The sequence below is a fragment of the Homarus americanus genome, unplaced genomic scaffold (genome assembly GCF_018991925.1).
Source record: "Homarus americanus isolate GMGI-L3 unplaced genomic scaffold, GMGI_Hamer_2.0 scaffold50657, whole genome shotgun sequence".
NCBI lineage: Eukaryota > Metazoa > Arthropoda > Malacostraca > Decapoda > Nephropidae > Homarus > Homarus americanus.
Window position 1 is genome coordinate 557,501 of NW_024738773.1, and position 67,455 is coordinate 624,955.

Consider the following 67,455-nt stretch of genomic DNA (forward strand, 5'->3'; position numbering starts at 1 on the left):
AGCCCTGGTCGGGGTCTGTGAACGATCTGTGCCGGGGCCCAAATCCTCCAAGATTACCCCCAAATCCTCAGTTGCCTGAAGCTCAACTCCCTCGACCAGTCCCTTAATCCTGGTCACTTAGCTGGCCTCTACAGCTGGGAGTGTAATCCGTGGCCGGGCGGTGCATAGACGAGTCGGTCAGTGGCGAGAGCCGTGTTGACCCAGTGTGTGGCGGGGAGCGGGTAGGGTGGGAGCGGGTAGGGTGGGGAGCAGGGGTGGTGGTGGGGAGCGGTAGGGGGAGGAAGGGGGTGGATAGGGTAGTGGTGGGGGGCAGGGACTGTAGTTGAAGGGGGCGGGGCGGGGAGGAGGAGAAAGAGTTGGTGTTTCTGATGAACTTTTAATCTCATGAAGCGTCTGAGTGTTTCTGGGCACAAGTGTGGTGTTGGTCTCTGTTGAGGAAGTTGTCTTTGTTAACTAAGATGGACACTTACAATAGAGGAGTTTATAGCAATGCATTAAGAAATAAATTAGTTTAATTTATCTTAAAACAAATTGTACGTTAATACTCCATCTTGGTTTATGAAAATTTCCATCTTGATTTATTTCGAGTTCAGGTAAAGCGGCTTATCATCGATCTCTTATCTTCATTATACCTGAACTGTAGTGAGTAATGAAGTCAATTGTTACACCTGGTAAGTAAAATACACCTGTTAGTCCTACCTCATTAACACAATAAAGAAGAAAACACCTAACACAAACCATTAAAACTTTATATACTTTGCTAATCTGTAAATGACTTAAATAACTGTTGATTATATTGGAGTAAAAAAAATACGAAAAAATCTGGACTTTCGAGGTAATGTTTCGGTCACTAAGAAGGTGAAAGAATCATTAATGTTTATAGTGAGTAGTGACGTCCTCCCTCCTTCCCCTGGCAAGTACAACAGTCTCAGAGATCTTAAGGTCATATACGAGTGAGTTAGTTACTGGTGATAACTTTAGTGCGTTACTTCCGCCCAGCCCAAGTGACGGAGTACCTCACCACAATAAAATCTCATCCATGCTATTTCTACCCCCATGAAAGAGTGTGTTGGTGTAAACGATGGCGTCAATTACAACACGAATGCGCCATTAAGAGACACTTCATACCCGTGGACATTGGCGGAGTTTAGCTTAATCTCAGTTTAAGTGTTTCACGGAACGCGGCCTCCCAGTACCAGTACAACGTCAATGTGTACTGTGAAATGTGGTTATGACACTCAGCAGGACCCGAGAGTCGTACAGTACTCTCAAACGTCAAATCTTCCCCGTAACTACTAACATGACAAAACATTTAAGTATATCATTTAACGGTGGTAGGAAGACAGAGGTAAATAATCCGTCTACTGTATAGAGCTGAGAGTCTTCTGTAGTGTAAGACGGTGTAGCAATGTAACCCTAGAGAGAGAGAGAGAGAGAGAGAGAGAGAGAGAGCACATGGTCAAGTTTAGCTCCTATACCCTGCTGTGTGGGGCCGAAATACATCTGCTACAAATATCTGTAATTTTTTGGACACAGACAGCCTTAGTTGAGACACACACACACACACACACACACACACACCTACACGATAGATCACCATCGATATATTATATAAATTCTTAACTTACGCTGTATTTTCTTTTTTTCGAAACGCGGTTAAAAAGTCATTCCATTCGTTTTGTATGGTGACGAGTGACGTGTATGGTGACGAGTGATGTATATGGTGACGACCGACGTGTATGGTGACGAATGACGTGTTTGGTGACGAGTGACGTGTATGGTAACCAGTGACGTGAATGGTGACGAGTGACATATATGGCGACGAGTGACGTGTATGGTGACGAGTGACATGTATGGTGACCGGTAACGTGTATGGTGACGAGTGACGTGTGTGTGTGTGGTACCCTACGTGTGTCTGTCCTCTCTGAGCGAGTATTAGTAGTGTGCACCAACGAGAAATGGTTTCAGTACCCCTCAAATTATATCAAAGAAAGAGCATGGAGCTTCCAGTCGTTTTCTTTCTTCCTTTCTTTCTTTAGAGAGAGAGAGAGAGAGAGAGAGAGAGAGAGAGAGAGAGAGAGAGAGAGAGAACAATAACAAAATTATATAATTACTTGGCGGTGTGTGTGTGTGCGTGTGTGTGCGTGTGTTCACCATGAGCACAGACGCCATAAATCAACACTGGTAGGGAAGGATGATATGCACCACTAACTATCTGTTATTAAAGTCATTATCACTGCTGTTGGCTTGTTAGCTGCCACGCGACGCCAGTTAGACCAATCAACATCCCCCTAAGGACTACCACCTCTCTCGGATTGGCCAATCAATACACCCGAAGGACTATCACTTCCCTCGGATTGGGTCATCAACTTCCCACGAGGTCATCCAGGTCTCCAGGATCGCGCTGTGATTGGTTATATTGTCACGTGACCTGTAGTGTGTGTGGTGAGGGGGGCGTCACAGTCACCTTGACACACACACACACACACACACACACAGGTCATATTAAGGGACACTACGGTACCTTAGTCTTTACTACTACTACTACTACTGTAATATTACTGCCATCATCACCACCATTACGACTAATGGTTGCCCCTCGTGTTGGAGGTTGGCCGGCCCAAGGGCCACCTAGGCATGAATTTGTTTAAGGTGTAGAAGCTGTCGCCAACGCAACAACTACACCTGAGTTAACGAGACGACCGGACAATTCGCTAACTGCACTGGATAACAATTTCTCCGGAACACGATCCGCAAATCAATTAACATCTACTGTAGGTTCCCAATTATTGCTGGGTAGACAGGCAAACTACTATTATTACTACTATCATCATCACCACCACCACCATTATTATTATTACTACTACTACAACAACAGCTACTACTAATAATAATAATAGTAATAATAATAATAATAATAATAATAAATAAATCCAAAAATAAGATCAAGAGTGAGAAACGATACATGTATGTTGTGTGGCCAAAGTAAGAGAAACAACTGAGACCCTGCAATTGTGTGTAAATGAGGCAGAAAGTCAGATCAGCAACCTGGGACTTGGTCACATATGGCAGCAGGGTCTACCATAGACAACACATTATGCTTCCAATATCTTCCGAGGCGGTAGTACCTCCCTGTTTGACCAAGGGCCTTAGGACTAAAACCACTTCAGACAAGGCACAATAGGGACGGATCTCATTGAAACATTTAAAATCTACCACCACTACCACCACCACTACTACTACTACCACCACCACCACCACCACTACCAGTCCCACCAACACCAGCACCACCAACACCACCTCCACTGGGACTTGTCTGTAACAAGGTCTTTACTTTTAGTTAAGGTAAATGTTCACCTTATATATTTATGAGAATCCAAATAGTGGAGGAGGAGGAAGGTAGGAAGGAGGAGGAGGGGTAGAGGGAGGAGGAGAAGGCTCCCACGAAAACACTAGTTATGGCACCTCCGGAAGCTAAGGTTAAAAGTTACCTAAATTTCCCAAATATTTCTTCTACTTCTTCTTTTTCCTCTTCTTTCTCTATCACCAACAATACGATAAAACAAGACATCCCCCCACTAGTTTATCGTTCGGCTATCAGAGAGAGAGTGTGTGTGTTTACCGAGACATCACACACTGATTATCACAAGACCTACTACCCCACACACAGGGCGCCTAGATATGATAACACCACTCTTAGCTCCTCCCTGTGTGTGTTAGTCTACCCAGTCACACGTTACTAAGAGGCTGTTCTCCCGCTGTTATCTCCGACAATTGCCGTTTTATGCTGTAGTGTGAGTGTTTTTTGCTGTGTTGATGTAGTGAGGTCGTTGAGTATGATGCCTTATATATTGTTTTGGCTACAGTTTTCTTTGTGCTTACTGTACCAAATGGGCCGTCATGTCTGTTAAACACCAATTTTTTCTTCTTATTTATTGCTGTAATCCAGACACCATTTTTTTGTATTTTACTGTATCTTGATGTTGTCTGTATTGTATTTTGCGGTATAGTGTGGCAGTGCTGTATTCCCAGATCACTACTATTGTAACTCTAATGCATTTTTATGTAGTTTCTGCTGTATCGTATGATGATGATGATGATGCTGTACCGCCAGTCTACAAGTGTGTGAGTTTTGTACCTTGCTGTACCTTGTGACTTGCTGTAACTCGAAGTACAAGAAGTAATACTGTACTTTTCTAGTCATGATCTGCTGCAGTATTTCCTCACACGTACACAACACCCTGGGGGTCAGTTGTACCAGAACATGAGCCTTTAGTGATGATAAGACACTGACGCATTATCTCCGGGTCAAGCTCTAGTTACACTCTCGTTGAAGACTCTAGGAAGACCATGACAATAATCCTACATCACCTCTTTATCTCTCACCTCTATCTCTCACCTCTATCTCTCACCTCTATCTCTCGTATCTTATTTGATTTTCCTCTCAATATGTCAGTCAATGTTCCTAGGCCCCCCCTTCTCCTCCTCCTCCCCTTCCTTGTCTCTTATTTCTCTTTCTAACCACTTCCTTCTCCTCCCCCTTACCTCTCTCCCTGCCCTCCTCCCCTTCCTTTGCCCCCTACCCTCATCTCACCATCTTCTTCCCCCCTTACCCCCTTCCCCTTCTTCCTTCCTGCCCCCCCCTCCCCTTTTCTCCATCTTCTCCCTCTCCTCCTCCTCCCGCTAATTTTTTACTCTAGGATGATCAAGTGATAAAAAAAATCATGAATTAAACCCATAAAAAGAAAACAAATACCACTGTGTCTCTCTCCTTCCTGGGAAAGAAAATAAATATCTCTCTAGGAAAAAAAATATATTTCTCTTCTATGATTTATTGACAAAGAAAGAAAAAAGAAAGAAAGAAAGAAAGAAAGAAAGAAAGATATATATAAATTCATCTAAAACCAAAACTAATGAGAGAAATTAATCCCCAGTAAATAAGAAGAGCGTAGAGTGTATGGGTGAGGAGCTTTGCTGGATATTATATCAGTGAAACATAACAGAATCTCTACGGACGGTCCATCACGGTAACATATACAGCTTTACGGACGGTCCATCACGGTAACATATACAGCTTTACGGACTGTCCATCACGGTAAAATATACATGCAGCTTTACGGACGGTCCATCACGGTAACATATACAGCTTTACGGACGGTCCATCACGGTAACATTACGGACGGTCCATCACGGTAACATATACATACAGCTTTACGGACGGTCCATCACGGTAACATATACATACAGCTTTACGGACTGTCCATCACGGTAACATACATACAGCTTTACGGACGGTCCATCACGGTAACATATACATACAGCTTTACGGACGGTCCATTACGGTAACATATACATACAGCTTTACGGACGGTCCATCACGGTAACATATACATACAGCTTTGCATTAATATTTACGGTTACTGACGTTGCTTCAGCTTATTGTGCTTATGTAAAATACTGCCTCAGCCTCGTAAGGTAAATCACTGTAGTAAAATATAACACTGGAGCGTAACTTTTGGCTGGGCTTTGGTTGGTGTGTGTGTGGTGGTGGTGTGGTGTGGTGGTGAGGGAAGAAGTGAGGGCAGGAGTGAGGAGAGGAGGGAGTGAGGGAAAAGAATATGAGGCAGTGGTGAAGGGGAGGTGGAGGAAAGAAAGAAAAGAAAGGAGGAGGAAAGACGTAAGAGAGGTAGGAAGGGAAGGAGGAAGGATGAGAAGAAAGGAGGTCAGGTTAGGTTAGGTTAGAAGCTGTTATTGTGTTTTTGTTGTTGACTGTTTGGTGGTGATCGTCGACTCAATATTCCTTGTTTGTTTACATGTAGTGATGACGTCATACCTGGCTGTTTATTTGGAACTTGTTGCTGCTTCCACACACACACACACCACACACACACACACACACACATGCTGTGTATGATACTCCTCCGTTATCATCTAATTCTCTATCACTCACTAGTTGTTATATGACTACCCAACTACTTCGTTATCACCTGTGTCGTTATTAAAAGTCTCGTTATTACCTGTTTCGTTACCCGATTCGTTACCAGCTGTCTCGTTACCTCTCAGAACACCTCACACCACCCTCAACACCTGGGTGACCTTGAGTGAGCTTCTCCAGCATGACGTAAGACATTCTTCCACACCACCACCATCCCCACCACTACCATCCCCACCGCCACCATCCCCAACACCATCCCCACCACCAACAGTCGTCTCTGAGTTGTCGAGTTACTCTGTACGTTACGTCGTTCACCAGCCTTTACTCACTATATCTCTGTAAGTACTTAATGTTATCATGACACTGTAAAGATGGTGAAGGGTGAGGCGAGAGAGAGAGGTTCCAATTCCCTTAATAGACTAATTTGTATTGTGAGTCAGTCAGACATAAGGATATTGATTTCAACTTATAACACGCACTTAGGGGTCCTACTTCTAATGTTCAAGGTTGGGTTGGGGTCGGTTGGGGTCGGTTGGGTTACGTAAGAATACTGTGTTTCCTTCAAATAACTACCAGCGCATCAGAGAGGAAGACCATAACAAACTGGAGGGATGTTTTAAAAGAACCAGATAACTATGAGACGTCCTCCTCGCCAGATTCAGTCCCGATCTTTGATAATCACAAGAAACACTTGACAACATGACAGTTCTAATAAGATGTATGATGACGGGATGGAAAATGACTTAAAAGTTCATGTAATAATGACATAAATAATTCAAAGTTGCGAAAATTGATTGAGTTAATGATATACGAAAGTCATTATCTAGAAAATCGCTGGATGAAGAAAATTTCCCGAGACTTTATACAACAAACGTGATCCTGATCTTCATCACGGGAGGTAACGGCGACTTAACGGAGACGCAACACAAGCACAATAACAATGATAACTGATAGATAAAACTGACTTGGACATACCTGAAGTGTGATGCGTGTTCCTCCAGGAGCTGATAACTTTCACCCACCTGGAACAAAAATAATCAGATTAATCTTCCATCTCGCTTTATTATTATAAAATATTTTCGTAAAGGTTAAGGAGAAAGTCGCCAGTTACACCACGTTATATACTGGCAGGATCTGAAGGAGGTGTTTGTTGTAAAGTATAAATGTTTATCAGGTGAGAGTATTAAATAATGAACCTACAGTAAGACTTTATAAGTGTTCTTACGAGACGGCAACAGTTTGTGGGGCTACGACGATGGTGACTGAAACCAACCAAACGTAATTAAATCACTCTCCTTAGCTTTTACCAACAATTGTACTCTTCAACTAACAAGATACTAATAATCTTTTAAATTAACACGAAAACTTATAAACTTACTTGTCCATCACGTCATAATAACAGCAATACAAGTATGATAAAACAATCTCACGCACAGTTGGATGCACATTTCAGTATTTGCGGGTTCTAGGCATATCCGCGCAGGTCAAAGGGTATTACTGGCAATTCGCGGATCACTTGGGAACTCTGATTACTAGTACTTATCAGAATATATGGTTACGTTCTACGGTGTATTTATTAATCCCCAATTACTTTTTTTCTGATTTTAATATATATTGCAAAATAACACTGACATCTGAGGCAGATTACTGATTTCTTGTTTATATTGTAGCCAAATACTGTATAATGGCTGTTGACCCCTGTGACCTAGACCCTCGTGTGTGTGTGTGTGTGTGTGTTGGGTCAGAACGAGAAGAGATTATTTAATTGAATATTTCTCACTGTCTATCCTTATAACTATCACCACCATCATCACTATCACCACCATCACTACCACCATCACTATCACCACCATCACTACCATCACCATCATCATCACCACCATCATCATCATCACCACCATCATCATCATCACCACCACCATCACCACCACCACCATCATCATCATCATCACCACCACCATCATCATCATCACCACCATCACCACCACCATCATTATTATCATCACCACCACCATCACACCACCATCATCATCATACCATCAACACCACCATCATCATCAACACCACACATCATCACATCATCATCACCACCATCACCATCACCACCACCATCACCACCACCATCATCATCACCACCATCACCACCATCATCATCACCACCACCATTATCACCACCACCACCACCATTATCATCACCACCACCATCATCATCAACACCACCATCAACACCACCATCATCACCACCACCACTACCACCATCATGAGGTCACTAAGACAGCAGACCTCACCAACAGATCGCCACTTCAAGCACTAGACTGAAAAAGAGGTATCCGCCAGACGATGCTTATTGCCCGTGCTAGCATTACTGCTCATCACTGATGTACATTACGGTGAAACCTCTATTTAGCGGATTATATGAAAAGGAAAATCCGTTATATCGAGGGTCCATTAAATATAAAACCTCCATTATATCGAGGGGTCCGTTAAATATGAGATAAGTCCGTTATATGGAGCTCTCGCTTAACATGTCACCAGTCCACATTAACACTGTACCTTCCTTCACCAGGCAAGACCTACAGTGGTCCGATGGTGACGTTGCAGAAGGCTCTGTGGGGGATCATCTTGGTGGTGTTGGTGACCTGCCCGTACCACACACAAGCCAGGATTGGTGAGTATATAGCGACTGTGTGTGTGTGTGTGAACGGTATATATAAAGACAAAGAATAAGACTGATAAATAAATAGTTGGTGTGGATATACATACATACTGTTACTCCGTCTCTTAATTTACTTAAATATCCAGGTTCTAGGCGTAACCAAACAAAAATGTTTAGTAAATTAAAAGGGAATAAAAATAAATAAAGTAAACCTTTAAGAACTTAATTAATTAAATATTAACACAATAAAGAGCCTCGTAGGCTGTCACAACAAATTGATTCACCATCGAAACTTAAGACACAAATTATACAAAACATCGAAACATCAAAAGAATAAAAATAAAGCATTGGATTACGTTAACACTGCATAAACATATAAAAACGAACACTGAAATTAACTAACGTGAAACAACACTGAATTACTTAAATGTAACTAAGCAAATACTGATGGACATAAATAGAGACATAAATAGGTACTCACACAGATATACCACATTGGTGGCGACAGGAACAACACAAATAAATTAAGTACAAGTAACAGGTGACGAGTGGCACTCAAATGATGTGAACTGTATGACAAGATTATTGAACTAACTCCGTCTGCTGGTGGGTCCTATATATACGGTCGGCACCCGCCACGCGACCCGCCGGTGGGTCGTTTAACGATGCAGATGGTCGTTAGAGAACAAAGAATGCTTGTTACAATGCAAAATGGGTTTGAACAAATAATAACAGTTAAAACCTTAACAGCACAGGGTTAAGGTGACTAGATTATGTAATAGTAAATATAACACATCATTACAGGAATAATATGGAACATGGAAGCATGTTATATAAAAAAAATAGAAAAATACGACACGGTCGTAACAATACATACATTCATACATACATACATACATACATACATACATACATACATACATACATACATTTTCACCCCCTGAGCCATATGTCTCCTCCCTCAGGAACGTTCTGGCACGTGACAGATTTCCACTATGACGTCAACTACACTACAACAGGTGACAGTCAAAACATGTGTTGGGACCACAGGTATGGCACTGTCGTCTAGCCCTCTCTTCCTTGCTACTTTCTTCTATCCTGCTGTTCTTACTATCCAAGGCTATACATTCTTCCATCCTGTCGTTCTTACTATCCTAGGCTACTTTCTTCTATCCTGCCGTTCTTACTATCCGAGGCTACTTCCTCCCATCCTGCATTTCTTACTATCCAAGACAACTTCCCTTATCCTACTGTTCCATTCTATCCTGAACTACACTCTCTTCTATCCTGCCGTTCATGTCAATTTACCTTATCCAATCATATATTTTTGTCTATTCCTCTAGCTAATAATTAAAACATTAAACCAACTATATTATAAACCTCCTGGTAAATGGATCACGTGATTTAACTAATAATAAACCAATTGTAATTACCGCCTAAGTTAATTCATAGTTAAATTCAATAACTGGTTGATTTGGTTGAGGGTGGACAACACCTCTCCCGGTAAGTTTGGGGACTACGGCTGTGACACACCCTTGGAACTGGTCACGGCAGCCATACAAGCCATGGTCAAGATCCAACCCAAACCTGACTTTATCCTCTGGACCGGGTGAGTGTGTGTGCTGGACCGGGTAAGTGTGTGTGTGCTGGACCGGGTAAGTGTGTGTGTGGAGAACCGGGTAAGTGTTTGTTTACCGCAATGCATTATGGGATAAAGGCGGGTCGGCCATCTTGTTTTTTATTCTGTTCAAAATGCCTTCAGTATATACGACTCACTAGTTAAGTTTTATAAAGATGTGTGTTTGTTGATCTATTTATATGGGGATGTGTGTGTGTATGTAGGACTTATCATATAAACCTACTCTACCATCTCCAGGGATGACACAGCTCACGTGGCAGACAAATACTTTACCACGACCAAAGTAGTGAACATTATCCATGAACTGACTGACAAACTCAACAGGAGTTTCCCCAATACTACCTTCTTCCCTGTACTTGGTAACCACGACTACTACCCCAAAAACCAGGTGAGTCATTATGGTAACCACGACTACTAACCTCAAGAAACAGGTGAGTCATTAAGGTAACCACGACTACTAACCCCAAGAAACAGGTGAGTCATTAAGGTAACCACGACTACTACCCCAAGAACCAGGTGAGTCATTAAAGTAACCACGACTACTACCCCAAGAACCAGGTGAGTCATTAAGGTAACCACGACTACTAACCCCAAGAACCAGGTGAGTCATTAAGGTAACCACAACTACTAACCCCAAGAACCAGGTGAGTCATTAAGGTAACCACGACTACTAACCCCAAGAAAGTCCCACATCCTCCAAGAAAGTCCCACATCCTCCAAGAAAGTCCCAGATCCTTTATGACATTCCCTCATCCTCCACACAGATCCTATTGTGACATCCTTCATGCTTTCCTGACAGGTGCCGGTAGGAGAGAGCGACTTACAGGGAGAGGTGGCCAAGCTGTGGAAGAAGTGGCTTACTGACGAGGCTCACGAGTCCTTCCAAAAGGGTACGTGAGAGATACAACCACTTAAAACACACATTCAGGTGAGAGATACGTCAGGTGAGAGATGTGCTGGCTGAGAGGTGTGCTGGCTGAGAGGTGTGCTGGCTGAGAGGTGTGCTGGCTGAGAGGTGTGCTGGCTGAGAGGTGTGCTGGCTGAGAGGTGTGCTGGCTGAGAGGTGTGCTGGCTGAGAGGTGTGCTGGCTGAGAGGTGTGCTGGCTGAGAGATGTGCTGGCTGAGAGGTGTGCTGTGTGTTTTATGTTAAGTTTTATGTTAAGTCTTATGTTAAGTCTTATGTTAAGTTGTGTACATCATCACGGTACAGATGGGCGCTATTGGACGGACGTACCAGGCACCAACGTGACCATCATCGGCTTGAACACACTCACCTGGTACAAGAGCAACACTAACACCGCCAAACTGCCGGACACCGACCCTAATGGCCAAGATCCTGGACAACAGTTCGCCTGGGCTAACAATATCCTTACTATCTTGGCCAAGAGACGCCGTAGAGTAAGTCAATACTGCAGTCGATTTTGTATAGTTCAGGGTTGAGTTCATGGGACAGATACTTACTATACACTGTTAGAGGATGACAGGTCTTAGATTAGGTTAGGTTAGGTTAGGTTAATATGGGTTAGATTAGTTTAGGTTAGATTAGAGTTAAGGTGATTAATTTTCAGGTGAAATTAACTATTGTGCCTAAATTAAATCTAATTCGAATAGACTGCATTACCAACTTAACACGAGTCATGGCTTAACCCTAAATAATTACACCAAGTAACACGTAGAAGCAACTTAATAGCGATCTTTTGGAGGGATGAAGTAAGGGTCATTTTGTGTCGTAAGGGAAATAGCATTACGTTATATACCCTTGTTTATAATGGCACGGCTCTGAGATTATACAGGTTGTTAAGAGTAAATACAAATCCTTAAAAACGGATTATATGGAGAGGAAAGTCCGTTATATCGAAGGTCCGTTATATGTGAAACCTCCATCTACCGGACTATAAGGAGAGAGGAATCCGCTATATGGAGGTTTCACTGTAAATATATAGGTAATCCGTATAACTAACCTCCTCCTCCTTAACAGAATCGTGTACCATACTGTAACTTACAGAAACAAACACTGTAGCACTATTTTTCAGGTGTACCTCATGGGCCACATCCCTCCCGGTACGTTCGAGAGGTACCAACAGAAGAAAGAGGGTTTCCACTGGTACCAAACCCGCTACAACGACCAGTTCATCAAGGTACGTGTTCTTCACATAGTCTTACCCTCCACCATCATTAACCACGTCTCAGTCTTACCCTCCACCATAACTAACCACGTCTCAGTCTTACCTCCACCATAACTAACCACGCCTCACATAGTCTTACCTCTACCATAACTAAGCACGTCTCAGTCTTACCCTCCACCATAACTAACCACGTCTCAGTCTTACCCTCCACCATAACTAACCACGTCTCAGTCTTACCCTCCACCATAACTAACCACGTCTCAGTCTGTACCCTCCACCTCATAACCTAACCCACGTCTCAGTCTTACCCTCCACCATAACCATAACCACGTCTCACATAGTCTTACCTCTACCATAACTAACCACGTCTCAGTCTTTACCTCCACCATAACTAACCACGTCTCCAAATTTCCACCATAACTAACCACGTCTCACATAGTCTTACCTCCACCATAACTAACCACTACCCAGTCTACCTCCACCATATAATCCAACCACGTCTCACATAGTCTTACCTCCACCATAACTAACCACGTCTCACATAGTCTTACCTCCACCATAACTAACTACTGTCTCATATAGTCTTTACCTCCACCATAACTAACCACGTCTCAGTCTTACCCTCCACCATAATCTCAACCACGTCTCAGTCTTGCATCTCCATAACTAACCACGTCTCAGTCTTACCCTCCACCATAACTAACCACGTCTCAGTCTTACCCTCCACCATAACTAACCACGTCTCAGTCTTACCCTCCACCATAACTAACCACGTTCCTACCACCCACAGATGGTTCAGAATCATGCCGAGGTTATCGAGGCTCAATTCTTCGCTCACCACCACACCGACTCCTTCAGGTAGGTCCTCAGGTGACCCAACAGGTGTGTGAGCCTTCATGAGGGTGAATATAATAGTGAAGATGCATTAGGTAATCGTCTTGTTCCATATTCAAGACGTTTATTTGTTGTTATTGTTGTTTTTGTTGTTGTTGTTGTCTGATCTATGACTATTTCCAGGTTGTTTTTCAAGAACCAGCAGGACCACGATCCAGGCATCCCCGTTTCTTACCAGCTGATCGCGCCTGGAGTCACACCCTGGCGCTCTACACTCTCTAAGGAAACCGGTGCCAACAATCCCGGTATCCGGCTCATCTCTTACGACACGGTCACCGGTAAGGTAAGTCCCCGGTAGTTCTAAAATCCCCAGTAATTGTGAAGTCCCTTATACCGTTGAGAGATCCGGTAAAAGACCTAGTTCCAGACCCAGTACCAGACCCACCAGACCTAGTACCAGACCCAGTACCAGACCCAGTACCAGACACAGTACGACCCAGTACCAGACCCAGTACCAGACCTAGTACTGACCTAGTACCAGACCCAGTACCAGACCCAGTACCAGACCTAGTACCAGACTCCAGCACAGAGACTCCAGTACTCAGACCTAGTACCTTGACCCAGTACCAGACCCAGTACCAGACCTAGTACTCAGACCCAGTACCAGACCCAGTACCAGATCCAGCACTAGACCCAGTACCAGACCCAGTAACAGACCCAGTATCTCCTCGTAATCAACAGATATTTCAGTCTCACCAAGCCTGTTGTCATGGTACTTCTCCCCTCGTCCAGAAAAGTACCTCTCTTCTTTCCCCTCTTCTCTCCCCTCTTCTCTTCCCTCACCCTCTCCACCTCACTTGCCCTCTTACAGATGTATATACTCCCCTGACCTCCCTCTCCACTCCTCTCCTCCCCTCCCCTCTCCCCTCACCTACTCTACAAGTCACTCCCCTCACGTCTCCTGCAGGTGAAGGAGGTGTCGACCTATTACTTGGATCTGGCTCAGGCTAACAAGGACGGAAAGGCAGACTTTAAGTTCGAGTACAACTTCACCTCTGAGTACAACCTCACCTCCATCAACCCCGAGTCCCTCTACAACCTCGCTAAGAATATGAAGGTGAGTCATTAAGCTTAAGGTGAGTTATTAAGCTTAAGGTGAGTCATTAAGCTTAAGGTGAGTCATGAAGCTTAAGGTGAGTCACCATGGGAATCATCAACATCAGGTGAATCATCAACACCATTGAGTCATCAAGCGAGTCACTAGGTGTGTCATCAACACTAGGTGAGTCATCAAGTGAGTCACTAGGTGAGTCATCAACACTAGGTGAGTCATCAAGTGAGTCACTAGGTGAGTCATCAACACCAGGTGAGTGGGTCATGTTTCTCGGCGTGAGTTACACTTTATACTCAGTGTCTCAATACATGTTAAATATCACAAGTCGAAAAGGTAAATATTGTTGTTGTATTGATGTTGTATTGATGCTGTTGTATTAGTGTTGTATTGTGTTGTTGTGGTGCAGGCGTTCTTGGAGCGCAAATGTTATCGTGGCGCAGGTGTTGTCGTGTCGCAGGTGTTGTCGTGGCGCAGGTGTTGTCGTGTCGCAGGTGTTGTCGTGTCGCAAATGTTGTCGTGGCGCAGGTGTTGTCGTGTCGCAGGTGTTGTCGTGGCGCAGGTGTTGTCGTGTCGCAGGTGTTGTCGTGTCGCAAATGTTGTCGTGTCGCAGGTGTTGTCGTAGCACAGGTGTTGTGGTGAGGTATATTACCTAACCCCTGTATCTCTCCTCCAGAAAAACTCGACGCTGTTCAACAAGTATTACAAGGCCAACACGGTGAGTCTCGAGTCCCCGTCAGTGTGCACCACTAATTGTCATCTGCTACACTGGTGCTCCATTACTGAGGTCAACTACAATCGCTTCAACACGTGTAATGCCGCCTCTATCACCTCCCTCCACTGGGCCGCCGGCAGCCTGTTAGCAGTCGGCCTCCTTCTGGTCAATCGCTAACACCAAGTCAGTGAGAATGGTGCATCAAATCCAGAGACAGTGCACCAAGTCAGTGAGAATGGTGCAGCAAGTTCACAGGCAGTGCACAAAATCAGTGAGATGGTGCACCAATTCCAGAGACAGTGCACGAAGTTAGTTGAGAATGGTGCACGAGAAGTCGAGAAGGAAACCACACAACAAATTAAATATAGTCCTCGGAGATAATTGTAATTATTAGTAAAAGGATCAAATGTTAACTATAACTTAGTCATAATTTAGTTTGTTTTTTCTATTGAATTTAAATTATATTTCTTCTAAAGTTTAATAATAATTGGGAATATAATTTTAATATTTTAAGTATAATATAGACAGTAAAATCCTATATATTTTATTCAAGTCTTTAATAACATATAATACAAATATGTGTATCATTAACTCCTAAACCTAACCTAACCTCCTAACCAGACCACAGAGCTCTTACATTACTGATCGCTTTACTATAAATATCCAAACGCATCGAATAAGAACCACTTTGGCTACATTACGAACGCAAATCACAAACAAGCTGGCGTTCGAAACTACACCTCCAGTTAGGATAAGAAACCACCTACATATATATTACCTGTGTGCATAATAAGCATCTGGTAACTTGTATTGAAGGATATATAACAAGCCACGCCACACACACCCCCTCCTCCACCACAACACCAAGAAAACAGATCTTTGTGTGGCGAGGGTCATGTTTTGTCACTCCTTGAGGTTATCCATTCATGTGACGTGAGCTAATGTGGTGGGAAGGCGAGGCGAGGCGGGGCGGGGAGAGGTGAATGGAGCCACATACTGTTTACTCCAGACGGCTAATACTTCTAAAGAGATGTCAACAACAACAGCAACATGGCTGGTAAAGGAAAATACGCTATAGTGCCTCTCAGCTGAAAGATATACGCTATAGATATACTTGGAAATACGTGTTTATTGGTATAAACTATAATATAAAATTCTCTTATAACCACGTCATACTTGGGTTCTTCCTGGTGTATATATGAGATATTGGTCTCTGTACAGGTGAGTGGTTGGTGTAGACATCTCTCCTAATATACTGTACCTGCCTCCCTCCCCCTGATCTCATTCTTTCTAACCCGACCCCCCCCAGACTTTACTTCCCCCTTCTCTCCCTACCATCACTCCTCCCTCCCCCTCTTCTCTCCCTACCATCACCCCCTTCCTCCCCTTGTTCTCTCCCTACCATCACCCCTCTTCTCACCCTGCCATCACTCCCCCCTCCCCCCACCAGCAGAGCGAGACGTGAACAGAATGGTAGCACTTAGAGCGTTTACCGGACCACCGCCGAACCATGAAATTGTACCATAAATTGTGCCATGAATTCCTACAATATATCGCTGCGCAAGTTATTACCCGCCTACCGTAAATTATGCCACCACCACCCGTAAAACACCACCACACTTACACCCCACACACTTGCATCCCCCACATTCATCCCCCCCCCTACCCGTAAAACACCACCACACTTACACCCCACACACTTGCATCCCCCACATTCATCCCCCCCCCTACACCCCCACACACTCACCCTCACTCCCACACACACACAACCCGACACACAAGTAAAACATTCAGCGTTGTCACCAAACACCACACCCCCTCATGAGAGATCCAAACACCACACCCCCTCATGAGAGATCCAAACACCACACCCCCTCATGAGAGATCCAAACACCCTTCATACAACATAGGTCACTCTTACCAGCCTTGACCTCTTGAGAGTTGATGGTTTAACCCTTTAAAAGATTGATGATTCAACCCTTTTAACATCGATGATTTAACCCTTTAAGATTAGTGGTTTAACCCTTTGAGTAATATGGATTATCCCTTTGAGGACTATAGTGTAACCCTTTGTGACATGGTTCAGCCCTTAGTGATTGTAGCTTATACCTTTGAATAATATGTTTTAACCTTTTGAAGACTAGGTTTTAACCCTTTAAGACCAATAGTTTAACCTTTTGAGGATTATAATTTAACCGTTTGAGGAGTGCGGATTAAATCTTTGAAAGATGATGGATTCACCTCTCGAGAACTATGATTTAACCCTTTAATACCAATGGCTTAACCCTCAGAGGACTTAAAAGTGTGGTAACAACAAGATACTTAAAGAGGTGACGTGACGTGTTTACAGACCTAGTGTTAACGTGTGGAGAAAGTGCTCAGTTATGTGAGGATGAGAACAGATTACCAATATAATTAATCACGAAGGTTTTTGAGCTGGAAATATTATTGTGTTTACGTTAAAGACGAAAACATTTTTCTTTTTATATCGTCTGTGATTCGTGAAAGGGAGATGACGTCAGTGTGTCAAGGTTGTAAATACTCGTATAATACTTGTAAATATCTCTTGATAGCCCTACCTCGCCCCGTCCCCCCTCCCACCCCTCCCCGCCCTGCCTCTCCCCGCTTTACCCTGCCCCGCCCTACCTCAACCCGCCCCACCCAGCAGTGTAGAGGCAGGCCAAGCGTGACCCAGAGGATGCTGATACCCTCACACACCATCATCTGTTTCCTGAGGTGAGAGAGAGAGAGAGAGAGAGAGAGAGAGAGAGAGAGAGAGAGAGAGAGAGAGAGAGAGAGAGAGAGAGAGAGAGAGAGAGTAACACACACACACATCACGTTGTAGTACATCTGTCATAAGAGGCTGACAAACGTTACAGGATATGAGACAAGATTAAACGTAACACACGGCGTCAATCAATGTAACACAGTACACCAACAGGAGGTAGAATGAGTTAGTACACCTGCTTCAATGTAATACCAGTACTAAATAACACTGTGAAGAACGTTTATAGTCAACGAAGTGATATGATCAGAGTTTATGACTACTGATTTTACTGTTCTTGTTGATTACACTTCCTGAAATATAGTAATTATTTAGGGTTGTCGTATAAACATGGACTCTATATATGCTGCGTTAGCGAGGCGTGATCTGTTACAGTGCTACCGTGTACAGTGTGGTGATCCTGTTACAGCATTACCGTGTACAGTGTGGTGATCCTGTTACAGCATTACCGTGTACAGTGTGGTGATCCTGTTACAGCATTACCGTGTACAGTGTGGTGATCCTGTTACAGTGCTACCGTGTACAGTGTGGTGATCCTGTTACAGTATTACCGTGTACAGTGTGGTGATCCTGTTGCAGCATTACTGTGTACAGTGTGGTGATCCTGTTACAGTATTACTGCGTACAGTGTGGTGATCCTGTTACAGCATTGGTCAGGTACAGTGTGGTGATCCTGTTACAGCATTACCGTGTACAGTGTGGTGATCCTGTTACAGCATTACCGTGTACAGTGTGGTGATCCTGTTACAGTGCTACCGTGTACAGTGTGGTGATCCTGTTACAGTATTACCGTGTACAGTGTGGTGATCCTGTTACAGTGCTACTGTGTACAGTGTGTACAGTGTGTACAGTGTGGTGATCCATATAAAGTATTACCGTGTACAGTGTGGTGATCCTGTTACAGTATTACCGTGTACAGTGTGGTGATCCTGTTACAGTATTACCGTGTACAGTGTGGTGATCCTGTTACAGTATTACCGTGTACAGTGTGGTGATCCTGTTACAGTATTACCGTGTACAGTGTGGTGATCCTGTTACAGTATTACCGTGTATAGTGTGGTGATCCTGTTACAGCATTACCGTGTACAGTGTGGTGATCCTGTTACAGCATTACCGTGTACAGTGTGGTGATCCTGTTACAGCATTACCGTGTACAGTGTGGTGATCCTGTTACAGCATTACCGTGTACAGTGTTGTGATCCTGTTACAGCATTACCGTGTACAGTGGTGATCCTGTTACAGTGCTACTGTGTGATCCTGTTACAGTTACCGTGTACAGTGTGGTGATCCTGTTACAGTGTACCGTGAAACAGTGGTGGTGGTGATCCTGTTACAGCATTACCGTGTACAGTGTGGTGATCCTGTTACAGCATTACCGTGTACAGTGTGGTGATCCTGTTACAGTGCTTACGTGTACAGTGTGGTGATCCTGTTACAGTATTACCGTGTACAGTGTGGTGATCCTGTTACAGTATTACCGTGTACAGTGTGGTGATCCTGTTACAGCATTACCGTGTACAGTGTGGTGATCCTGTTACAGCATTACCGTGTACAGTGTGGTGACCCTGTTACAGCATTACCGTGTACAGTGTGGTGATCCTGTTACAGTATTACCGTGTACAGTGTGGTGATCCTGTTACAGCATTACCTTGTACAGTGTGGTGATCCTGTTACAGCATTACCGTGTACAGTGTGGTGATCCTGTTACAGCATTACCGTGTACAGTGTGGTGATCCTGTTACAGCATTACCGTGTAGTGTCGTGTTGCTGCTAAGCGTCGGCCACAATGTACGACTAAACAGCAATTTGATGACCCTTGTCCCTCGCATCTAATGGTCGTTTAAGCCTCGTGTGTTACGCTTGTTCCAGACATTCTAGTATCAGTTTCTATTTTGCATGCCTTAATGATGGTGGAACGTGGCCCAAATCCTTTAGAACAGACGATTTCCTTTCACTTCTATTTGTGTTTTCGTGGATTTGAAGGAGAAGTAGTTTTAATTACCATGTGCATAATACACGTTCTAGAATTTTTTAAGACTTTAATTTACTATGAAATAATACAATACATTTAATTGGTAGTAACGTAATAAGACAATACCAGTTCCTAAAGCATCTGGCAGCTCTAAGGTGTTCCAATATTATTTTTGGTTATGAATGTGAACAAAAGTCGGAATATTTTTACAGTATCATCTGGTGAGGCTAAAACACAAGAACTTATCAGATTAAATTCGGCTACATATACCCCTGTATTGTTCAGCTTATAAATGTTTCCAGTACGCTTGCAGCTTTTACCTCAGATAAGCTGGAGCGTTTAGAAGAACATACTGCCAGAGTAGAATGTGTAGTCCTTGTGTATGACACCATCTGGCCGGTGAGAACCTCCGTGTGATGGTGATAGTCCGGCTTCATCACCAGAATCTGAGCGGTGGTGTTTATCAGGTGGCCTCGTGACATCAATAAGTTATACTACTGGGCTAATTAACTTCTCTTGGCCATTACCCATAATCTTGAATATTCATTATTTATACACACAATACCTTTGATACAACCTAATTTTATATCCATCAGTTGGTATAAGCTACACACACACATACACACACACACACACTACTACTACTACTAACTACTACTCCTACTTTGTTGTCACTTGGAATCGAGTATGACGATCATCCAGCTATGATACAATGATATGAGTTATTAAGGATGTCACCTTCGTTGGTGAGCTCTGAGGTGCCTCGAGAGGCCGATATGGGATCGGCAGGGCCATCTATAGATGTTGCACGTGTGGAGGGCTACATCTAGTGCGGGAGGGGCAGCGGCTGTCTTTCTGGCGCTGGCGCCTGTCTGCTTCGGTATGAAGTCGGGCTATCTCGAAAGTATTGACACCTTCTCGTGTGGTGCTCACCAAGTGTTATGGTGGAGTGATCGTTTCCCAGGTGAGGGGGTCGATTTGGCAGACACACACGCACATACACCTCCTAAATCACACGCACACAGCCACTGTGGAGAGAGGTGGAGGAGGTCAAGTACTATCAAGTTACCGTAACTTTCAGGTTCCGTCTGTTGCCTTCACCATCTTCCTGGAATCACTCACAATTATCCTCTTTAAACATTCATTGAACGGATATATGATCGATAGGGGTTGGCTGTAAACGGGACTGCCTAGTGTGGGTCAAGAGGGCCGGTCCCGCTGCAGTTTCCTCCATTCTTATGTTTTTATGTACTATCATTATTATTATATTACAGTGCTCCTGGTAAATCTTCGAGGGTCCATGAGAAACTGTGTAAATGGTAAATATGCCAAGTGGACAACGATCTGTCTAAAGGCTGGCTGGTGGGGCAGAGGAGAGAGGCGGTCAAATCCAGTACTGGTGGCCACGCTGTGTACCGTAAGCTTGATGGATAGTACACTATGTCATACCTATTGGATCCATTTTCAGAAGCTGTTCGTGGTAAAAAGACTTGGAAATCCAATATTACCTAACCTAACCAATTTTACCCCCAAATCACATATACTACAGGTTATGTTTGTACTTGTGACACAGTATGGAGACTTGGTGTAGGTTCTGTATACACAACACCCACCCACTCTTATGTCATCCAGTACGCGACTTGTGTTATATATTCCAGTGGATTTATCTTCCAAAACGAGTCGAAAATTTGGGAAGCGATCGTAAATTAACTTAAAAATGGTACAAATTAATATGTCTAGGAATTGTGAAACGTAAATGTGAGAAGAATTAAATATTTGCTGTGAATGATTGTGCTTATCTTTAGGAAGTAACTGTGAATTATTATTATTATTATTATTATTATTATTATTATTATTATTATTATTATTATTATTATTATTATTATTATTATTATTGTTATTATTATTACAGGTGAAAATACCCTGTAGAAATTTAATCGTTACTCCTTTAAGCAAACATAACACTTAAAATATTTATGATTATAATTATTGAAGAGGAAGTGTAATGGTGGTTGAGTTAGGGTGAGACTTAGTGAGGGCCAGTAGAGGGAAACATTGTCTTGTATAGTAAAGGAAAACAGAAAAAAAACCGCGTGTAGAGGCTGAAAATTTATCACATGTCCTCTCTCTCTCTCTCTCTCTCTCTCTCTCTCTCACACACACCCACCTCCCCAACGACAAGATACAACTGATATCTATAAACTTAATATGTTTTTAATTTACTTAGGATGGATAAAACACACAAAGAGACTAACATATATATACATAGATATTTAATAACACTACTGTACAATTACAATGGCTCATTAGATACATGTTACAAATTGTTTATATTTGGTGTAGTTTAGTAACAATTGGAGGTGTAGTAGTCGGGGTCAAGGGAGAAGATCGAGGTGCCGTTGTTACACTTGGCACCTTTGGCTAAGTGCTTGAGCAGGTGTTCTGACGCGACCAGCCACCCGATGCTGCAGCCACACACCAGCGGGTTACCTGTGTGGGTAGTGAAGGAAGGGGGGGAGGGAGGTGTTTAGTTACATCTGAATTGGATGATAACCTGATGGGTGTGTTGATGATGGTGAAGACAGGTATGATGATGATGATGATGATGATGATGTTGACAGGTGTGATGGTGATGATAATGATGACAGGGCCAGTATGATAACGATGATAGTGATGAATCTATAAACAGTAGAAAATGTCACGCAGGTAATCATGAAGCCAACAATGATGGTGACAATAGTAACAAGAGTTAAGTGAGACAGCAATAACCGTGTGGCTGAGAGAGACAGAGGCCTCACCATCTAACACAACAAAGCCCCTGCCTCCATCGTCAGCCATGGCCTGGAACACGGGTTGCCACACCTCCTGACGAAGCTCCTGCAGTTGGTTTTCCATCATCACCAGGTAGAGCTCCCCACTCGTCCCTGTCGAGAGGAGAGAGATGAATGGGTCGTCTCTAGAGACTCTCAGGCTGGGCAGATAAGCAGTGCCCGGCACCCGGTCGTGCCTGGACTACGGACCGGGAAGTGATCTTTAGGGCCCGGTAGATAAGCTCACATGTTGACCAGGCAGGTACAGGTAATTTAATCTCTCCATTAAGCAGCCAACATTTCAAATGAACCGCCAAGCTGAGAGGCTGTAGAGGTGAGGTGACAGGAGCTACGACTTCACATGACAAGTGTTACCGCTGGTGCTGACGCCAGGCTATAGGGGGGAGTGGTGAGTAGGGTGCTGCCGCCTGCTCCCCACACAGCCTACAGGTGTGAGGTGAACTGACAGGAGTTACGAGTTATGACTTTTCCAGGCAAGTAAATCTTGCACATAATCTGCACAGCTTGGTAGATAGGAGGAGAGGGATGAGGGGGTCGTGTCTCGCTAGGAGAGGGCTGAGTGGGTCGTGTCTCGCTAGGAGAGGGCTGAGTGGGTCGTGTCTAGCTAGGAGAGGGCTGAGTGGGTCGTGTCTCGCTAGGAGAGGGCTGAGTGGGTCGTGTCTAGCTAGGAGAGGGCTGAGTGGGGTCGCCTAGGGGCTATGAGGAGAGGGAGGAGTGGGTCGCAAGCCCAGCTAGTAGGAGGCTGAGGGTCGTGTCTAGGCCAAGGAGGAGAGGGAGGAGTGGGTCGTGCCCAGCTGCGAGGAGAGGGAGGAGGGTCGTGTCTAGCTAGGAGAGGGGGCTGAGTGGGTCGTGTCTGAAGTTAAGTGAGGAGAGGGAGGAGGGACGTATCTAGCTAGGAGGGATGAGGGTTGCGTCTAGCTAAGAGAGGGCTGAGGGGCTGTGTCTAGCTATGAGGAGAGGGAGGAGGGTCGCGGTCTAGCTGTAGAGGGCTGAGTGGGTCGTGTCTAGCTATGAGGAGAGGGAGGAGGGTCGCATCTAGCTTTGAGGAGAGGAGGAGGGCCGGGCCCAGCTAGGAGAGGGCTGAGGGTCGCTCCAGCTATGAGGAGAGAGGGAGGAGTGGGTCGCTCCAGCTAGGAGAGGGAGGAGGGGTCGGCCCACCTAGGAGAGGCTGAGGGCCGTGCCCAGCTATGAGGAGAGGGAGGAGAGCGGGCCTGCCCAGCCAGGGAGAGGGAGGAGGGTCGTGTCTAGCTAGGAGAGGGCTGAGGGGTTGCGTCTAGCTAAGAGAGGGTTGAGTGGGTCGGTGTCTAGCTAGGGGAGGGATGAGGGTTGCGTCTAGCTAAGAGAGGGCCGAGTGGGTCACCAGTCTAGCTAGGAGAGGGCTGAGTGGGTCATGCCCAGCTAGGAGAGGGCTGGAGGGGTTGGGTGCCCAGCTACAGGCGCCTGAGTGGGGTCGTATCTAGCTAGGAGAGGGCTGGAGTGGCTGGTGTCTAGCTAAGAGAGAGGGCTGAGTGGGGTCGTATCTAGGCTAGAGAGGCTGAGTGGGTCGTATCTAGCTAGGAGAGGGCTGAGTGGGTTGCGTCTAGCTAAGAGAGGGCTGAGTGGGTCGTATCTAGCTAGGAGAGGGCTGAGTGGGTTGCGTCTAGCTAAGAGAGGGCTGAGTGGGTCGTATCTAGCTAGGAGAGGGCTGAGTGGGTCGTGTCTAGCTAGGGGATAGGGATGCGTGGGTTGCGTCTAGCTAGGATAGTACGTGTGGGTGACTCTGGTGGGGTGGTGGCGGCCTCTCCCGGTAACTAACTAACCTCTCCTCCCTACAGCTCAGCATCTAAGGCACATGGACACACTTACCTGAAATAAAACCTTTGTTAACAGTAGTTATCTGGTTACCGGAGAGAATGATCTCGTTGAGGGAGTTGTTGGGGAAGTTGAGGGAGGAGGCGTCCAGTTCGGTGATGTGGTTCAGCTGCAGGTTGAGAGTAGCGAGGAACCACTGCTCTGTGAATAAGTTGGGCTGCAGTGACTTCAAGCTGCAGTTTCCTATGTCTAGGTCGACGAGGTTGGGGACGTTGACGAAGGCCTCAGTGGTGAAGAACAAGCCAGGGTTTTGTCCTAGGTTAAGGCTGTTTAGGGTCAGTGAGTGTAGGTCAGCAATAAAGGTTAGGTTGTTACTGGAGATGTCTAGGAAGAGAAGCTTGGGGAAGTGAGGGAGATCTGCGGTCGGGAAGCTCAGTAGCTCATTGTCATTCAGCCTCAGTTCCTCCAGTGTTGAGTTCAGGTGTAACAACACATTGTCTCCAATATCTTGCACGTTGGTGTACCGAATGTTAACTTTTCTGAAAGTTACCGGGCCGAAGACCCCGTCAGGCAGGTAGTCCAGCGGCACGGGGTCCTCTGCTGTGCCGTCCATAGTCAATTCCCTGAAGTTGATGGAGGGAAACTCTGCCTCAAAGATCTGCTTCAGTTGTTCGATGTCCACCACCCGCGAGCAGTTTAAATCCACCTCCAGAGTCTCCTTATCCTGTGTACAGACGCAGGGCAAGATGTCCATGTAGTAAGGACACTCCTCGGCACTCACCAGAACTGTCCACTGGCGCACCATCAACACCAGGACAAACACATTAATAAACCTGGCTGCCATCACCTGTACTGTTGTTGGTACGCGTCCTCAACACACAGTAGGTGAAGCCTCTGCTCTCTCACACACCATCACCTGTTGCCGCCTCACTACAAACGCCGCAATTTTAAGTCAAACCAACATTATTACCTTCGGCCATAGATCATTATCACCAATAAAATTATATTTTCTGGTCGACGTAGACATCTACCCTGGAAGAATATCCCAGAATATCATACTAACACTAAACGCGACATGTTTACAAGACGCTGGCCGAGTGTACCCCGTGTGGGGCCTCCTCCCCGGCATCACAGTCCCCACACAGATAAACGTGATAATATGTAACATAACACACAATCATTATTAAAAGCCTTCTTCCTCCTTCAAGCTGTTGAGTATTAGTCGTCTTATTTCACTACATACAGACAAAAATATTATAAGATGAAATTTTAATACACTTTGATACTTTCTACTGATCATCATAACTGGTCTTGGTACTTCCCGTCACTGAGACAAACAAAGTACAGTAGCCTCTGTTGTTATGGTCGTCGTCTGTCAAGCATCAGTTTTTGGAGCCTTTAACTCCCGTAGACTAATGTTAACCTTATCTACTGCTGGTGTACATACATACATACATACATACATACATACATACATACACAAACAATGAAACAGACGAGAAGCCTCAGCAGTACACCTTCATTAAGTTATTTGTCCTATTGAAGAAAATTTAATTGGTATGTGCATTTGAGTGTTAGATGTTGGCACTACAAGCTTCCCCGGCGTGAGGTGTGACCCAGCCAACAACACAACCATCATCTGTGTAACTACTGGTGTGATGGCTGGTGCAGTCAACATCAGAGATACTGTATATGTTAGACTGATTCTCATTATTGAATGTACACTCCTAATTATAGTGTTCACCTCGTCTCATTCTCACTATCTTCATGTGATCTTAAACTTGTAGGAGAAATATTTTTTTTTTTTTTTTAATATTTGTGAAGACTTTAGATCTGGTTGTTGTCTCCTTACCTGGATATGTAAGATAATGTTCTTTATAAAGCGAGTGTCGTGTCGAGGGGCGCCACCTGCTGACCTGCAACTTACTCCCACGTACCTTCTGGCTCTTTCTCACCTTCTTACCCCCACTCCCTACTCCTTCAGCACCACTCACATCACCCTCACCCCTTTACCCCCATCCCCTCACCCCCACCCCCTCACCACCACTCACATCACCCCCACCCCTTCATCCCCTAACCCTCACCCCCTTCATTCCCTCACCCCCCCACCCTACCCCTTACCACTACTCATATCACACCCACCCCTTATCTCCACACCCTGACCCTCTACACCCACCCCTGACCCCTGCTTCAACTCGTAAACTTTGATAAATAAGTCAACTAATATTCCACAAATAACTCTGTCGTCTACTTTCTGTATAAAACAATTATTTATGAACAGAATCTTCGTTCCACTAAATTACTTGTAAGTGATTAACCACCTTAAAGTTTACCTAATCTGACCTAACTTAACACTAACCGCTAACCTAATGCTTAACCAATCTAACGCTAACTTAACCTAACCGAACCTTACTTCAGGTAAAACTAACCTAACCTAACGTAACCTAACCTAAATTGGACCCGACAGTTTACAGAGCTCTCGACGTGAATTGTATTTGTCAATTTACCTAACCAATATCTCTCTTCTACGTTTGGTCGAGGATATTGGTTCATTTACGACATTATTGAAGTTAAAGGTTTAATGTTTTCTAATTTTCAGATCACTATCGCTGTAAGACTAATGTACTGAGGCAAGACTACCGTACTGAGGCAAGACTACTGTACTGAAGCAAGACTACTGTACTGAGGCAAGACTACTGTACTGAGGCAAGACTACTGTACTGAGGCAAGACTACTGTACTGAGGCAAGACTACTGTACTGAGGCAAGACTACTGTACTGAAGCAAGACTACTGTACTGAGGCAAGACTACTGTACTGAGGCAAGACTACTGTACTGAAGCAAGACTACTGTACTGAAGCAAGACTACTGTACTGAAGCAAGACTTCTGTTCTGAGGCAAGACTACTGTACTGAGGCAAGACTACTGTACTGAAGCAAGACTACTGTACTGAGGCAAGACTACTGTACTGAAGCAAGACTACTGTACTGAGGCAAGACTACTGTACTGAGGCAAGACTACTGTACTGAGGCAAGACTACTTCAATAGTGACAGATTTTCTCCAAGTATTACAGTTTTCTCCTGTACTAGCACTGAACACATAGAAGATGGCCCTTAATGGACACTTATTGGAGTTATCCAGTATAAATAAGTACATTTTAATCATTCTGCTGCCAAATATAAGGTATTAAGGTGAGTTGGAGGATGTCTGTTGTTCCTGGTGACACGTGGATCACCTCTCGTGGTGGTAGGACAGTCAGACATACAGTTGGCCTTGTAAACTCCCTACTTCCCGCTGCCGTTAAACACACATCACCGCCAGACACTGACTCACAATCATCGCTTACAGAGAGTTAGCGTGATGACTGTTCACATCGTATGACAGATGGAGAGATACCGTTTATTTCTGCTGTTTGCATAATGATAATCATAAAACATCTACGGTGTAATGAAAGTGGCTGGTGGGAGAACCGAACCTCTGGACAGGATTCAGGTAATCAACTTATCAGAGGAGTTCTAGGAAGCAAGGAGATACTGGGCACAGGTGTCAGCTCCCAGCGCCCACACACGACTGCCAGTGCCAGGTACCACCTCTCTCCTAGCACAAGGTCACCTCCCCACGGCTGGTGTCAAGTGTCACTCTGCCCTATGAGCCTCCCCTGCCTCCTCTGACACAAGGTCACCTCCCCACGGCTGGTGTCAAGTGTCACTCTGCCCTATAATTCCTCCCTACACTCCTCTGACACAAGGTCCCTCACGGCTGGTGTCAAGTGTCATTCTGCCCTATGAACCTCCCCTGCCTCCTCTGACACAAAGTCCTCCCCACGGCTGGTGTCCGTGCATTCTGCCCTATGAGCCTCCCTACATCCTCTGACACAAGGTCCCTCCCACGGCTGGTGTCAAGTGTCCCTCCACCTTCTCAGACCTCCCCTGCCTCCTCTGACTGAGTCACCTCCCCACGGCTGGTGTCAAGTGTCTCTGCCTACCTCCCCTACCTCCTCTGACCCTCCCGGCTGGTGTCAAGTGTCACTCTGCCCTATGAACCTCCCCTGCCTCCTCTGACACAAGGTCACCTCCCCACGGCTGGTGTCAAGTGTCACTCTGCCCTATGAACCTCCCCTGCCTCCTCTGACACAAGGTCACCTCCCCACGGCTGGTGTCAAGTGTCACTCTGCCCTATGAACCTCCCCTGCCTCCTCTGACACAAGGTCACCTCCCCACGGCTGGTGTCAAGTGTCACTCTGCCCTATGAACCTCCCCTGCCTCCTCTGACACAAGGTCACCTCCCCACGGCTGGTGTCAAGTGTCACTCTGCCCTATGAACCTCCCCTGCCTCCTCTTTGCTATACCTGATAAACATAAACACCTCCGAGACGCTGAGGTGTCTGAGATGTCCAGCAACATACTGTGCCATCACCACCACCATCACCACCACAACTACTACCACCACCGCAAATACTACCACTACTACCATCACCACAACTACTACTCCACCATCAACACAACTGCAACCACCACCAAGTCCACCAAAACTATTACCATTACCATCACTACCACAACCACCACTATCATTGTCCACCACCACTACCATCATTGTCTACCCCCATCACCATAGGCCTCCACCACCGTCATCTCCACCACCATAGGCCTCCACCACCGACCATCACCACCACCATAGGCCTCCACCACAGTAGCTAGGAGTAGTTATGGATCACATGAAGATTAGACACCCTAGCTTATTTCGCCCGATGTTAAAAATGTGACTTTAATAGTTCCCCAAATTAAAGGAGATTTTTTTAGTATATTCGAGTTTCAAGGCGGTATGACGACCACACTTTGACGACCACACAATGACAACTACATTAGAGGTTACCACACCTTGACGACTACATCAAGACCTATGACGACTACACCATGACCAAACCGTAACGACCACACCAAAACGACCCAGTTGAAACATCATTTTGTCAGGCCTCACAATCATTATTCACACACACACACACACACACACACACTTCCTCCTAAATGCCACACAACGTACACACCTAGAAAAAGTGCAGAAGAGGGCATACAAGATTAATCTCTCCCCTTCCTACTCCACATATCAAGAAGCGCTCAACACACTGATCCTCTCGGCTCTCACTGAACATCACCACGACCTCATCTGCAAATTTGGTGAGAAGCTTCTGCACCACCCTCGACACCGGCTCCTACTACCACCTGAGATCCCTCGCCCTAGAATTGCTGTTCGACACCACAACCGCATCTCGCCCATACGTACACGAACTGATCGCTATAAGAACAGCCCAGTCCCAACCATTGTAAAAATTATCAATAACTTGTAATAAACCAGTGTATTCACTCCCAGTCAATCTTACTTTTTATACTGTCACTATGTTGAAATGCCCTGTAGTTTGAGCTTCTCCCCACCTAGTTATTATATATCATATTTGTATCACCTATGTTACTTGTATATTATTTGTAAATCAAAAGACCCATTCCCCAATTATGTAACTGTATATTTTCAGCCTTCCGGCTGCCATGATCTTTAAATAAACCGTTAATTATTATTATTATTATTATTATTATTATTATTAATATTATTATTATTGTTATTATTATTATTATTATTACACCAAGAACTACTCAGAGACGTGGGCCATCCGACGACACTAAAATAGGGCGTGTAATTAAATCTGTCGAGGACTCCACAAAACTACAGGAAGAACAAAACAAATTTTTCGCATGGTCTGAAAAATGGCAGATGCAATTTAATGTGGACAAATGTAAAGTACTAAGTCTAGGAGATGTAAGCAGAGAAAAAACAACTCTCAGATGAACAATGTTGATATAGAGAAATCCGACTGTGAGAAATGTTTAAGAGTAATAATAAGCAGGAAACTTAAACTAAGACAACAATGTGTATTTGCTCGAAACAAGGTTAACAAAGTACTTGTGAGACCTCACTTGGATTACGCAGTTCAGTACTGGTGACCATACTACAGAATGGATATAAATCCCCAGAGAGCATTCAGAGGAAGACAAGACTAATCCCGGGCATTAGGAACCTTGAGTACAGAGACAGGTTAAAGCATCATAATTTGCTCTCCCTCGAGAGACGTAGAGTGAGGGGCGACATGATCGAGGTGTATAAATGGAAGTCAGGGCTAAACAAAGGTGATATAACAAAGGTACTCAAACTATCCAACCAGGAGCGAACTCATAGCAATGGTTTTAAATTTGACAAATTTAGATTTAGGCGCGAGATAGGTAAACACTGGTTTGGAAATAGAGTAGTGGACGAATGGAACAAGTTACCAAACATCATCATTAACTCGAATACGCTTGATAGCTTCAAACATAGGTTGGGTGGATATATGAGCGATAGGGGTTGGGTGTAAAAGTGACTGTCCAGTGTGAGCCAATAGGCCCGCTGCAGTTTCCTCCATTCTTATGTTCTTATCACCACCACCGTCCAGTTGATGGTGGATGAGATACCAAGATAATGAATGGTTCTTATCATAATGCCTGATTAACTCCGCCTGACGACCAGACACATATGATGCTTTATTTGCATACCATTAAGAAGGTGGAGTCTTTATCATAATTAATGACCGCCGGAAGCACGAACAGGAGACGACACTCTCTCTCTTTCTCTCTCTCTCTTTCATTTCCTTGGTCCGAGAGTGACTTGTGGAGACCTCAAGAAGACAGAGAGAGAGAGAGAGAGGAGGAGGAGAGAGAATGTCATTGAAAGAACCATAAATCTGTGTCTACTGTTGTGGCTGACGCTGTGATGGTGATCTGAGTACCTTGGCCGTGGAGGTTAATAATTACGCTAAAACAAGAATAATAATATCCTCTTTATTCTCCTCTATCTTCTCCTCTTTCTTTTCTTCCTCTTTTTCTCCTTCTCCCCTTTCTTCGACTCCTCCTCCTCCATAAACCGCAACACCACACAAACACACTACAACACCACACCACATCACATACACACAACACCACATCACACACGCTACAACACCACACAAACACACTACAACACCGCACCAAGCACACACACACACACCACACCACATCACACAAACACTACAAACACCGCACCAAACACATACACCACAACATCACACCACCACACATAATGACAGCACCACAAATGTGAAGAGTCACTACATTATACATTACACATTCATGAGAAAACAAACAGAAGAAACAGATGGTGGTAAGAAATTTTTGTTTGTTACTTGGCACTCTGTTTTTATTTCGGGGGGGAGGGGCCACCACGTACACTAACACGAAATACAGGTAGTGAATTATCCTCTGTCAGGGCAGGTGTCATGTCACGGTGTCATGTTACGATGTCATCTACGTTGGCCTGGTGTCATGCAGTAATAATAATAATAATAATAATAATAATAATAATAATAATAATAATAATAATAATAATAATAATAATATGAACAACACCACTACCACCAACACCAACACCACCAACACCACCACCACCAACACCACCAACACCACCACCACCACCACCACCACCACCAACACCACCACCACCACCAACACCACCACCAACACCACCACCAACACCACCAACACCAACAAACTCACTGAACCTCACCATTCATCAATACACAACACGAACACAACTGAAGTCCTCCCTACATTATCTCTTCCCCCACACCGTCTTCTCAACACTGCATAACCTCACGTAGAATGAAGAATATCGAATGAATAATGCTAAACAACTTTTAATATGACTAATAAATGAGTTTTGGGTGAATGTCTCCAAGTTTAATGTGATTTATGGAGAGTTCAATCACATCTAGTAAGTTGTAATGAGATTTTCTGAATAGTGGTGAGGTCTCATGAATTTGTGATGCCTTTTTGTTTTTACGTTTTGTTTGGTTTTAGTCCAGATGGAAGATATGTTTTGACAATGGTGGAGAGAATTGTACATAGATCTTTGTTATTGAAGTTTGTTTACTGTAGCCTGTTACTTTATTTGTTAACACTACAATAAAATAGCCACATAATGCTTTACTTTTTACGCTTGAAATTTACTCTTAGGGCTAAGCATTTGTGATGTTACGTCAGTGGACTTGGACTAGGCAGTATGCTGATAAAAACACGGCTTAAGTCTTCCTGGACTAAGTAATAATCCTTCAGCTCAAGATGGTCGAGGTTGACTGTGACACGCTAGTCGTCCTCCACGATGCTTGTGGGAACCTTTCATCCTCGCCCACCTGCTGCCCTGGTTGGCCACGACACACATGCACATAATTCAGCCATCGATATTCTTTAAAGACTCGTCAAAGACTACTGTGTGTATGTGTTGTTTGTTATTTGGGATTAGAATCCTTGTAAAAAATGTAAGATCAATTCAAAAGGAACCAAATTATCATTATTATAAATATAAACAATTGGTGTGCAGTAAGTTTCTGGCACCACTATACTGTGTGCCTTTATCAAGATGAGAGTGAGTGAGCAGCAACTATTTCCCCGTGTGGTTCTACTGGTGGTGCCGTCACCTTCCTCGCCGCTACACGATGGTCCGCAACACTCTGCTGTTGGTGGCCGCCTTCCTGGCTCAGGCCACCGTCCTGGTCCATGCGTTTGCCGACCCTAAGCCTCTTGCTGCCCCAAGGGAAAGCTATCCATGCCCTGAGCCCGAAGATATCCTTCCCTGTGTCTGTACTAAAGATGAACAAGCTGAACATATCGATATGGACTGCTCTAATGTGCAGAGTAGCCAGCAGCTGCGTGACGCTTTTCATGCTACCATACCCTTCCCTACATTCCGTAATTTGATCATTGAAAAGAAGACAAACGAGACCCCTATTCCCATCACTAATATCGATAAAGATACATTCAACAACATACAATTTTCATACATTCGCATTAGCCACACAACCCTTCAAGATATTGCACCAGACACTTTTGAATATTCGCACGACATATTAGAAACGTTGATTGTCACAGACAGTAACCTTGATTCTTTCCCATTTGATATCCTGATCGACTGTCCAAAGCTGACAGACTTACGTGTCTTCAGGAACAAGATTTTCCACATGTCAGACATCCGCTCGACCAGCCTACTTTACCTGCAGGTGTCGCATAACCCGGGAATCACTTACGGCGACGAGGCTTTCTTCCAAGCGCCAAACTTACAGTATCTCCTGCTGAACGATATAAAACTGGCGCATGTTGCCCCTGACACCTTCAGTAAACAGTCAAAGCTGAAATACCTTGACTTGAGTCACAACGGAATCACAACTCTATACGCAGGATCGTTAGCCTTCTATGGTACAGTTGACCAAATTAAGCTTAACAATAACCGGATACAAAAGGTCCAGGTGAATGCATTTTCAGGTAAGTACACATTTATTTTGCCTTTTTTCTTAATTTTATACTACGGGTTAATCGTCATGCAATTTAGTAATAAAAAAACTCGCAGCTGACCCTAAATTTGTAGCACATATTACCGGAGCTGCAATGTGTTAATATTTGTTGTTTTATTGAGGGATAAAACAAGTCAGCGATAATTTGAATAGTTAATAAAACAATAACAAATGACTAGTGTACTATTACCGGTAATCTATATCTGAGTGAGTGAGTGAGTCAGTGAGTGAGTCAGTGAGTGAGTGAGTCAGTGAGTGAGTCAGTGAGTGAGTGAGTCAGTGAGTGAGTCAGTGAGTGAGTGAGTCAGTGAGTGAGTCAGTGAGTCAGTGAGTGAGTGAGTCAGTGAGTGAGTCAGTCAGTGAGTGAGTGAGTGAGTGAGTGAGTGAGTCAGTGAGTGAGTGAGTGAGTGTTAGGTAGAGTTTCTGGTGAGGTAATACATTTAGCATAGACGAAGACAGTAGCTTCCTTCATGGTCTCCTGCTCTCTCGTCCCCCTCATCTTCTAGCTGTCTCACCATCATCATGTCTCACCATCATCATGTCTCACCATCATCATGTCTCACCATCATTATGTCTCACCATCATCATGTCTCACCATCATCATGTCTCACCATCATCATGTCTCACGATCATTATGTCTCACGATCATTATGTCTCACCATCATCATGTCTCACCATCATCATGTCTCACCATCATTATATTTCGTCCTCTCAGAATGTCGTGTTGTTTACATTATAACCAAACCTAACCTAACCTAACCAAACCTAACCTAAATTAACCTGATCTTCTTGCAGTCAGCTTCTCTCTCTTCTCGTTATTTCCTTAATATTATTCTACCTTTATAAGAAATGTGTTATTCACTTGTGCTTCGTCTGGCCAGGACTGAAGCCCGGTAGCGTACTCTGGATGCACCACAATCTCCTCGATGACTTGCCAGCAGATGTGTGGAAGCCAGTCTTCGAGACTGTCAACAATGCACACTCTACAAATCTCTTCGTGTTTGACGGTGAGGATATTGGTCATCATTCCTCTAAATGTCATAAAGAAATAATTTTAATATTCTGTTTTGATTGAGTACGAGTTTCTGTGAGTGTTCAAGTACAATTCATTTTACGTGTGTTTATATGAGTTTGTGTAGTTTGTTGACGTGAGGTTAGACCGCGACCTTTATCTACATATATCTAATTATGTTACTTTTTAACATAGATATTAGATACCCCTTGTTTACTAATTCCCACTTTCCAGCAACAAGAAAAATTTAGCTTTTGAGAACCTTCAGTTTGATCACAGACTGGAGAGGGTCTCCCCACACCTCGGACCAGCCTCTTCATGACCTCCCCTTAACTATCCTCGCATACAAAGTTTATCGAAGAATGAAAAATAAAAAAATTCAGGGGATATTAATAGATCGTACTGGTGTACTGTAGGTAATAGTATTTTGTTGTTAATAGAGCGAAGTATTACTATTAAGTGTACAACATGTGTTCTGAGGCAGACCTGCGAATTCCTGTTGTCAGTGTCTCTAACACATTTTGGATCATCTGAAAATTCGTCCCCCAGCTTACTTCACCTTAACCCCTTGTGTACGGTGCCGCCTCTTAGCTGAATAAATTCGCCTGGCGTTAACCAAATAAAATATTATCTGTGGCGTCCCCGTAGTGAAGGGGTTAAGGTCTCTCTCGAAAGAACGTTGTAGTTTATTGACAAAGTGTCGCGCAACTTAGCAGTCAATAGAGTTCAATGAGACCTTTCATTCACACGGAAGCTTATTTAATTCCATTGATTTCTAAATCGTGCGACAAAAAAAGACGCTCTTGTGAAAGAGGCCTAAGATTAAACAGCCTAACGCTACCTGGATGATCAGGTTACCTTAGGCTAGGTGATGTGATGGTTTATTTCCTGGACATATTAGCTTCAAGGAAAAATAATGGTAGAGGCAAAATAACACAGTACATTAATTGTGTTTTGGTGCGTCTCCCCCTCACAGACAACCCTCTGACCTGCCAGTGTAACATTTTATGGCTGGTGGAGAATGCCAACTACATGGACACGATGGCTGCGGGAGCCTGGTGCTCAGACAAAGAGGAACTGCTTGTTGATGTTGATGTTGCTTTTCTTCAGAATAATTGTCCACCTTCAGAAACTGTGTAGTCACCACACCCCATGCCCAGAGCCGACGACCTACACCACCTTCACATATCTATATATATAAGAGAAATAAATCACTGTAACAACTCCTTTTGATAATATTACTTGAGGTCGACACATCGTTGGTTATCCAGACTAAAATATTTACCATGAACATATGTATTACCTGTTGGGTTTAATAATACATGTATGATATTTAATGTTTTATTACTCCTTTGGGATATTACAGATACATTAGGTGGGTTAGGTTAGGTTAGTGTTGATAAGAGACCTAACCTAACCTAACCTAACCTAACCTTAACTTAAACTGAAGAGGACGTTAGATATTTTTTTTTTACTCTTATAATTAATTCTTTTACACAATTTGCAATCTGAACACCATGATGATGGTGTGTGTTGACGATGGTGTGTGATGACGATGGTGTGTGATGACGATGGTGTGTGATGACGATGGTGTGTGATGACGATGGTGTGTGATGACGATGGTGTGTGATGACGATGGTGTGTGATGACGATGGTGTGTGATGACGATGGTGTGTGATGACGATGGTGTGTGTTGACGATGATGTGTGATGACGATGATGTGTGATGACGATGGTGTGTTTTGATGATGATATTGTCATCGGTAAGAAGATATCCTGCCCTCCAAATTACTGTATATTCAGGTTAGCTGAATAATACTTCTGTACCGGAAAATAATTAGCGACCACACTAACTGGTCATCGACAATAATAAGAAAATATAATATCAGTTTCTTGTGTATTGTTTCTTTATATTGAAAAATTCACCAATAAAAAAAAAGGTAGACCTTGGTATTTACTGCTGTTTATCCCAGTACTTAACCACGTGTTACAGCGGAGTTCAGCAGTAAGTCAACAGCTGGAGGGGGCGTCACACTCACAGCCGCCTCAGAACAAAACATACCTCCATGATGTTTGTTCATTCATAAAGGTTGTATTATGGTGTAGGTGAAATATACACACAGTTTAATCTCTGAGCAACATAGTTATCCTTACGCTGCAAAAATGTCAGTGTGACGGCGTCTAACAATTGATGAGTTGGTTGGGTAAAAGCCTCCAGGTAAACTCAGGTAAGACTAGCAGAGAGAAGCTGGTCTCTATTCTTTCATTAATTATCTCAAAACACACTTGACACATCTCGTCCAAGAGCAGACATCTCCCTCGTAGTGTGTGTGTGTGTCAAGAAGAAAATTGTATATATCCACTGTACAAGGAGATAACATAATGGTATCAGATCCATTACTCACCCGGGCGAGGGGACGACACCCTTCACTATGGTAAACGGCTCCTATAAATTTCTCATTTACATACACTGAACCCCGAGATAAATTGTCTCCTCCAATGTGGCAGCAAATTTACTTAATCCAGAAGCAAACATTTCTCACTAACGACATAAAAACAATATCGTATAATGACCCCCCAAAAAATAATTGTCTCTTTTTAAGCACTTCGCAGTCTTAGTCTACAGAAATGACATTAACAGTCGCTATGTTCCTCAAAACTTCGTGACCAGATATTTCTTAGAAGTAGTCCCCGAGTGAAGTATTCTCATTCATCCTCAAACTTTTTTATTTCTCAGAGCTGCCTGGCAGGTCACACGCATATATTATCTCCACAAGTTGGGGGTAAAATTCTTAACTGGCAAGTGTTGAGATATACTGTACTTAATTGTGCTGTGGCTAAGTTTACCGCTGTAGACACTGAACGACACCCAGCACCCATGACGATCCTAGCACCCATGACGATCCTAGCACCCATGACGATCCTAGCACCCATGACGCTCCTAGCACACATGACTATCCTAGCACCCATGACGCTCCTAGCACACATACCACTCCCCCAGCACCCATAGCACTCCCCCAGCACCCATGACGCTCCTACACCCATGACGATCCTAGCACCCATGACGCTCCTAGCACACATGACTATCCTAGCACCCATGACGCTCCTAGCACACATACCACTCCCCCAGCACCCATAGCACTCCCCCAGCACCCATGACGCTCCCTACACCCATGACGCCCAAGCACCCATGAAGAGGTCACCCACGAAACATAAATAATACTTAAGAGTTCGCAAAAAAAAATAATAATATATATATTAAAACCTAAAATACACTGATGACTGCAGAGTTTACGGACTCCATTTGATGAACAAGGATAACATGATACACGTTAGTTCATTATGTATCAGAGAACAGAGTGATGGGGATACGGACATAAATATTGTTTGTGTTTAGTAGGAAACTTTGTGTTGTTTAAAAGAGGATAAAAAAAATCATCGGACAATTCATTTCAAACCAGATCATAAATTTCACAGTTCACGGAACATTAATTACTCTAACTGCCAAATAATTTCAGTTGTGGTGACTAATTAATTATCCAATAGTAATACACAACCCTTTTGATTTTTGTGGGGGGGGGGTCATAAAAGCATTCTGTACAGCATATTTTACAGAGATTAATGTTACTTATTTTTAGAGAGAGAGATGTAGTGAGAGATATAGGTAAACAAAGGCATCTCCATTACATAATGAAATTAGTGTGAGTGTAGGGTGTCGTGCTAGGGTGAGTGTAGGGTGTCGTGCTAGGGTGAATGTCTTTTTTTTTACGGGATTAGCCCCTGATGACCCACATCAGGGGCTTGGGGGCGAAAATATGATGATGATGATGATGATGATGATGATGATGATGATGATGATGATGATGATGATGATGATGATGATGATGATGATGATGATGATGATGATGATGATGATGTTGTTGTTGTTGTTGTTGTTTGATAAAAATTATAAAGGTAAATAAAATATTAAATAAAAATATATTGTGTGTAAGTTAGGCAGAAAGTCAGATCATCAACCTGGGACTTGGTCACATATGGCAGCAGGGTCAACCATTAGACAACACATTATGCTTCCAATATCTTCCCAGGCAGTAGTACCTCCCTGTTTGATAGCTGCCTAATACCTGCATCGAACTGTTCATAAAGCTGTTATCATAAAACAATAAAAAAAACTCCTTGCATAATGTTCCCTTCAAAATACACACGAGTTTCACAGCGGCTAATGATAAACCACAACATTAAGCAGTGTCCGGAAACAGAACACATGTATACAAGGTTATTTATGCTCGTTATCTTAAAAATTGGGTAATAAAGCCCCCCTCCCTCCCTCTTCCCCAGGTGTGTGTGGTCGCATGCGGCGTTTTTAACAGATAGCTGATGTGATAGTAGCAACTCCCGTTTTATCTCAGAGATCTGCCAGCCAGGGAATATTCAACACCATATTCGAGTTTCAAAGAATTAACTATGAAACGTAGTGGACAAATGAATGACAATGTTGAGGAAATTAATATAGTAGAGTGACATGAAACATACAGCAATAATAATAATAATAATAATAATAATAATAATAATAATAATAATAATAATGAATTTAACTTAACTGCACTATACTGCTAGACAACATTCTGCACCACCTAACAACAGCCTGCACCACCTGATAACAGCCTGCACCACCTAACAACACCATACACCATCTGACAACAGCCTGCACTACCTGACAACATCCTGCACTACCTGACAACAGCCTGCACCACCTAACAACACCATACACCATCTGACAACAGCCTGCACTACCTGACAACAGCCTGCACTACCTGACAACAGCCTGCACCACCTGATAACAGCCTACACCTCCTGACAACAGCCTGCACTACCTGACAACAGCCTGCACTACCTGACAACAGCCTGCACCACCTGATAACAGCCTGCACCTCCTGACAACAGCCTGCACCACCTGACAACAGCCTGTACCACCTGATAACAGCCTCCACCCCCTGGTAACAGATAATTTAAACTCTTGATGAATAAAGTGAGTTTCTAGGACTACAGTAAATGTTTCTCTTGAGTTCTGGGATAATTTTGCTAACTTAATTTAGAACTATAAAGGGCCATTCAAAACACATTTACCTTCCTTTCAAAACTCATTCCGATTCCCTTCTACCATATCATTCGATTGATTGTATTTTTTTACATTTACCTTTCACTGGAATACAGTAATAATAGTACAGTAATTGTCCGTGTGGTAAATTAATTCTTTTATCGTAGTGTATCACTCAATTAATTTATCGTTTTTGTTTCATGAGATTTCTTTATCAGAAAACGGATGTAAGGAGTCACTACGTCAAAGAAAGTAAACGCCTCTGAGTAACTCTTGGCTGCGAACACAGAACAACTTACTAGCCATAATGAGCGATCTATAGTCCCGTACCAACAGTTAATTATCCTGGATTATCATGTGAAGAAGACGGTGTTTAAATACACATTGGTCAATTAAAGTAGCTGGAATTGCGCCGTAAGTAATGTAATTATGACCGACAAGTAAAGACTTTAATATGTGTGCTGCGACCTCTTCCCTGCTGTACTGTGCATCAACTACTACACATAGGAGGAGCATATACCAATAGCCAATAAACGAAGGCAACAAATGAAATGAAATAAGCTTTAAAATGCCTTGCTATCATATCTCAGTTCTGAATCCTTTCATGCTCAGCTGACAAAAATATATATGTGAGTTTAAAAGACCAAGGACGCAATTGTGCAATCGTGTCTGTGTAAATATTTAGATTTTTTTAGTTTTTGTTAAGAAATATACAGCATATCAGCGTTTATAAATGAGAGATCCTTCCAGATTATTAACACATATTTTTTTTTTTTAACTGGTTCTAATCTTTTTCATGTAGGGTCTCTGGCATCGCTGGGAAATTTATTTTTAGTTGTGTTCTTATGATTTATTTTTCCTTCTGACTTAATGACTGATTGACAACAAAATGATCTCTCTTGGTCGGCCCACCTCATCAGCCCACCTGCTCGCCCATCCTGCTCGGTCCACCTCATCAGCCCACCTGCTCGCCCAACCTGCTCGGTCCACCTCATCAGCCCACCTGCTCGCCCATCCTGTTAGGCCCACCTTCTCACTCATCGCCACTAAACGTACAGGTTCTATCTGATTTACTGATCAATTTGAAATGTTTAAACTCAAGCCACGTCTTTTTGTTTTTATGTTAGGTCATCAGCCCAAGCCAGGACTGTGCCTATTATATAAAACAGTTTAGCGTCAGCACCTGCAGGACTTTTTAACGTTTGTAAGGTGAACATAATTTAATCTTATGTTTTACGAGCCCGCCGACATAATATTTTAAAGAAATAAAACAGAAATAAAATATCTATTTGGTATGATTCTATTCAAGAAAAAGCTTGACAATAGTAGGTGAATTAATATTTAAATACCGTAGTGTTATATAACTACTACAGGGGCCCCGGTGAAAATGGACAGCTGGGGTTAAAGACGAACAAAAATAATAATAGTCAACAAATATTTCTTAAATTTTAAGTAAAAAATAATTAGTGAAGAATCATATTGAAATTGGATTTTATGAATTTTAGATTTTTTTAAATTTTGCCAAGAAGAAGCTTAGTATTGTGTTGCTATACTGATATTTCATATACTGGAATATTCTTTCCCTTGGTTTTAGTTTTCCTTATAATAAATATTTATTTCAATCTACATGATTGTTACAGCTATGTTATCTGTCGTATCTTGGCATTACTGCCATAAAACACAAATATATTGGATTTCATGTATAAATCATTACATTTGAAGATTTCGTAGATTCACCACAGGTTTTTTATTCTCATCCCGACGATGAACTTTGAAAATAAAATTCAGTAAAACATAGAATAAAAAATGTCTGACTTAAATATTGTTCAGTAAACTCGGGTATATTGCCATTGCCTTAGAAGTTGTTCATGAGATTTTCTGCAGTCTTAAAAGAAATTACACAGTCTCAAGTGATTCTGATAGTGAATATATAACTTGTAATTAAAAAAAGCAAATTTAGCAGTAATAAACCAAGCGTTAACACACTTACGTCAGTCGTCCGGGACTTTGCATGCTGTATGTCACGTAAAAACAGCCTCACCAACCGTCCAACACCCCACCGTCAAGCCACCACAATTCTGTTTTATTCGCGAGCCTTCCAGTCTCTTAACTGTAGCCACTTATTTATTACATATAATTTTGATCAATAATAATAAAGACTTTTATCAGAACATGAAAAAAAATGGAGAGTGTGGGTTTTATGAATAATGATAACACATTATTCACAAGTCTGTCTGTCTGTCTGTCTGTCAACTCTTCTTTCGGTTTTATTAAGGATGGGTAAATTACTATGTGTAAAGAATCACCTAAAATAGGAAAAATAATAGGAAGAGTTGTGAAATATGTGTAGAACCTTGGAGAGGAAAGAGCTAAGACAATAGTCACGACAGTCAGACTCAGTTTAATTATAAAGTATCTTAGCATCCACAGTATTTAACAAGGCTTTATATCAGTTTACTTCATAGACAAAGTTGAATCATCAGGTGTGATCATTACTACTGTCAAGGTGTTACCTATGAAATGGCTTCACTGTTGTGCTATTGTGCTTGAATACATCAGAAATGTTTCACCGCTGCTGTCATGAGGAACAACAGCAAGTGCAGTACAGTATACACCCTGGTCACCGACACTCAGTTGGCCATCGAGCCTCTTAACAGTTACACTAATATATTTAGTTTCTACACAGAGTAGAATCACAGTTCACCAACAGTTTAAGAGTAAACAACAACAGTTACTCGTGGAGAACATTTTATCTTAAACAATAGGTGTTCCATAGGTGTTCCATAGGTGTCCCATAGGTGTTCCATAGGTGTTCCATAAATACAAAACAAAAAGTTTGGTCCACATATGTGGCACTGAACCAGAGATATATATTACACTACAAAGATTCAGTTGGCAGCCTTACTAAGAGCCTATATCGTTGACAAGTCCTAATTGACTGCTAAGTAAAGGCCAGAACGATCCAGAACATGTAATTTGGGCTTATTATTTATCTGTAAGATTGTACGTAATAGTTTTACATAATTCTCAGAAGACTAGAGCAGATAAGACGATTTATAATACAATAAAAAATGAATGAAAATCCCGCCGTCACACACAAGCTCGGGTTCGCCCAGTGTTACAGCAGTATAGTGAACCCAAACTTACAGGTGGTGAAGCCTGACATGATATACGTTAAGTCTTGTATTGATTATCAGCTGTTGGGATCTTTACTGATTCGGCATGATATAATGAGATGTAATTCACCTTCAGCAGTTGGGCGTGTCTTATGAGGAGTTGGGCGTGTCTTATGAGGAGTTGGGCGTGTCTTCTGAGGAGTTGGGCGTGTCTTATGAGGAGTTGGGCGTGTCTTCGTGAGGAGTTGGGCGTGTCTTATGAGGAGTTGGGCGTGTCTTCTGAGGAGTTGGGCGTGTCTTCTGAGGAGTTGGGCGTGTCTGGAGTTGGGCGTGTCTTCTGTTGTTCTTAGGAGTTAGGCGTGTCTTCTGAGGTTGGGCGTGTCTTCTGAGGAGTTGGGCGTGTCTTCTGAGGTCGTGTCTTATGAGGAGTTGGGCGTGTCTTCTGAGAGTTGGGCGTGTCTTCTGGGAGTTGGGCGTGTCTTCGTGTCTTCAGGAGTTGGCGTGTCTTCTGAGGAGTTGAGCGTGTCTTCTGAGGAGTTGAGCGTGTCTTCTGAGGAGTTGGGCGTGTCTTCTGAGGAGTTGGGCGTGTCTTCTGAGGGAGTTGGGCGTGTCTTCTGAGGAGTTGGGCGTGTCTTCTGAGCGTGTCTTATGAGGAGTTGGGCGTGTCTTCTGAGGAGTTGAGCGTGTCTTCTGATTGAGCGTGTCTTATGAGAGTTGGGCGTGTCTTATGAGGAGTTGGGCGTGTCTTCTGAGGAGTTGGGCGTGTCTTATGAGGAGTTGGGCGTGTCTTCTGAGGAGTTGGGCGTGTCTTATGAGGAGTTGGGCGTGTCTTATGAGGAGTTGGGCGTGTCTTATGAGGAGTTGGAGTGTCACTGTAAGATTATGACAACAACAATGAGCCATCGCCTCATGTTATGATTTATTATCCAATATACAGAACAAAAATCGTCCCCTTCCTTATCACGTTTATACAATTAATTTAGCATAATTTTAAAACGTAAATCGCTGAATGTCATGTTATAGTCTGACAGTTATTAAGTTTCTGATAAAAGGACTCCACCGTCAGGCAAGGAGACCTTACCTCCAGAACGCGTTGATGTCCCGAGAGAAGGTACAGCACAGAACCACTAAGATGATTCCTGACCTACAGTCTACAGTATGTCATCTCGATTATCCAATTAGGCTGAAGGCCTTAGAACTAACAACTCTTCAGACAAGACATAATAGGGCGGATCTCATAGAGACATTCAAAACCCTTAAAGGATGGAAAACATGAACCCGGGAAATATTTTCGTGATGTGACGCACCACCAACACGAGGGGACATTACTTCACACAAAGGGTGGTAGATCTATGGACCGGTCTACCAGCTCAAGCTGTGGAATCAAGATGGGCTGGGCTTGAAAATAGTCCTAGAAAAGACTGCCAAGAACAACGAAGGGATCCTACACAGGCCACTGGCCTTCTTCCCACGGCATGGCCACCGCTAGTTGGGTGGCCATTAGGTAAATAAGGTAAATATGAGGTAAAAAAAATAATCGGGATTATATCAGAACACCACAAATACCCGATAATATTTGATGAACAAAAACTCCTGAAACATCAATGGTTTAGCGGAGCTCCTCACACCTGTTACTACATTTGTCTTTATTCCATCACGCTTTCTACAAATAACAAGATAATCACAAGTAATATCAAAACAGGGATATTTTCTTTAATACAAAATCCCCAGCCAGAGAACGGTAATTCACGTATAATTTATCAATTTGTCTTTGAGTTAATTCCTGTTATTGAATGAATCTTGGATTGATTGATTGAATGGTTGATTCTCCTGGAAATTCTTCGCATGTACAATAAAATAAAATATGCATAAGTTAACAGTCAATACTCCCCAATAAACAACTTATCACGTCATGCCTACGGGACCTACTTTCACTTTTATCACCAGTGCACATGATTAAAGTTTCACACATCACACTCCTGTATCTAGGAACTACACGTGAAGCCTGACTAGTTCGTGATCTGATATTATATACAGTATATTATTGGCCTTAATAAAGTAATTTGATAGATATTAGGAGCATTACCATTCACAATCCACGCTGTTTGTAAGCCACACAGACTGACTGCCTCGAAATTACTAACCACCAACTTTCCTGGGTGCATCCCTCCGCCACCCAACCTCTTCCAGAAACCCACAAACCTGGGCAGGTAATTAATCACCACCAGTGTCATTGTAATAAAATTATCCTGGACGTCACAAGAAGAGTCTAAATTACCTGAGCATTAGATTCATTCACGATCACTAGAAATCCACACACATAGGCAGGCACACGCACGCACGCACGCACACACACACACACACACACACACACACACACACACAAGGGTTTATAGCTCAGGCAGGTCCTAAACCAACTAACCTTTCAATAAAACAGGAAAAACTAAATCTGTCACCAACACAACAGGTAACCAGGTAAAAATGTTAATATTATAATGATGAAACATTTTAAGTAGTTTACCCCCTAAAAAGTAGTTTTCTAAAGCCCTCCAAAAATTAAAATAAACAAATAAACTAATTAAGACAAACTTGATTATCAGAAATATTGGCTTGATCTCTGAAGTCCCTGAACTATCATCACATCCAGTAGTGCCCAGTAAGACCATGCCATAATTTAAGCTCTCACACTAACACCGAGCTACCAAGTGGATACGAAATCTATAACAGACTGACGGACGGACAGCATCATTGCTATATATCCTTAAACTTTAGGTCCGAGAGAATGAAATTAAACGCCAGTCATAAACCTTAGAAAAATTGGTGCTTACGAAAACGTACCTGAGCTATGGTTTGTTAATGTCCCTCGAAGAGCTGTTTTAAACCACACTTACCTGGAAAAGGAAAAAGAAAAATCCAATTGACATTACCTGCAGTCTACCCTTCATTCCTAGCAAAAATGTCCTAGCAATCCTAACTTATATTACTAACTCATACACCCCTAGTTAGTAACCTTAACTAACACTCCTAGTTGACAGTCTAAACTTATACCCCAAACTAATAGTAATCCTAGGTTGCCAATTCAGCAGTCACCGTGAACCACTAAATGGAAATAATCATCTGATGGCTTTATTGACTATCATTGGACGAATTGCCTTGCTATTTACCATTGTTTATGAACTTGTATTGTCCATATTATACTGTATATTGGAAATTGTATACCCAAACACCCAACCGAGAATCAGATGCATTTACAGTTATGAAATTAGAGATGCAATTTGGTTGGAAGGCGCTGGTGGACCGAACCAGGGGAGATACTCACTAGGCTATGCGCACTTCCACTGGGAGACTCAGAAGGTTTTGTGGACGTGTAAGCGTAATATGGATCATTAGTTTAACAGGTTAGCCGTCATTACGATCATGACACTCCAACACACAGAGTACTCCAGCACACACAGTACAACAACACACACGGTACTCCAACACACACAGTACAACAACACACACGGTACTCCAACACACACAGTACAACAACACACACGGTACTCTCTAATACATAGTACAACAACACACACGGTACTCCAACACACACAATACAACAACACACACGGTACTCCAACACACACAATACAACAACACACACGGTACTCCAACACACACAATACAACAACACACACGGTACTCCAACACACACAGTACAACAACACACACGGTACTCTTTAATACATAGTCACAAAATAATGTGGAAATTATATTTTACTGATATTACTTTACATAATAACAAATGGCATCACTGGACAACACTGGAAGAATCTGCACTGTTATTTTTAAGGAAATAGTCTAAGGCGGTGGTTGAACAGAGTGGATAGGCTGTATGTATGTTATTCCTCTCTTGTGATATTCTGAATTAATTGATTTTAGTGACTTAGAGCAGGTCAGGAAAAATGCTAACTTCTGTAGTGAGGGACAAACAACAGTGCAGCTTGGCCCAAGAGGAGTTACTGATTAAGATACTCAGGAAATTTTCACTCGTTGAAAAGTGTGGCGTGAATGATTACCTGCAGAAGACGCGGACGCCACCAGGAGGGCGATGGTGACCACCACAATGTTGCCACTACTCATTGTCTTCATCCTCGTCTCTCGCATTAACACTGAGCTCAATGTGTCTTTCACTTGCCCTCTCTCAACGCTGAGGGAGCATAGTATAGTACTAACCTTAGAACATAAGAACATAAGAAAGTGGGATACTGCAGGAGGCCGACTGGCCCATACCGGGCAGATCCCTTTCACACCCATCCCAGCACTTCCATGTGCCTATCCAACTTCGTCTTGAAGCTCCCCAGCGTCCCCGATCCTACTATAGCACTCGGTAGCCTATTCCACATATCCACAACTCTATTACCAAACCAGTGCTTGCCTATATCCTTTCTGAATCGGAATTTATCTAATTTAAAGCCATTTGTTCTAGTTATTTCGTTATTACTGAGCTTCAGAACATCTTCCATTTTACCCTTGTTAATCCCACTTACCCACTTGAACACCTCTATCATATCTCCCCTAACTCTACGCCTCTCTAATGAATGTAAGCCTAAGCTTTTCAGTCTTTCTTCATATGGAAGGTTTCTAATATTATGGATCATTTTTGTCATTCTTCTTTGTACTCTCTCCAAAGAATCTATGTCCATTCTATAATAAGGACACCAGAACTGAACCGCATAATCCATGTGTGGCCTCACTAATGCTAGGTAAAGTTTCGTCAACAGTTCTGTTACTCACAGACCCCCAAGACACTCCTAGATATGAACCCAAGAATCCTGTTTGCCTTGTTGCGAACGCTAATACATTGTTTTCTAGGTTTCAAGTCGTTGCTAACAAATACACCTAGATCTTTTTCACAAACTGAGTTTTCTATTTCCGTGTTACCTAGTTTATACTTAACGTTTGTATTCGTCTTCCCTATGTGACTCCCCTATCATAAAATGTCGTCCAATAATGTTGCCGCCTTCTTTTTACCCCTTTGTAACTGTGGTGTGATCCTAGATAAGGTAAACCCCAATATTATTGTATTCTATTGAATATCACTTTTATCACTTGAAGATTAGCCACCCATGTTATTTCACCCGATGATTTAACACGCTGACGTTACCGGGGGGTCAAGGTAAGTTAGATTGGTTAATCTTAAATTAAATAAGTTTGGGGGTTTAGTGTTCAAGGGATCCAATATTTGTACAGGGTGAAGCACAACGACAGACTCTAATGCTTACATCGCCACAGCCAAGAGCAAAAACAATCTTAGTAACAAGACATATACATACATACATACATTCATACATACATACATACATACATATCTCATCAGTCCATATACAAACAATACCCGAGTAGTCGGGAATCGAACCATGGACCTCTGCGTGTGAACAAGTCACGTAGACAACAAAAGCAATCCTAGGCTCTGCTTTATTTCACACAAAGTCTGTTTATTCGTCTTTGTTAAGCAACGTGAACCTCCATTGGGGATTGCCCGTCCCAACTATATCGTCGGAGTAGCATACATACATACATGCATACATACATACATACATACATACATACATACATACATAACAAATTCACATTGCTTCAGTGTATAGAACAGTTGCGGACATATGAAACAGACACTGCCACAGGTCCTGCCCACAAGCGCTGGGTCCTTCTGCCCGGAGAGTTACAGCGGAGGGAGGGAGGGAAGGAAGGGGGGGGGGCGATGATGGTAGATGAGCGAAAGAAACAAGAATTGGTCAAGCAAAAACACGGCATTTCATAAGAGACATGAACTTCAATCTGAAACAAAGGCTGTGTACATAAGTGGTTAAGGTGAGCCAGAGAACACTTACCTTGACCAAGTGACGCATCGTGAGGCCTGGGGAGTAACGGACCAGCCAGGTGTCGACGCAAACTACCAAACGCACACTACACAACGCTGTATTCATCTCGAGGTCACAATCACTTTGACGCTTGACTTTTTGAAACCTAAGACAAGAGGCTTCTGGGTCACCTTTAGACAGTTCCTTTATAAAATCTGTTGACGGTGTGAATGTTTTAATAATAACACGTGAACCAGTAAATTGTGATGTTTGTTCCGATCAAGCACCCGTGAATGAGTCTGTTGCTGCAACTTTATGTTAAGCTGATACTAATCTCGACGCCATAAACCTTCTTATTCAGTGTTCTACGAGACAGAGGACACTCATAAGCCTTCTCTTCATCCAACTCACCAAATCCTCTGTTGCCTCACATTATCGACACAAACATAAGTGAACAATGTGTAGTAAACCTCATAACAGGTGAGGTGAACCAGGTATTCTCAGACCGTCTCCCGGAGTTGATATGCCTCTCATGTGTGTTGTCTTGTTCACTTGTAAAGATTGGTGTTCGTGTTCTTCACTACTACCGGTAAAGCTTATAGATGTGTGGGGAGTGAGTTACTGGTGTGGGGAGTGGGTTACTGATGTGTGGGGAGTGAGTTACTGATGTGTGGGGAGTGAGTTACTGATGTGTGGGGAGTGAGTTACTGATGTGTGGGGAGTGAGTTACTGATGTGTGGGGAGTGAGTTACTGGTGTGGGGAGTGAGTTACTGATGTGTGGGGTGTGAGTTACTGGTGTGTGGGGATGAGTTACCTCCTATGAGTGTGGCAGGTGTGTGGTGGACGAGATGTAGGCGTGACCACCTAGCTGTTACTGTCTGCCAACACCATCTTCTTCTACCTGCCACCCCGTCTGCCCACACTTTCCTGCCACCGTCTGCCACACCCCTCTACCAGCCACTCTGTCTGCCACACCTTCCTCCACCAGCCACCCGTCTGCCACACCTTCCTCCACCACCACCCCATCTGCCACACCTTCCTCCCACAAGCACTGTCTGCCCACACCTTCCTCTACCAGCCACCCTGTCTGCCACACCTTCCCTCCCACCAGCCAACCCGTCTGCCACACCTTCCTCCAGCAGCTAACCCGTCTGCCACACTTCCTCCACCAGCCAAGCCCGTCTGCCTTCCTCCTCTTTCCTCCACCAGCCACCCCGTCTGCCACACTTCCTCCACCAGCCACCCCGTCTGCCACCTTCCTCCACCAGCCACCCCGTCTGCCACCCTTCCCCACCAGCCACCCTGTCTGCCACCTTCCTTCCACCAGCCAGCCCGTCACCCGCACCTTCCTCCACCAGCTTCCCGTCTGCCACACCTTCCTCCACCAGCCAGCCCGTCTGCCACACCTTCCTCCACCAGCCACCCGTCTGCCACACCTTCCTCCACCAGCCACCCCGTCTGCCACACCTTCCTCCACCAGCCACCCGTCTGCCACACTTTCCTCCACCAGCCACCCCGTCTGCCACACCTTCCTCCACCAGCCACCCCGTCTGCCACACTCTCCTTCACCAGCCTCAATAAAATCATAATAATAGCTTACATTGATTCAACATGTATACAGACCATGAGTAGTGCAGGTATACATGAGTAGTGCAGGTATACATGAGTAGTGCAGGTATACATGAGTAGTGCAGGTATACATGAGTAGTGCAGGTATACATGAGTAGTGCAGGTATACATGAGTAGTGCAGGTATACATGAGTAGTACAGGTATACATGAGTAGTGCAGGTATACATGAGTAGTGCAGGTATACATGAGTAGTGCAGGTATACATGAGTAGTGCAGGTATACATGAGTAGTGCAGGTATACATGAGTAGTGCAGGTATACATGAGTAGTGCAGGTATACATGAGTAGTGCAGGTATACATGAGTAGTGCAGGTATACATGATTGTTAACTACTTTATTTAGAAATCATGTATGAATAATTGATTACAAAGATTCACTGATTGTAATGTAACGTCTTGGCGGTAAATACCAAATGTTATGTTGGAAATAAAGGATCATTAAGAGATGTTGTATCTCTCATTCTGTTTCACTTCTTCTCTCTGTTGATTAAATGATACAATTTTCAACAGTTTTAGGACTGACATTTTGAGAGCTATTCAGGTTGTTTTAATGACCAGTAATGAATTAAAATATGTTGAGAAATTAAAGCTACGGGAAAACTTAGAAGTAAATCAAGAAAAATGAGCTATATTCTGAAGAGATATTTCCCCCCCCATTATACAACTTAAACATGATACCCGAGGCAGCGACTATCTACAGAGAGAATGAAGACAATAGATTAAGCGAGATAGTAGTGACTAGTAACGATGATAGTAAACAAATAGACAAACTAAAATCTAATTAGTCACCAGGTCCCGATGCCAGAGTATCAAAAAAATGCATGGAAGAACTTGGTGTACCCCTAGTAAACATGTTTGTCACTAGAATCGGGTGAAGTACCAGAAACCTGAAGGAGAACGAATGTGATACCGATTTTGAAAGAAAGAAGATAGATCACTATCCTCTAACTACCCTCCAATCAGTCTAATATCATTTGTAGGAAAATTACTGAAAGCAATATTTAAGAACTCCATTTGAAATCACCTCGAGAAACACTGAATTGATTAATGACTCCCTCCGTAGCTTAACCAGAGGGCGATCATGTCTAACAAATCTATTATCATTCTTTTTAACTGTTTTCAATAAGTTGATGAAAGGACACGATTATTATTGGTTTAAGGCATGGTTACAGGACAGGTGGCAAAGGAGACAGTCAGCATTAATGGCACTGTAATCCGATTGGGGTAACGTAACCAGTGGAGTACCCCAAGGCTCAGTACTTAGACCATTACTATATATTATATACAAAAAAACGACATAGATATAGGCGTAGACGACACTAAAATAGGGCGTGTAATTAAATATGACGAGGACTCCAAAAACTTACAGAAAGACCTAAACATACTTTTCTAGTGGTCTGAAAAACTCGCCACAAATAAATTCGCCCCCATACAAACTCGACCCACACAAACTCGCCTCCATACAAACTCACTCCATACTAACTTGCCCCATACTAACTCGCCCCCATACAATGACACCATATGAAGTACCAATTTTATTTATATCGTTGTTATATATCGTCCCACACTATAAACCTTCACTTAATACCAAACCCTTTCAGCACACAGTAATGTCGAGCTGTACAGTACATCCTGACGTGTCTTATTACAACACCACCACGCCACCTCTGTATCGGCAAACACACACACTTGTTGGAGACATTAAAGACTCTCTCTTTTTACTCTATTTCGGTAATACGTCTCTCGTAGACTCCTGTACGGGACAAAAAGTTTACTCCCCCGTGGTGATACCGAGTCAAGGGAATGAGTCTCCGAACTGACTTACCCTGACTGGTTCATCTCATTTGGGGTCGATGAGGCTTCATTTGGAGTGGGAACGAACTTTTGACCCCGACTGTACAAGCTACCATAATAGAGTGTGTGATCTTTTCTTAACCTACCACACTTAAGCTGAATGAAGTAACAGAGAGAGAAAACAGGTTTGATACACGTCTATTACACGTCTATAGCGTCTACTTGTTGGGTCAACCAGGAAACTACTTGATACTATACTTCTACCAGAACGCCTTGGGACAACCAGACAGTACCACAGGATATAACTCAATAGACCAAACCCACAATCCATTACACAATGTTCTCGAATATCTGTTAAAACGTTTCATAATTCAGGGGGTGTATTCCTGAGGCATACATAAGGGTAAATGACTTCCTGACCACAGTATCAATACTCCATAGTTTCATCGATATAACACATGGCAAGTGGGGTTGGAATGTGATCAAACCTATGGATTATAAACGATATATCCAGTTGTTGCTAATATAATTTAATTACAATCATAAGCAATTTGATATGGATTTTGCAGTAAATGTTCAAAATTCCAGCCCTCTTCTTGACTATTACCACTTATTTTAATTAGGTATTGATTGTCTGTGCTTTACGTCCATAGACTTATTGCAGTCCTCCCCTTCCTAACTTTGAGGTAAAATTCTGAAACTCGGAGAGTATTGTCACTATGGCCATGGAGTCGTTTATCCTTATGTAGTACGTGTCAGGGGTACATCCCAAAATTATGAAACGTATTTCCGACATTATATATATATATATATATATATATATATATATATATATATATATATATATATATATATATATATATATATATATATATATATATACAATGTTCATAACAATCTATTATTTATTATTACTGTTAGTATCATTACCAACATGACTGACTTAATAATAATAATAATAATAATGTTAACTACAGTATAATATATAATAAGAAGAAAAACAAAACCAATATGTAATCAGTTATCATTGTGAATGTTAAAAGAACCGGATACATCCGCTTAGGAAGGATCACCACACACGCACACGTGTGTACACGCACACGTGTGTGCACGCACTTATGAAAAAATGGTTCGTCTCAAATCTAGTGTCAGTGAGTAAAGATTATCCATAATCCAGGTGGCGTTTATGACACTTTGGGTAACCCCAGATAAGGCTTTCTTGTTTTACGTTTTTTGTGTTCAAGACATTTGTATAAAAGGAACACACAGGGTGTTGTCCCTCACATCAGGAGAGGGCCCCAAGTGCCAACACAAACTCTCTTGTTGATCCTGACAGACAGTGAAGATGGTGGGCAGTGGCATCATTGTGGCGGTGCTCCTCGCTCTTCAGCTGGCGGCTGTACCTCCTGCAGGTAACTCACCCCCCCCCCCACTATGTCCTTGCTCGACTATTTCGTTAATGTTTATTTAGTGTGTTTTTTATCTGCACTTGGTAACAGCAGTACAGAGCAGAAGATCCACATTGGTTTGCTTATTTCTGGCCAACTGGATACAACGCTTAATTCCTGTCTTTCTGTAAAGGTCGCTGGTTCGATCCCGGGGCACTCCCTGGCCCACCAAGATGTAAATGGGTTCCTAACTTTACAAGTGAATGTGATCGAACACAGTGCCGGCCACCAGTCATGTACAGTAGTCAGGAACGAGACCCTTAGAGACTAGTAATAATTTTAGCACATATTATTTGCCTTTGCATAACCCAAGTTTTTTGGATAATTTAATTTTTCAATAAAATATAGGGTTCTGGTTCACACAAGACTAGTACATGTGAGAGGTTAAAATCTATGGTTGATAAAGGGTTAACACTATTTCAAAACATGGAAATACTCACCAATAAGTATGGTTATATGTATACCAACTACTAAATGATTTTATTTTTATTTTTTTCAATTTATATTGCTGTGAGTAATTAAATGTAACTGAACCCAAATTTAACCAGTTGACAAGCAGACTTAACGATAAACAATTATGGTCTTGATAAACCTAAAGTAAAAATCCGAGACTCAAGCTCAAGTAGCCGAGATGGAGGCGAAGGCAGGGACCTGAAAAATTATCCCAAGACCTACTACAATTCCTAATTTGCATTGACGTCACATACTTCCATAATACAACGCGTCTACACCTACAAGATGGTGGGCCGCGCAAAGGATTATAGGAGTTGTGACCTCAATGCAAACTAGGAATTAGTGCATAGAACATACACCCGAAATGAGATTGGGAAAAAATTAAACTAAAATAAAAATAAATTAAAACCTCCATAATAGTTAAAGATTGTTTGAGCTCTAGGCTTACCACAGAAATCATTTAGTCATGTAGTCCCCGACACGAATGTAAATAGACCATTCCAACGTGGTTTGTATAATATTTTGAACATTATATTCGTGTTTTTGTTTCTACGATGTTGGCATTATTTGGATATATCACTACCGACCAAGCTGTGTACCCAAGTATACATTGCTCTGTATTTAGACTGTCCTTAACGGGTCTTCATGCTCATGGGACTCACACTTTCATAAGGTTTGAGATTTTGTTGAGAGAAACTAATTTAGGGAAGTTTTCAGTCGAACAGTACCCAGTGTGTCACCTTGTTAAGTAAATGAGAAAGGAGAGAACGATGATTGGTTTGTGTCAGGACCTACAGCGGTGTACAGTACGCCCGGAGTTTTAAACACACTCTTCCGTTGAAGAGGGTCGTCGTGTTTCAACCCGAGTTTAAAAAAAAAATGAGTCCTGAAGGACACCGCAGTATAGTACTTGACGGGATGGTGTGGCGGTAAAATTAACTAATTCCGATAAAATTAATTTATAATACTGGAAGCCTTGTGTAGTTCTCTAAGGTCTAATTGGCGTATTTTGTGTGTGTGTCCGTGCCTTCATGTGAGTGATCTCTGGAGAGGCCAGGACATCCGTCTTTCTTCCCCGACCCATTGTAATAGCCATAGTAGTCATAGTGTTTCAAGGTTTTATAGTATAATCAGTGCTTTATCTGCTTTACACATTAATAGATTCTCAGACAATATAAGAAACAATAAAAATGCAAAGGTCAGACACTTGAGGTCTTGTCGAGCCACCTTCTTTGTCAAGCGGTGCTAGTTTGTGTGCTAGGTCCCGGGGCGTCTAGACACTGACTTGCAGTCCACTAAGGGTGGGCGGACTTCAAACCCTCCACCTCGGGAGACCCACGAATTTCTGTGTGCAACTCTACCTTGTGTTGCGTGCAGGGCACAGCCAGAAAGAATGGCGTGAGCAACTAGCTCCTTAAAGATTTGCGGGGCCTTGAAAACTGACCAAAATGCCCGAACATATTAACACAATATCTACCATCACTTATATATTTTCCTTATGTATTGGTTAATATTTAATGACAGGTATATATATTTACAATTAATAACAAGTACAACATGAAAATACACGAAACAAATAAACATAAATACTCCCACCATATATGGAAACACCGCTTGAACACTGGAGAACCCATTATAAGTCCATCTTACTTCATTTACTCCCAGAATGTCCCACTACTAACATCTCATTTCCCTAAAAACATCTGCATACTAACGACCCTCATATTCCATGATCCGGTTATGATTTTATGCGTGTTCAGTTTTAAATAAAACTTTCCATAGTTGTACTTCATTCCCAAGGCACTGTGTTACTCGGGCAGTAGTTGCTAGCTCTCGGTAGCATAATATGATCCAACAGGAGCGCTAGAAAATCGGATATTGAGTCTGCCCATGGTTGTTCAAGGACAAGAGATGAAATAAATGTGAATGGATGCCCCAAACCTTTTCTCATCAGAAGACATTAAAGGTGGTAGAAAAATTTAGGAATGAACTATGTGGAGTAGAGGTCACTCATACCTCACTCTGGTAAAGAACCGGCCCATCACCCGTTTAGAAGTGAACCTGCGTGATTGGCGACTATCCACTTTCAACCTCCTCATCTGAGGTTAAAAGATGGGAACTCTATACCCACCCCACATAATATGAGAGTGATTCGCTCAAGCCCCCACACCTCGACAAGGTAATTCAAATTTGGGCACTAGATGGAGTTGTACTTTGAAGGGAAATGGCATTACATTGTATTCACAGGGAGAGTGACGGAACAAAAGGACTCTAAATGATGAAAAAGTCACCAAAGTTAACTTAATACAACTGGCCGAAAAATTCAAATAAAACTTTCAAAGAAAAAGTAACTTCAGTGTGAAAAGGTAGACACAATCACTAACTACAGTGAGCCCCAGCTAGATGGTAGACCGACAATAATGAAACTTTAGGATTAATGCAAATTTAACCTCTTCTCACCCAACCCCGCATTACAGAATTCTTCTCGGCCTTCTACACAAATCATGACAAATGAGTGATATAAACATATAACACACAATTTCTTATTACAGATCATGTTCACAACTTTCTAACAAGTAATTCATACAAAGCGTTTGCATCATGCTCTCCTACTTCCATCCCTCAACAGATGCTGCATCACTACCTCCGAAGCCCGAATTTCTCTGTGTCGACTGTTCGGGTTGTCAACAGTATTTCCAGCATCCCACTGACTGCCGCAAATTCATCCAGTGTGCAGCATACGGACCTCAAGAGATGCCCTGTGCCCCTGGAACTGTGTGGGACCAGAATCTGCTAACTTGTAACCACGAAAACTCTACCCAGTGTGTCACAGGTAATTATGTTGACTCAGATGGGAACTGTGTCGGATGTGTTGGCTGTACCCCTATTGCAAACACAACTACAACCACAACAACGACCCCATCCACAACTACCCGTCCACATTTCCCCTGTGTAGACTGTTCAAGTGGTCAACAGTATTTCCAGCATCCCACTGACTGCCACAAATTCATCCAGTGTGCACCATACGGACCCCAAGAGATGCCCTGTGCCCCTGGAACTGTGTGGGACCAGAATCTGCTAACTTGTAACCACCAACACTCCACCCAGTGTGTCACAGGTAATTATGTTGGCCCCGAAGGGAACTGTGTCGGATGCGTTGGATGTACCTCTTCTACAACAACAACTACAACCACCCCATCCACAACTACCCGTCCAAATTTCCCCTGTGTAGACTGTTCAAGTGGTCAACAGTATTTCCAGCATCCCACTGACTGCCACAAATTCATCCAGTGTGCACCATACGGACCCCAAGAGATGCCCTGTGCCCCTGGAACTGTGTGGGACCAGAATCTGCTAACTTGTAACCACCAACACTCCACCCAGTGTGTCACAGGTAATTATGTTGACTCAGATGGGAACTGTGTCGGGATGTGTTGGCTGTACCCCTATTGCAAACACAACTACAACCACAACAACGACCCCATCCACAACTACCCGTCCACATTTCTCCTGTGTAGACTGTTCAAGTGGTCAACAATATTTCCAGCATCCCACTGACTGCCACAAATTCATCCAGTGTGCACCATACGGACCTCAAGAGATGCCCTGTGCCCCTGGAACTGTGTGGGACCAGAATCTGCTAACTTGTAACCACCAACACTCCACCCAGTGCGTCACAGGTAATTATGTTGGCCCCGAAGGGAACTGTGTCGGATGCGTTGGATGTACCTCTTCTACAACAACAACTACAACCACCCCATCCACAACTACCCGTCCAAATTTCCCCTGTGTAGACTGTTCAAGTGGTCAACAGTATTTCCAGCATCCCACTGACTGCCACAAATTCATCCAGTGTGCACCATACGGACCCCAAGAGATGCCCTGTGCCCCTGGAACTGTGGGACCAGAATCTGCTAACGCAACCGCAACACTCCACCCAGTGTGTCTGGTAATTATGTTGGCCCCGAAGAGAGCATGTCGGATGGGTTTGGATGTACCTCTTCTACAACAATTCTACAACCACCCCATCCACAACTACCCGTCCAAATTTCCCCTGTGTAGACTGTTCAAGTGGTCAACAGTATTTCCAGCATCCCACTGACTGCCACAAATTCATTCAGTGTGCACCATACGGACCCCAAGAGATGCCCTGTGCCCCTGGAACTGTGTGGGACCAGAATCTGCTAACTTAACCACCAACGCCACCCAGTGTGTCACAGGTAATTATGTTGGCCCCGAAGGGAACTGTGTCGGATGCGTTGGATGTACCTCTTCTACAACAACAACTACAACCACCCCATCCACAACTACCCGTCCAAATTTCCCCTGTGTAGACTGTTCAAGTGGTCAACAGTATTTCCAGCATCCCACTGACTGCCACAAATTCATTCAGTGTGCACCATACGGACCCCAAGAGATGCCCTGTGCCCCTGGAACTGTGTGGGACCAGAATCTGCCTAACTTGTAACCACCAACACTCCACCCAGTGTGTCACAGGTAATTATGTTGGCCCCGAAGGGAACTGTGTCGGATGCGTTGGATGTACCTCTTCTACAACAACAACTACAACCACCCCATCCACAACTACCCGTCCAGATTTCCCCTGTGTAGACTGTTCAAGTGGTCAACAATATTTCCAGCATCCCACTGACTGCCACAAATTCATCCAGTGTGCACCATACGGACCTCAAGAGATGCCCTGTGCCCCTGGAACTGTGTGGGACCAGAATCTGCTAACTTGTAACCACCAACACTCCACCCAGTGTGTCACAGGTAATTATGTTGGCCCCGAAGGGAACTGTGTCGGATGCGTTGGATGTACCTCTTCTACAACAACAACTACAACCACCCCATCCACAACTACCCGTCCAAATTTCCCCTGTGTAGACTGTTCAAGTGGTCAACAATATTTCCAGCATCCCACTGACTGCCACAAATTCATCCAGTGTGCACCATACGGACCCCAAGAGATGCCCTGTGCCCCTGGAACTGTGTGGGACCAGAATCTGCTAACTTGTAACCACCAACACTCCACCCAGTGTGTCACAGGCAATTATGTTGGCCCCGAAGGGAACTGTGTCGGATGCGTTGGATGTACCTCTTCTACAACAACAACTACAACCAGCCCATCCACAACTACCCGTCCAAATTTCCCCTGTGTAGACTGTTCAAGTGGTCAACAATATTTCCAGCATCCCACTGACTGCCACAAATTCATCCAGTGTGCACCATACGGACCCCAAGAGATGCCCTGTACCCTGGAACTGTGTGGGACCAGAATCTGCCCCAACGCGCCGCAGCACTCACAGTGTGTCACAGGCAATTATGTTGTTTGAAGAAACTGTGTGTCAGATGCGTTGGATGTACCTCTTCTACAACAACAACTACAACCAGCCCATCCACAACTACCCGTCCAAATTTCCCTGTGTAGACTATTCAAGTAGTCCTTTCCATTATTTCCAGCATCCTGACTGCCACAAATTCATCCAGTGTGCACCATACGGACCTGAGAGATGCCCTGTGCCCCTGGAACTGTGTGGGACAGAATCTACTAACGCAACCACCAACACTCACCCAGTGCTTTACAGGTAATTATGTTGAGCTCAGATGGGAACTGTGTCGGATGTGTTGGCTGTACCCCTATTGCAAGCACAACTACAACCACAACAACAGCCCCCCATCCACAACCTGCCGTCCACATTTTCCCTTGTGTGAACTTCTTCAAGTGGTCAACAATATTTCCAGCATCCCACTGACTGCCACAAATTCATCCAGTGTGCACCATACGGACCTCAAGAGATGCCCTGTGCCCCTGGAACTGTGTGGGACCAGAATCTGCTAACTTGTAACCACCAACACTCCACCCAGTGTGTGACTGGTAATTATGTTGACTCAGATGGGAACTGTGTAGGATGTGTTGGCTGTACCCCTATTACAAACACAACTACAACCACAACAACGACCCCATCCACAACTACCCGTCCATATTTCCCCTGTGTAGACTGTTCAATTGGTCAACAATATTTCCAGCATCCCACTGACTGCCACAAATTCATCCAGTGTGCACCATACGGACCTCAAGAGATGCCCTGTGCCCCTGGAACTGTGTGGGACCAGAATCTGCTAACTTGTAACCACCAACACTCCACCCAGTGTGTCACAGGTAATTATGTTGACTCAGATGGGAACTGTGTCGGATGTGTTGGCTGTACCCCTATTACAAACACAACTACAACCACAACAACAACCCCTACAACAACTAACCGTCCAAATTTCCCCTGTATAGACTGTTCAAGTGGTCAACAGTATTTCCAGCATCCCACTGACTGCCACAAATTCATTCAGTGTGCACCATACGGACCCCAAGAGATGCCACATGCTTACCAGAACTGTGTGGGACAGAATCTGCTAACTGCCCAACCTAACCTCCACCCAGTATCTGGAAGTAATTATGTTATTTGAAGAGAACTGTGTCCAGATGCGTTGGATGTACCCCTATTACCAAACCTGCTTCTAACCACAACTGCTGACCCCATCCACAGCTACCCCGTCCACATTTCCCTGTGTAGACTGTTCAAATGGTCAACAATATTTCCAGCATCCCACTGGCTGCCACAAATTCATCCAGTGCACCATACGGACCCCAAGAGATGCCCTGTGCCCCTGGAACTGTGTGGGACCAGAATCTGCTAACTTGTAACCACCAACACTCCACCCAGTGTGTCTGAGTAATTATGTTGACTCAAAGATTAGGAACTTGTGTCGGTTGTGTTGGCTGTACCCTATTACCCAAACACAACTTCTAGCCTCAGCCTTGACCCATCCACAACTACCCGTCCAAATTTCCCCTGTGTAGAATGTTCAAGTGGTCAACAATATTTCCAGCATCCCACTGACTGCCACAAATTCATCCAGTGTGCACCATACGGACCGCAAGAGATGCCCTGTGCCCCTGGAACTGTGTGGGACCAGAATCTGCTAACTTGTAACCACCAACACTCCACCCAGTGTGTCACAGGTAATTATGTTGACTCAGATGGGAACTGTGTCGGATGTGTTGGCTGTACCCCTATTGCAAACACAACTACAACCACAACAACGACCCCATCCACAACTGCCCGTCCACATTTCCCCTGTGTAGACTGTTCAAGTGGTCAACAGTATTTCCAGCATCCCACTGACTGCCACAAATTCATCCAGTGTGCACCATACGGACCCCAAGAGATGCCCTGTGCCCCTGGAACTGTGTGGGACCAGAATCTACTAACTTGTAACCACCAACACTCCACCCAGTGTGTCACAGGTAATTATGTTGGCCCCGAGGGGAACTGTGTCGGATGCGTTGGATGTACCTCTTCTACAACAACAACTACAACCACCCCATCCACAACTAACCGTCCAGATTTCCCCTGTGTAGACTGTTCAAGTGGTCAACAATATTTCCAGCATCCCACTGACTGCCACAAATTCATCCAGTGTGCACCATACGGACCTCAAGAGATGCCCTGTGCCCCTGGAACTGTGTGGGACCAGAATCTGCTAACTTGTAACCACCAACACTCCACCCAGTGTGTCACAGGTAATTATGTTGGCCCCGAAGGGAACTGTGTCGGATGCGTTGGATGTACCTCTTCTACAACAACAACTACAACCACCCCATCCACAACTACCCGTCCAAATTTCCCCTGTGTAGACTGTTCAAGTGGTCAACAATATTTCCAGCATCCCACTGACTGCCACAAATTCATCCAGTGTGCACCAAACGGACCTCAAGAGATGCCCTGTGCCCCTGGAACTGTGTGGGACCAGAATCTGCTAACTTGTAACCACCAACACTCCACCCAGTGTGTCACAGGTAATTATGTTGACTCAGATGGGAACTGTGTCGGATGTGTTGGCTGTACCCCTATTGCAAACACAACTACAACCACAACAACGACCCCATCCACAACTACCCGTCCATATTTCCCCTGTGTAGACTGTTCAAGTGGTCAACAGTATTTCCAGCATCCCACTGACTGCCACAAATTCATCCAGTGTGCACCATACGGACCCCAAGAGATGCCCTGTGCCCCTGGAACTGTGTGGGACCAGAATCTGCTAACTTGTAACCACCAACACTCCACAGTGGAGGTGGGGTTGGGATTGATGTTGCGCGGCGGCGAGCATAAATCTTACACCCCATCACAACTACCCGTCAATTTCCCTGTGTAGACTGTTCAAGTGGTCAACGGTATTTCCATCCCACTGACGCACTGCAATTCATCCAGTGTTACCATACGGACCCAAGAGATGCCCTGTGCTGAATTGTGTGGGACCAGAATCTGTAACTTGTAACCACCAGCACTCACAGTGTGTCACAAGGCCATTATATTGGCCCCAGAACTGTGTCAGTGCGTTGGATGTACCTCTTCTACAACAGCAACTACAACCACCCATCCCACAACTACCCCGTCCAAATTTCCCTGTGGAGCTGTTCAGAGTGGTCAACAGTATTTCCAGCATCCCACTGGCTGCCACAAATTCATTCAGTGTACCATACGGACCCCAAGAGATGCCTGTGCCTGGAACTGTGTGGGACCAGAATCTGCTAACTTGTAACCACCAACCTCCACCCAGTGTGTCACAGGTAATTATGTTGGCTGGATAGAACCTTGTCGAGATATGTTGGCTGTACCCCTATTGCAAACACAACTACAACCACAACAACGACCCATCCACAACTACCCGTCCATATTTCCCTGTGTAGACTGTTCAAGTAGTCAACAGTATTTCCAGCATCCCACTGACTGCCACAAAATTCATCCAATGTGCATACGGACCCCAAGAGATGCCCTGGCCCTGGGCTGTGTGGGACCAGAATCTGCTAACTGTAACCACCAGCGCCACCCGGTGGTGCGTCACAGGTAATTATGTTGGCCCCGAGGGAACTGTGTCGAGATGCGTTGGATGTACCTCTTCTACAACAAGCTGCTTCACAACCACCCATCCACAACTACCCGTCCAAATTTCCTGTGTAGACTGTTCAAGTGGTCAACAGTATTTCCAGCTTTTTGACTGCCACAAATTCATCCAGTATTACCATACGGACTGAGATGCCCTGTGCCCTGGGGCTGTGGGACCAAGGCTAACGTAACCACCAACACTCCACCCAGTGTGTCTGAGTAATTATGTTTGGCCCCGAAGGAAACTGTGTCGAATGCGTTGGATGTACCTCTTCTACAACAACAACTACAACCACCCCATCCACAACTACCCGTCCAAATTTCCCTGTGTAGACTGTTCCGTGGTCAACGGTATTTCCAGCATCCCACTGAGCTGCCACAAATTCATTCAGTGTGCCTGCAGGACCCAAAGAGATGCCTGTGCCCTGGAACTGTGTGGGACCAGAATCTGCTAACCTGTAACCACCAACACTCCACGGTGTGTCTGGTAATTATGTTGACTCAGATGGGAACTGTGTCCAGTGTGTTGGCTGTACCCCTATTACCAAACACAGCTACACAACAACGACCCCATCCACAACTACCCGTCCATATTTCCCTGTGTAGACTGTTCAATTGGTCAACAGTGTTTCCAGCATCCCACTGACTGCCACAAATTCATCCAGTGTACCATACGATTTGAGAGATGCCCTGTGCCCTGGAACTGTGTGGGACCAGAATCTGCTAACTTGTAACCACCAACACTCCACAGGGTGTCACGGGCGGTATGTTGGCTGAGAGCCTGCATGTGGGATGGTTGGATGTACTCTTCACAACATGGCCAACGCATGCACATGCATTGAACACCTGTAGACTGTTCAAGTGGTCAACAGTATTTCCAGCATCCTACTGACTGCCACAATTCATCAGTATTACCATACGGACCCAAGAGATGCCCTGTGCCCTCTGGAACAGCTGTTGGGACCAGAATCTGCTAACTTGTAACCACCAACACTCCACAGTGCGTGTCTGAGTAATTATGTTGTGAAGGGAACTGTGTCAGATGCGTTGGATGCCTCTTCTACAACAACAACTACAACCACCCCATCCACAACTTCACCCGTCAAATTTCCCTGTGTAGACTGTTCAAGTGGTCAACAGTATTTCCAGCATCCCACTGACTGCCACAAAATTCATTCAGTGTACCACCTTACCGGACCCCAAAGTGCCCTGTGCCCTGGGGCTGTGGTGGGACCAGAATCTGCTAACTTGTAACCACCAACACTCACCCAGTGTGTCACAGGTAATTATGTTGACTCAGGATGGGAACTGTGTCCGGATATTGTTGGCTGTACCCTATTGCAAACACAACTACATACAGCCAACATTTATCCACAACTACCCGTCCATATTTCCCTGTGTAGACTGTTCAAGTGGTCAACAGTGTTCAGCATCCACCCCAGCTGCCACAGAATTCATCAGTGTGCACCATACGGACCCCCAGAGATGCCCTGTGCCCCTGGAACTGTGTGGGACCCAAGAATCTGCTAACTTGTAACCACCAACACTCCACCCAGTGCGTCACAGAGGGGGTATGATATTTGGCCCCGAAGGGAACTGTGTCGGATGCGTTGGATGTACCTCTTCTACAACAACAACTACAACCACCCCATCACAACTACCCGTCCAAATTTCCCTGTGTAGACTGTTCGAGTGGTCAACAGTATTTCAGCATCCACTGACTGCCACAAATTCATCCAATGTACCATACGGACCCAAGAGATGCCCTGTGCCCTAGACTGTGTGGGACCAGAATCTGCCCCAACTTGTAACCGCAGCACTCCCACCCAGGGTAATGCAGGCCAGTATGTTGGCCCCGAGGTATGTCGGATGCGTTGGATGTGCCTCTTCTACAACAACAACTACAGCCACCCCATCCACAACTACCGTCCAAATTTCCCTGTGTAGACTGTTCAAGTGGTCAACAGTATTTCCAGCATCCCACTGACTTTACCACAAATTCATTTGAGTGTGCACCATACGGACTCAAGTGCCCTGTGCCCTGGGACACAGTGTGGGACCAGAATCTGCTAACTTGTAACCACCAACACTCCACCCAGTGTGTCTGAGTGATATGTTGACTCAGATGGGAACTGTGTCAGATGTGTTGGCTGTACCCCTATTGCAAACACAACTACAACCACAACAACGACCCCATCACAACTACCCGTCCATATTTCCCCTGTGTAGACTGGCTGGTGGTCCAGCAGTATTTCCAGCATCCCACTGACTGCCACAAATTCTCCAGTGTGCACCATACGGACCCCAAAGAGATGCCCTGTGCCTGGAACTGTGTGGGACCAGGAATCTGCTAACTTGTAACCACCAACACTCCACCCAGTGCGTCACAGGTAATTATGTTGGCCCGAAGGGAACTGTATGGATGCGTTGGATGTACCTCTTCTACTAACAACAACTACAACCACCCCATCCACAACTACCCGTCCAAATTTCCCTGTGTAGACTGTTCAAGTGGTCAACAGTATTTCCAGCACATCCACTGACTGCCACAAATTCATCCAGTGATGCACCATACGGACCCCAAGAATGCCTGTGCCCTGGAACTGTGTGGGACCAGAATCTGCTAACCTGCCAACCACCAACCTCACAGTGTGTAGGTAGTATATTTATTTGAAGGGAACTGTGTCGGATGCGTTGGATGTACCTCTTCTACAACAACAACTACAACCACCCATCCACAACTACGGTAAATTTCCCCTGGACGTTGGTGTATGCGTAGAAATTCATTCAGTAACGGTTAGCGCAGGACAGTGCAACACCGACATCGCGGACGGTTATGGCAGGACTGGATGGTAACTACGACGTTCTTGTCGATGGCTGACGCAATTGATGCGGTTAAGGACGTTGGACGGACAGGACGGATTGGCTGTACTATTCAAACAGCTACAACACAACAACGACCCCATCCACAACCGCGTCCACATTTCCCCTGTGAACTGTTCAAATTGTTCAACAATATTTCAACATCCACTGACTGCCACAAATTCATCAGTGTGCACCGGACCTCAAGAGATGCCTGTGCCCCTGGAACTGTGTGGGACAGAATCTGCTAACTTGTAACCATAACTCCACCCAGTGTGTCACAGGTAGTATGTTGACTCAGATGGGAACTGTAGCCGGTTGTGTTGGCTGTACCCCTATTACAAACTTACAACTACAACCACAACAACAACCCCTACAACAACTAACCATCCAGAATTTCCTGTATGACTGTTCAGTGGTCAACAGTATTTCCAGCATCCCACTGACTGCCACAAATTCATCCAGTGTGCACCATGGACCTCAAGTGCCTGTGTGCCTGGAACTGTGTGGGACCAGAATCTGCTAACGATGTAACCACCAACCTCAACCCAGTGTGTCACAGGCCAGTATGTTGGCCCCGAAGGCTGTGTCGGATGCGTTGGATGTACCTCTTCTACAACAACAACTACAACCACCCCATCCACAACTACCCGTCCAAATTTCCCTGTGTGGAGCTGTTCAAGTGGTCAACAGTATTTCCAGCATCCACTGACTGCCACAAATTCATCCAGTGTGCACCATACGGACCCCAAAAGAGATGCCCTGCTGCCTCTGGAACTGTGTGGGACCAGAATCTGCTAACTTGTAACCACCAACACTCCACCCGGTGTGTCACAGGTAATTATGCTGACTCGAATGGGGAACTGTGTCGGTTGTGTTGGCTGTACCCTATTACCAAACACAACTACAACCACAACAACGACCCCATCCACAACTACCCGTCATTTCCCTGTGTAGACTGTTCAAGTGGTCAACAATATTTCCATCCCACTGACTGCACAAATTCATCCAGTGTTACCATACGGACCTCAAAGGGATGCCTGTGCCCTGGAACTGTGTGGGACCAGAATCTGCTAACTTGTAACCACGAACACTCACCCGTGTGCTCACCCAGGTATTGTATTTGGCCCCAGAGAACTGTGTCGGATGCGTTGGATGTACCTCTTCTACAACAACGAGCTACAACCACCCCATCACAACTACTTGTCCAAATTTCCCCTGTGTAGACTGTTCAAGTGGTCAACAGTATTTCCAGCATCCCACTGACTGCCACAAATTCATCAGTGTTTCATACGGACCCCAAGAGATGCCCTGCCCCTGGAACTGTGTGGGACCAGGAATCTGCTAGCATAACCACCAACACTCCACCCAGTGTGTCACAGGTAATTATGTTGACTCAGATGGGAACTGTGTCGGATGTGTTGACTTGTACCCTATTGCAAACACAACTACAACCACAAC

General features: G+C 44.0%; 5 protein-coding genes and 1 long non-coding RNA gene across 8 annotated transcripts; 4 read left to right on the top strand and 2 right to left on the bottom strand.

Annotated features, from left to right (window-relative positions):
• Positions 1-8,521: 8,521 nt before the first annotated feature.
• Positions 8,522-15,592, top strand: LOC121874359 (acid sphingomyelinase-like phosphodiesterase 3b). Its single transcript, XM_042378494.1, has 11 exons — positions 8,522-8,603; positions 9,557-9,641; positions 10,075-10,200; positions 10,468-10,618; positions 11,030-11,120; positions 11,441-11,628; positions 12,264-12,368; positions 13,147-13,214; positions 13,374-13,533; positions 14,158-14,307; positions 14,978-15,592. Exons 1-11 carry the CDS (start codon positions 8,522-8,524, stop codon positions 15,191-15,193), a joined length of 1,422 nt encoding a protein of 473 aa, XP_042234428.1. The 3' UTR covers positions 15,194-15,592.
• Positions 15,593-22,019: 6,427 nt separating this feature from the next.
• On the bottom strand, positions 22,020-25,853 carry LOC121874361 (oplophorus-luciferin 2-monooxygenase non-catalytic subunit-like). Of its 2 annotated transcripts, none has more exons than XM_042378497.1 (3): positions 24,489-25,853; positions 22,572-22,697; positions 22,020-22,263 (listed from the first exon to the last, which is right to left on the bottom strand). In XM_042378497.1, exons 1-3 carry the CDS (start codon positions 25,237-25,239, stop codon positions 22,118-22,120), a joined length of 1,023 nt encoding a protein of 340 aa, XP_042234431.1. In that variant the 5' UTR covers positions 25,240-25,853; the 3' UTR covers positions 22,020-22,117. The 2 variants fall into 2 exon arrangements, with proteins under 2 accessions (XP_042234431.1, XP_042234430.1); XM_042378496.1 differs by having other exon boundaries at positions 24,450-25,851.
• Positions 25,854-32,848: 6,995 nt separating this feature from the next.
• Positions 32,849-36,142, top strand: LOC121874356 (oplophorus-luciferin 2-monooxygenase non-catalytic subunit-like). The gene is made up of 3 exons (XM_042378490.1): positions 32,849-33,769; positions 34,680-34,805; positions 35,787-36,142. Exons 1-3 carry the CDS (start codon positions 32,947-32,949, stop codon positions 35,948-35,950), a joined length of 1,113 nt encoding a protein of 370 aa, XP_042234424.1. The 5' UTR covers positions 32,849-32,946; the 3' UTR covers positions 35,951-36,142.
• A 17,474-nt stretch (positions 36,143-53,616) lies between these two features.
• LOC121874357 (peritrophin-1-like) lies at positions 53,617-58,061 on the top strand. Of its 2 annotated transcripts, XM_042378493.1 has the most exons (3): positions 53,617-53,698; positions 56,817-57,305; positions 57,582-58,061. In XM_042378493.1, exons 1-3 carry the CDS (start codon positions 53,632-53,634, stop codon positions 57,743-57,745), a joined length of 720 nt encoding a protein of 239 aa, XP_042234427.1. In that variant the 5' UTR covers positions 53,617-53,631; the 3' UTR covers positions 57,746-58,061. The 2 variants fall into 2 exon arrangements, with proteins under 2 accessions (XP_042234427.1, XP_042234426.1); XM_042378492.1 differs by having other exon boundaries at positions 56,817-58,061.
• Positions 58,062-58,387: 326 nt separating this feature from the next.
• LOC121874360 (uncharacterized protein PB18E9.04c-like) lies at positions 58,388-60,915 on the top strand. The gene is made up of 3 exons (XM_042378495.1): positions 58,388-59,433; positions 59,987-60,556; positions 60,838-60,915. Exons 1-3 carry the CDS (start codon positions 58,882-58,884, stop codon positions 60,913-60,915), a joined length of 1,200 nt encoding a protein of 399 aa, XP_042234429.1. The 5' UTR covers positions 58,388-58,881.
• Positions 60,916-62,055: 1,140 nt separating this feature from the next.
• LOC121874358 lies at positions 62,056-62,830 on the bottom strand. Its single transcript, XR_006090393.1, has 2 exons — positions 62,797-62,830; positions 62,056-62,307 (listed from the first exon to the last, which is right to left on the bottom strand). It is a non-coding gene; the product is annotated as an uncharacterized LOC121874358 (long non-coding RNA).
• Positions 62,831-67,455: the final 4,625 nt, after the last annotated feature.

Excerpts from the sequence above, each read along its gene's own strand:
- LOC121874360 (XM_042378495.1), top strand. The coding sequence starts at position 58,882 with ATGCCCTGTGCCCCTGGAACTGTGTGGGACCAGAATCTGCTAACTTGT. Across the intron at positions 59,434-59,986 it reads CACCATACGGACCCCAAGAG|ATGCCCTGTGCCCCTGGAAC; the intron begins ATGCCCTGTACC and ends GGACCTCAAGAG. Across the intron at positions 60,557-60,837 it reads CACCATACGGACCCCAAGAG|ATGCCCTGTGCCCCTGGAAC; the intron begins ATGCCACATGCT and ends GGACCCCAAGAG.
- LOC121874357 (XM_042378492.1), top strand. The coding sequence starts at position 53,632 with ATGGTGGGCAGTGGCATCATTGTGGCGGTGCTCCTCGCTCTTCAGCTG. Across the intron at positions 53,699-56,816 it reads GGCGGCTGTACCTCCTGCAG|ATGCTGCATCACTACCTCCG; the intron begins GTAACTCACCCC and ends ATCCCTCAACAG.
- LOC121874361 (XM_042378496.1), bottom strand. The coding sequence starts at position 25,239 with ATGGCAGCCAGGTTTATTAATGTGTTTGTCCTGGTGTTGATGGTGCGC. Across the intron at positions 22,698-24,449 it reads TAACAAAGGTTTTATTTCAG|GGACGAGTGGGGAGCTCTAC; the intron begins GTAAGTGTGTCC and ends TCCTCTCGACAG. Across the intron at positions 22,264-22,571 it reads GGGCTTTGTTGTGTTAGATG|GTAACCCGCTGGTGTGTGGC; the intron begins GTGAGGCCTCTG and ends CTACCCACACAG.
- LOC121874359 (XM_042378494.1), top strand. The coding sequence starts at position 8,522 with ATGGTGACGTTGCAGAAGGCTCTGTGGGGGATCATCTTGGTGGTGTTG. Across the intron at positions 8,604-9,556 it reads CCACACACAAGCCAGGATTG|GAACGTTCTGGCACGTGACA; the intron begins GTGAGTATATAG and ends CTCCTCCCTCAG. Across the intron at positions 12,369-13,146 it reads ACAACGACCAGTTCATCAAG|ATGGTTCAGAATCATGCCGA; the intron begins GTACGTGTTCTT and ends TACCACCCACAG.
- LOC121874356 (XM_042378490.1), top strand. The coding sequence starts at position 32,947 with ATGGTCCGCAACACTCTGCTGTTGGTGGCCGCCTTCCTGGCTCAGGCC. Across the intron at positions 33,770-34,679 it reads CCAGGTGAATGCATTTTCAG|GACTGAAGCCCGGTAGCGTA; the intron begins GTAAGTACACAT and ends TCGTCTGGCCAG. Across the intron at positions 34,806-35,786 it reads AAATCTCTTCGTGTTTGACG|ACAACCCTCTGACCTGCCAG; the intron begins GTGAGGATATTG and ends TCCCCCTCACAG.